General features: G+C 45.1%; 3 protein-coding genes across 3 annotated transcripts in view; 1 reads left to right on the forward strand and 2 right to left on the reverse strand.

Moving 5' to 3' along the window:
• Nucleotides 1–40,517: 40,517 nt before the first annotated feature.
• Nucleotides 40,518–46,062, reverse strand: LOC119008053. The gene is made up of 5 exons (XM_037078084.1): nucleotides 45,894–46,062; nucleotides 44,955–45,265; nucleotides 41,627–41,755; nucleotides 40,883–40,991; nucleotides 40,518–40,537 (listed from the first exon to the last, which is right to left on the reverse strand). Exons 1-5 carry the CDS (start codon nucleotides 46,060–46,062, stop codon nucleotides 40,518–40,520), a joined length of 738 nt encoding a protein of 245 aa, XP_036933979.1.
• Nucleotides 46,063–49,910: 3,848 nt separating this feature from the next.
• Nucleotides 49,911–52,459, forward strand: LOC119008054. The gene is made up of 4 exons (XM_037078085.1): nucleotides 49,911–50,497; nucleotides 51,192–51,459; nucleotides 51,832–51,940; nucleotides 52,371–52,459. The coding sequence occupies exons 1-4, from the start codon at nucleotides 49,911–49,913 to the stop codon at nucleotides 52,436–52,438; spliced, it is 1,032 nt and encodes a 343-aa protein (XP_036933980.1). The 3' UTR covers nucleotides 52,439–52,459.
• A 6,734-nt stretch (nucleotides 52,460–59,193) lies between these two features.
• The window catches only part of selenot2 (selenoprotein T, 2), a 5,369-nt gene continuing 7 nt past the window's right edge, over nucleotides 59,194–64,555 (reverse strand). The window contains exons 1-6 of the mRNA XM_037077909.1: nucleotides 64,282–64,555; nucleotides 63,598–63,708; nucleotides 62,253–62,379; nucleotides 60,464–60,551; nucleotides 60,200–60,328; nucleotides 59,194–59,613 (exon numbers count right to left, since the gene is read on the reverse strand). The exon at nucleotides 64,282–64,555 is cut by the window's right edge and continues 7 nt beyond it. Coding sequence (XP_036933804.1) covers nucleotides 60,210–60,328; nucleotides 60,464–60,551; nucleotides 62,253–62,379; nucleotides 63,598–63,708; nucleotides 64,282–64,496 — 660 coding nt within the window. The 5' untranslated portion in view covers nucleotides 64,497–64,555 and the 3' untranslated portion in view covers nucleotides 59,194–59,613; nucleotides 60,200–60,209. The remainder of the gene's footprint in view (nucleotides 59,614–60,199; nucleotides 60,329–60,463; nucleotides 60,552–62,252; nucleotides 62,380–63,597; nucleotides 63,709–64,281) is intronic.

Below are 64,555 nucleotides of genomic sequence, written 5' to 3' on the forward strand. Positions count from 1 at the left end.
TAATGCACTGAGTGCATTTATACGACTTCTGCAGCAGGGTCGGGTTTATGCAAATCATGGCCGCCTTACGTAACGCGGCCATGATTTGCATGATTTTCTAACCCGCCCATTAAATCCTGAACAAAGAAATCCTGAAACACAGTTTGTGAGCCTAGCTCCAAAATTAAATTCTAAATGGTTGAATGCTTTTTACATGTTTAAAAGAAATACATTTATGACCTTTTTAATATGTTTAGAAGAAAATGGCTGAAATTGCTTTACACAGACTTTAAACATATTCAGGGCAGAACACTCCCCGTCTGGCATTTACTGATGCCACTTAAGACTTAACTGTCCTGATTTGACCTCTGGCTTGCCTTTGCCAGGAGTTAGACCACCTCAGTGATGGGCCATTAGAATGTCTTTACTTTGTCATGTGACGATGTCCTGACCTCCACTTTGCGGACTTTCCCATCACCGCTTGGACTGGTAGATGTGACCAGACCCATTGGCCATTCATTGCGGTGGGAATCACTCAATTTAAGTAGCACAATGTCTCCAACTTCCAGGTTGCGACATGCTGTGTGCCACTTAAGCCTCGGCTGAAGGGTATGGAGGTATTCATTTCTCCATCGACTCCAAAACTCATTTGCAAGTGCACCTGTCTCCACTGACATTTGAAAAGGTCCTTTTCCTCAAAACTGCCATGTGGAGGAGACTCACCTGGTTTTTGGGTCAAGAGCACAGCAGAGGTCAACAGCATTGGAGAGGAGGAATCAGAGGAGACTGGGACCAAAGGTCTGGCATTGATTATAGCACACACCTCTGCCATTAAAGTACAGAGCACATCATGAGTCAGGCGAGTATGCTTGGTTCGCAGCAACATGAAATCAAGTATCCCCCGGGTCACGCCAATCATGTGCTCCCACACCCCTCCCATGTGGGATACATGTGGGGGGTTGACTTCCCATGTGCAACCACTCTCGTGTAAGTACTTTAAAGTGCTGGTTTGATTTGGATCATCCAGTCTCATGCCCAGTTCAGAACTGGCTCCGATTTGTGACCCGATCTGATCACAGCTGCCTCGCTGGCCCTCTTACAGCGAAAACCCTTCGAATGCCGTTCATGCAGCTGGCTGCATCCATCGACTCTATGACTTCTACATACACAGTTCTGGTACTCATGCATGTAAAAAGTATGGCCCGGCGCTTGCTGTGAGCTGCACTGCCTCTGGTGCCTCGGGTGAGAACCTACCAGGGGCCAAAAATGTCTAATCCTACATAGGTGAATGGCGCTGATGAGCTCAGACGTTCTTGGAGGGAGGTCGGCCATCTTTTGGACCTCAAGTCTTCCCGTCAGCTTGCGGCAGGTGACACAACGATGAAGGACTGAACTTATCAACCTCTTGCCAGCAACAATCCACAGCCCTGCAGCCCTGATTGTACCCTCGGTGATTTGTCACCCTTTGTGCTCAACCTTCATGTGGTAATGATTCACCAGTAGTGTTGTGACATGACTTTGTTTCGGAAGAATGATTGGATTTCTCACCTCTGGACTGATTGATGCATGTCTCAGACATCCTCCGATCCGTAAGAGACCATCATTCATGGAAGGATTGATGTTTGGGATTGTGCTTGATCTTGAAATTGCTCTGTTTTCTTGCAGTGCAGTGTACTCTTCTGGATAATCATCCCTTTGAACAGACTTACAGTAAGTATGACCTGCATGGCTTCTGGAGTACGAAGTCTGCTGCATCAATGCCATCCTTTACATGTAGCTGGTGAGCCAGATCTGAAAGAACAAGTTTGATGGATCAAGACGGAAACTGCCCTCAGCAAAAACCCCCAAGAGGAGAAGCGGTGGAAACGTCCTGAGTCAAGTTTACATTCACTAATGCAGTTAGCAAGGGTGGTCAGTTGAGGTCTCACATCTGCATCTGTTTCGGGATCCAACAACTCAAAGGTCTCCTGTGTTTCAGCCAGAAATGGTTTGTGGAGGAATTCTGGCCCTGTGAACCACATGCTGTTGGTAAGCTGAGACGCTGGAACAGATCTGGTGGCCAGATCAGCTGGATTTTGACCTGTAGGCACATAATGCAACTGTTGAAGGGAAGTTGTCTTGCATATACAGTATACATGGTTGTGTACATACACAAAGAATCGCTTTGCTTCACTGTATATATAACCGAGGACAACTTAACTGTCACAATAGAACCTCACTGCATCTGGTTTGTGGTCAAGCTTGTCGAGGATCAGTTCAGCCATCTCGACGGCCAGCACAGCTCCGCAAAGTTCGAGGCGAGGGATGATGGGCTTGGGTTGAGGAGCCAGCTTAGCCTTTCCGAGCTCAAAGCCAACTCTGCACTGCCTGTCTGTCGTCACAACTCTGAGGTAAGCCACTGCCCCCATTGCCCAGTTTGAAGCATCAGAAAAAAGACATAACTCCGGATATGTGGCACTGGAGAGAGATCATTGTATGTATGAGCAGGGAAGATGGAGGGCACTCAGATCTTTTAATGATTCTTTCCATGTTTCCCATTTGTTTAAATTGTCTGCAGGAAGTTCAGTGTCCCACTCGTGAATGTCAGCAGAAAGTTCTCTGAGCAAGGCTCGCCCTTTGATGGTCACTGGCGCAACCGAGCCTAATGGGTCGAAGAGGCTATGGTGGATAGCACTCCACGGCGAGTGAATGGCTTGTCGTTGACTGCCACTTTAAATATGAAAGTGTCAGAGTCTATGTTCCAGCACAAACCAAGACTTCTTTGCACTGGAAGCTCTTCTTTGTCGAGGCCCAGGTCTCTCAGGCCTGCCGCCAAGTCTTAAGGTGTGAAGGCTTGCATCACTGTGACACTGTCAGAGGCGATTTTATGCAGTTTCAGGTTTGATTCTGCCAGCGAAGCTTGAGTGCGCTTGAGCAGATCAATGGCTTCAGTCTCAGATGGGAGGGAAATGAGCCCATCATCCACATAAAAGTGTCACTCAGCAAAGTGGAGTCCATATATAGCAACTGCTGGCAAAGGGCTGTTTCCTAACACGTGTACTTGCATCCTGAACACCATCACCTCCTTAGATCGTTGTCCTTGTGCCAGAGGAATCTTAAGTAGTCTCTGTGGTCTTCTCTCACCAAGAATCCATAGAACATTTGTTGGATGTTGGCAGTCAGTGCAACAAGGTCCTTTCTGAATCCAAGCAGCACTCCCAGGAGCAAGTTATTTAAGTCAGAATGTTGTTAAGAAAGATGCCACCTTCTTGTGCGCTCAAATCAAATACAACTTGTATCTGACCTAGCTTTTGGGGGTGGTACACTCCGAAAATGGGTAAGTACCAGCTCTCTGCACTCTCAGGAAGAAGGGGAGCTTCTTCAGCTTGTCCATTTAAAAAAGGCTCTCCATAAAGGCAACCAACTGTTCTTTTCAACAGAGTCAAAGCTGGGAGGGTGGAGGGGGTCTGGCGGAGGGCCAGAGTCAAAGCCGGGAGGGTGGAGGGGGTCGGGGGGAGGGCCAAGGTCCAAACAAACAAGGAGGTAGAGACGAGGACTGGGGCCCACTGGGGACCAGGGACGTGGACTGAGGCGCAGGCTGGAACCTGCTGGAGACCGGTGACCAAGGCGTAGGCACGGCCTCAGACTCGCCGGAGGCCGGCGACGAAGGCGTAGGCGCGGCCTGGAACTTGCCGGAGGGCGCCGACGAAGGCGTAGGCGCGGCCTGGAACTCACCGGAGGGCGCCGACGAAGGCGTAGGCGCGGCCTGGTACTCGCCGGAGGGCGGCGCCGGAGGGCGGCGACGAAGGCGCGGCCTGGAACTCGCCGGAGGGCGGCGACGAAGGCGTAGGCGCGGCCTGGAACTCGCCGGAGGGCGGCGACGAAGGCGTAGGCGCGGCCTGGAACTCGCCGGAGGGCGGCGACGAAGGCGAAGGTGCAGGCTGGAACCCCCTGGAGGCTGGCGGCGAAGGCGAAAGCGCGGGCTGGAACCCCCTGGAGGCTGGCGACGTAGACGAAGGCGAAGGCGTAGGTGCGGGCTGGGTTCCCCTGGAGGCTGGCGACGAAGGCGAAGGCGAAGGCAAGGGCGTAAGTGTGGGCTGGAACCCCCTGCAGGCTGGTAGCGAAGGCGAAGGTGCGGGCTGGAACCCCCTGGAGGCTGGTAACGAAGGCGAAGGCGAAGGTGCGGGCTGGAACCCTCTGTAGACTGGTGACGAAGGCGTGGGCTGAGACCCACTGAAGGCTGGTGGCGAAGGCGTGGGTGCTGCCTGGAACTCGCTGGAGGCTGGTGACAAAGGCGAAGACGTAGGCGCTGGCGGCTGGCAACTGGGGACCACAGGCGTAGGCGAGGGCTGGAACCCGCTGGAGGCTGGCGGCAAAGGCGTGGGCTGAGACCCACTGGTGACCAGACCACTGGCGGGGAAACCCTCCAGGGCCTGGATCGGACCATCAACGGAGTTTTGCCGGGAGCTGGTGGCCTGGGAGCCGATGAAGGGTCTCTGGCAATAAACGATCTCGACCGGACCCCTGACCGAGGAGCACGCACTGGACTCGGCCGGGCCTCTGACCGAGGTGCAGGCAGTGGACTTGGCGTGAGACTCGGCCGGGCCTCCGACCGAGGTGCAGGCACTGGACTTGGCGTGAGACTCGGCCGGGCCTCCGACCGAGGTGCAGGCACTGGGCTTGGCGTGGGACTCGGCCGGTCCTCCGACCGAGGAGCAGGAGCAGGCGCTGGACCTGGCGTGGGACTCGGCCGGGCCTCCGACCGAGGTGCAGGAGCAGGCGCTGGACCTGGCGTGGGACTCGGCCGGGCCTCCGACCGAGGTGCAGGAGCAGGCGCTGGACCTGGACCTGGTGTGGGCCTCGGCCAGTCCTCCGACCGAGGTGCAGGAACAGGCGCTGGACCTGCCGTGGGCCTCGGCCGGTCCTCCGACCGAGGTGCAGGTTCAGGCCTCGGCCGGGCCTCCGACCGAGGTGCAGGAACTGGCGCTGGACCTGGCGTGGGCCTCGGCCGATCCTCCGACCGAAGAGCAGGAACAGGCCCCGGCCGATCCTCCGACCGAGGTGCAGGAACGAGACGTGGCGTGGGCCTCGGCCGGTCATCCGACCGAGGTGCAGGAACAAGACGTGGCGTGGGCCTCGGCCGGTCCTCCGACCGAGGTGCAAGAACAAGACGTGGCGTGGGCCTCGGCTGGTCCTCCGACCAAGGTGCAAGAACAAGACGTGGCGTGGGCCTCGGCCGGTCCTCCAACCGAGGTGCAAGAACAAGACGTGGCGTGGGCCTCGGCCGGTCCTCCGACTGAGGTGCAGGAACTGGCCTCGGCCGGTCCTCCGACCGAGGTGCAGGCACTGCAGGTACAGGCCTCATCTGGACCGCCGACTGAAAACCACTGGCTGGTGTTGACCGGACCGCCGACTGGGGGCCACTGGCAGGTGTCGACCGGACCGCCGACTGGGGGCCACTGGCAGGTGTCGACCGGAACGCCGACTGGGGGCCACTGACAGGTGTCGACGGGGTTGAGACTGAGGCCTGGACTGGGAGCTCGGCTGTGGCTGAGGCTGAGGCCTGGGCTGAGAGCTCGGCTGTGGCTGAAGCTGCGGCCTGGGCTGAGAGCTCGGCTGTGGCTACGGCTGGGACTGCGGCCTGGGCTGGGTGCTTAGCTGTGGCTGAGGCCTGGGCTGGAAGCTCGGCTGTGGCCACGGCTGTGACTGCGGCCTGGGCTGGGAGTTTGGCTGTGGCTGTGGCTGCCGCTGCGGCTGAGGCCTGGGCTGGGAGCTCGGCTGTGGCTGCGGCTGCGGCTGTGGCTGGGAGCTCGGCTGTGGCTGCGGCCTGGGCTGGGAGCTCGGCTGTGGCTGTGGCTGCGGCCTGGGCTGTGAGCTTAGCTGTGGCTGAGGCCTGGGCTGGAAGCTCGGCTGTGGCTGAGGCCTGGGCTGGAAGCTCGGCTGTGGCTGTGGCTGTAGCTTCTGAGCCTAACTTCAAGGAGCCAGGACGTGGACGTGCTCGTCGCTTTCTTGGTGGGGGCACTTTGTAGGCCAGCCGGGTTCCACAAAAAGGGGAATCTGAGGGCTTGTCCGGGATTAGGACAGAAACCTGGGCTGAGCTTGGCTGTGGCTGAAGCATGGGCTGAATCATAGGCCTGAAAGAAAAGTTTGCTAGCCGCGATCTGACGAGCCCGGCTAGCAGGATTCGTTACAAAATCCTGGTACCACCGGATTATCTGCATCCCCTTCACTGCTGGGTCCATGTTATTAGGTCTGGTCATTCTGTCAGGTAGGGGTTTTAAAGGGGAAGGACTATGGAAAGGGAGTTGGACCCAAATGCAGAAAATGAGGCACGATAAGGAGAACAAAAGGCAAGCTTTAATAAAGCAAAAGCTGAATGCAAATACACCAAGGCAGACAAAACGGGAACAAGAAACAAAGTAACAACCAAAATAACATGGCAAAGTAACAACTTAAGGGCAAGACAACAAAGTGCAAAAGAAAAAGGCAAAGTATCAAAGCAAAACCAGCAATACAAAGTAACAAATCAGAATTCAAAGTTCAAATCAAACAGCAGGAACCAGAAATCAAAATCCAAAACATACCAAACGGACATGGAGCATGGGCATGGAGCATGGACATGGAGCATGGAGCATGGAGCATGGACAGGAGACAGCAAACAGAAAGCACAAGACAGAATACACAAGATAGAATCCAATGACCAGACAAAGAGTGAGGGGAAACACAGAGACTAAATACACAGACACTAATGACCTGACGAGGCACAGGTGAGGAGAGAGGAGGAAGGAAGCCAGGTGTGATGATGAGGGGGAGGAGCACAGAGGAACAGACCAGGAAGGAACAAGACAACAGACAGAGGGAGCCAGAGGGGAGAACATAGGAGAAACTTAAAGGACACAAGAGGGCATGGAACATCAAAACATGAGACACAAGACATCGAGAGGGCAAAACATAACACAGGACATGGAGAAAGCAAAACATAACACAAGACATGGAAAAAGCAAAACATAACACAAGACAAGATACAAGGATGAAAATCAAATACAAGAAACCAAAAACCAGAAACAAGAACAAAACAAACATGAGTCATGACAGAGAGGGCTTGGGCATGGTTATTTGGAAGGCGTGGCCTGGGGCACCTGAAAGGTAGGGGAGTGGTCCAGCTGTTTTTTTTCATCTCTATGGAACTCCTTTTCCATGACCTCCAGAAACGTTTCGTCCTCAAAAGACAAGGCAGGTTTGTCATTCTTCTCTGTTCTCATGAACACACTGCTTCCAAGTTTGCCTTGAGCTGCCACACTGTTGCCAGAGTAGCTGGAGAGATGAGCAGAGGTGCTGGGTCTGTGCTCCCCACCATAGCTCACTTTTTCTTTGAAGCTGATGTGTTTCTGACATGGCGTTAGATAGGATGGATGTCCGTTCTGTAGGGCGTTGGTCTTAAAGACGGCTACAGTGGGTTTGTGAGCAATATCAATACAAACTTCCCCCACTATCACCCGCTGGGCAAAAATTTGCATCGTGGGGCTCACTGATTTGCTGTCTCACCTTGAGGTCTCTCCCTAGTAAGATCAGGATCTGTGCCTCAGGATCAGGCTCTGGGATGTAAAGCACCAGGGGTCTCAGGTGAGTGTGGGAAAGAGCGACCTCTGGTGAGAGGATTTCTGATCGATTGCTCATGATCTCATCACATTCAATGAGTGGCAGTAAGTCTAAACACACTTCACCATTTATTGCTTGTACCTGGAAACCGACTGCCTTCCTTCTAGTCATTTCAACAGTGCCGGCGCAAGTTCTCATTAGGTAGGGTGAAGCCTTGGATACCAAAGAGCTGGAAAAACTCAGTTCTAGCCAGCAAGCGATTGCTTTGGTCGTCATATATGGCACACATCTTGACTGAGCGTTCCTTTTGTCCTTGTGGGAAAACTTGAACCAAGCATATCTTTGCACAGACCTAAGTGCACCTTGACATAACCTCTGGAGGTGTGTTGTTTTGCTGCTCTGTGTCTGACTCACTCGCAGATGACACTGCTGGCGAGAGATGTATGTCTGGATGCATGGCTGTGCAGTGTCGATGGCTCTCTCACTCGTAGCATTTCAGCTCCACAGAACAGTCTTTGGCCATGTGAGTAGCAGAGCAGCACCTAAAACATTGTCTGCGATCTCTTAGCAATCTTCTGCGTTCTGTCAACAGCTTCACTTTAAAGGCTCTGCACTTTTCCAGAGAATGAGATTTATTGTGAAGTGGGCAGTACTGGGCAGTAACTAGATCAACACTGTTTTTCTTCTCCATCTCTGCTCTACACATTGAGTTTGAAACTGCTGCTGCTGACAAGTCTGTTTTATGGGCGGTTATAGTCGTTCTCACACCATCATGTTGGTTGGGCTTCTCATTATGGAAATGAGTGCGGCTATTGTTCATCAAGACAAATCTGGGGTCGTTTCTGGCTTTTGCCTCACTGTTGACAAAGTCAGCAAAGAAGGAGAACGGGGGTTAACTTACAGCATCATGCTCTTTATATCTTGACCCAGTAGACAGTCATTTTTCTTGTAGGTTCATTGTCAGCTTTTCGACGATAGGGTTAATGCCCCGAGGTGTGTCAAGGTAACTGAGTCCAGGTAAGTACCCATCGTTTTTGGCTGAGAGCAGCTCCATGAGCAGGTCACTAAGCTCTCTTAGTTTAATGTTCTCCCTTTAAGTGAGACAAGGAAAATTATCCAACCACTTGAATAGAGCACTCTCTATCACTTCAGGGGTAGCACTCTCTGAGCCTTGTCCAAGACATCTGAAGTGCGGCTTTAGGGTTAATGACATGCACTGCTCGAATTTTTTAATGTGTTCAGATGATTCCTTTCCTAGCCATTTTACCAGGAGATCTAACTCTTCACCAGCTGTTAGGTCCAAGTTAAGGAAGGAGGACTGTCACGCTCTGAAGCTCTCAGGCTGATCATCAAACTTGGTAAGACCTGTGGTTACTAACTCCCTGCGTGCCAGATATTTAGCAAAGTCTATCATGTTAGCAGCTGGAGTAATAGCAGAAGCCTTTGTGTGTGTGTTGGTGTTGTGGGTGAACCATCATGGCGGTGGATGGGGCTTAATTCGGGGGCCTCCTGCCTTGTCAGTGGCTGTGTCTCTTTGATATGGGGAGGGCACCGTGTGTTTGGAGCAGGTGTGTTAGGACTGTAGCTGGTCTGAGCTTGATGTTCCAGATATGCCTCCGTTTGAATTACCTGTGGCGAGATGTCACTCCTGATGACACTGCCTATATCCTCATATTCTGACCGTGCTGCAGCTTCTAAAATCTCAGCCTCTGCGTTAGCAGCAGCAGCTGCCTTTTCAAATCCTAGTTATTCTAGGTCCGCTTCTACTGTAGCTTTTTCCAAATCCAATTTGTCTCTCTGCTTTTTCAATTCCAACTCCTTTTGACCATAGGTGACTCTGGTGCATGCAGCTTCACCTGTGGTTCTGGCCTTAGCAGCAGCGCTAGCCACTGAATGCTTGGAGAAAGGTGTGTGCTCTGAGCTGGCTACTGACGCTGCCTTTTCATCCTTTTGTGTTGTCTTGGCTTCCATAACTGCAGCAGGTGAATCCCTCTGATGATATGGTTTTTTACTGTACTCTGTGTACTGTGTTTTGTTCTTGCATGAACACAGACAAACAGCCAGCCAAACTCCTTAATAAAGAGCCAGGAAGTGAGCGGTTCGCTCCTTTAATATCTTCGCACACATAAATCAGCATTTCTGACTGCATTGAACTTGGTGTAAAACTAGAAAAAGAAAGATACAAAAAATGTCTTAATAAACAGCTGTGTAAATATCATTATCAACGTATCAAATGCTTGATATTAACTCAACAGGTATTAGCACAGCAGGCTATAAAACGAGGAAAATTAGCAGGTAAGTATACACACTGCTGTCACACAAGCCATGACATTATACTGTTACTTTACGAACAAAATACCCTTAAAAGATATTAACATATCTTATCAAACCTGTAAAAAATGAATAACACAACCATTGCTTTCTGAGAGATAAACTGCATTGATGGGACCGTGAGACGATGCACACACATTTTTCCTCTTGTTTACGTCTTACTTCTTTAGACGTGAGATTTTCAAAATAAAAGCGCCGCGAGTATATGTAAAAATGGAAAACAGTAAACCAACATTTAAAAGTAGTTTCAAGGAAGAACAGCAACAAATTGACTGAACTCCTCTTAAAAAAGTCAAATTGTCAGATTTTCAAATAGTTACATGCAACATTGTTTGTGAATAGCTCTCAACCAAAAATTAGGACAAAGGTACAATTGACAGTTGGGTGATCAAAAAAACCCTTGACTGAATTGGTAGAAATAGCTCAACACCACTGGGATTGGGATAACACAGAACAAAGAATACATAGAATGCATGAAATGCTAATGGTTTCTGAAGTGTGTCACTACACAGGCAGAACATCCAGAGGAGAACGCAGTGGCAGAGGAAGATTCCAAAAAGAGAGGGGGTGCCAAAGACGCTGGCCCACACAACATGAGAAAAGCCACAGGCCACCTTTCTCTAACCAAGAGAAGTGCTTCTTATGTGGTGAGCTACGTCATTGGGTAAGAAACTGCCCAATCAAAGCAGCCCAGTGTGCGGCACCTCCATCAAATTCTAACCATGAGAACTGCTTCTTATGTGGTGAACCAGGTCATTGGGTAAGAAACTGCCCAGACAAAACAGCCCCACTTACCCTGCCAAGGCACCTCCATCAAGTAAAAAAACCCAAAACTAATTAATGATAAATGTAAATTAACATAGTTCTTGATAGACATCAGAGCTTCTCTTTTTCTCCAGTAAAACCAACCACGTTTTAAAATATCTAAAGAAAATAGTTAGAGCTGTGCAGGTTGGAAGTATTCCTATTTGTCTACCTGTGTTTGAAACTACTCCAGTATCTATAGATCCTTTCACTGAAAGCATGTCCAGTTTCACTACTTTCCACTCTTTTCTTCTATCAGATACCACACATGTGAATCTGTTAGGACAAGATTTGTCATGCAAAATAAATGGCACCATCCATTGCAGATCTGATGACATCTTTTTAGAGACTAATGAACATAATAAAACAATTGTGTTAGCTGCCCTTATAGATCAAATTCAACCCCTAGGTGAAGAGAAAGGGAAAGTCCATGACAGAGTTGTGTCTAGTGTTCCCGTCAGTGTGGGCCTCTTCATCTAATGACATTAGTTTGATTGAAACAGCTGAACCGGCACACATGTTGCTAAAACAGAATGCCCCTTGCCAAGGATCTCACAGTATCTCCCCTCTCAAGAAAAGAGTGAGGGCAATTGTCCCCATAATTCTATCTCTGTTAAACCAAGGGATAACAATGTCATGTACCAGTCCATGGAATACTTCTATTCTTCCAAAAACAAAAACAAAAAATATTAAAAATAAATATAGATTGGTATAAGATCTGCAAGCTACTGATGAAGCGGTACTCCCCCGTTTTCCTTTAGTTCCAAATCCTACAACAGCATTATCTGCAATATCAGCCAATTTGACTCATTATACAATACGTGACCTGTGTGGTGCATTTTTCTCTGTTCCCTACATAGCCAGAGTCTGAAGTTTGCATTCAGCCTCTTCCTCTGCTGTTGCATGTGAGACTGACATAGTTGTCTTTCTCAAGGCTTTAGGAGTGAAAGATCACTAAAGAAAGCTCAACTGTGTCAGAGATACTTGGGACACACATTATCTGGTTCTACAAGAGTCCTTACTCCATCCAGGATAAAAGCTATAGTGGAAATGCCAAAACCCACAAATGTGTCACAGATGAAGACATTTTAGGAATGACAGGTTATACTTTGCTTATAGAGAATATGGAGTGCCATGCGCAGGGTATGTAATTTGTGATAATTTTTAAATAATTGATAGTGCCGCCCTGCCACCCTCAAGTTCCGCCCCAATCACTGAGTTGTTCCACTGATGAGAACCTGTCATCTAGCAAAAGGTAAAATCGTTGCCATTAACACAGACTCCAAACATGTTTTTGGATGTTTACATGATTTCCTTCATCTATTTGCAGTTGTTAATTGGGAAGCTCACACCAAATCCAGGGACCCTGGTTCAAGAGGCAATGCTCTGGCTGACCATGCTGCCAAAGCGGTTAAAAAAAAACAACTTGGTATTCCTGTCCTGATGTGATTCTTTAACAGGAATCTGCTGGTGTGAGGGAGCATGAATTGTGACTTTCCCATGGTTGTAAAAATGTAAATAATGTGAAGGTCCACAACGACGGCCACGTTGTGGAACTAACTCCTGTGTGCCTTGAGGATGTAACTGAGATGACAGTAATCTTGTATGTATAGAAATGTTCTCCAACCGGCCCAAAGCCCGGGCCTACAAGAAGGCTGACTCTAGATGTGACAGTATTCTTGTATGTATAGACATGTTGTCCAACCAGGCTGAAGCCTGGGCCTGTAAGAAGGCACAGTTTGTTTCTTTAGCTAAATGCTTGCCAAATCGACTCAGGATTTCAGAAGATGGACCTCCATGCTTTGGATGAATCTATGTGAACTTTGTGCTCTGCATTAACCTCTGCTGTTCAGCTTATCCACAGACAGTTAAAAGCTGTCCAGCCCCTTCCAAGTGAGCAATATAACCACAAGACTGGGTCTGCATCAGAGTTTAAAAAAAACACTCTGAAACCATGCTGATCAAAACCAACACATTGAGCTTACCACCAACACAGCACTGTAGTGGGTTATGAACCACAGTCGTCAAACACATTCCTCCAATTGGCAAAAATGGTTGCTGATAAAAGTCCAAACTCAAAGAACTGTTGTGTGTGGCTTCATACACCACAGCACAAAAGGACTCCCACTGATGGCTCTGCCCTTTACCTAAGGGTCTGGAGTATGTAGTCTGGGTCATGTGATGGTCATGTGATGCCAGCTATGAAAGTCCTAACTGTGCCAGGTTAACATAGTAAAAAGGGACTTAGATACTGTGATGGGAAAATTCCTTTCCTCCATTATGGGTTGATGAATTTTGAACTATTTTGTTGAATATGATTTCTTAAAAACATTTATCTAACTTGCTTCATGTGACTGATATCTTATGCAAATGTATGAACACCTAACCTCTGCCCTATATGATTGTAATAGAGTCACGAACCACCAAAACTCAGATAGAAAGTCGCCTTCTTGTCTCATGTTTTATGTCGCCCCGGCGACCCAATCCCCGGATGGTGACTCTGGCCATGGGGACATGGAATGTCACCTCACTGGGGGGGGGGAAGAGCCTGTCGGGCTCTCCTCTACGCGCAGTCTGGGCTCTGGAACTGAACTCCTTGAGAGAGGCTGGACTCTCTTCTATTCTGGAGTTGCCCGTGGTGAGAGGCGGAGAGCTGGTGTGGGCTTGCTTATAGCTCCTCGGGTCAGCCGCCATGTGTTGGGGTTTACCCCAGTGAACGAGAGGGTCGTTTCCCTGCGCCTTCGGGTCAGGGATAGGTCTCTCACTGTTGTTTCGGCTTATGGGCCGAACAGCAGCGCAGAGTACCCGGCATTCTTGGAGTCCCTGGGAGGGGTACTGGAGAGTGCTCCAACCGGGGACTCCGTCGTTCTTCTGGGGGACTTCAACGCTCACGTGGGCAACGACAGTGTTACCTGGAGGGGTGTGATTGGGAGGAATGGCCTCCCCGATCTGAAGCAGAGTGGTGTTTTGTTACTGGACTTCTGTGCTAGTCACAGTTTGTCCATAACAAACACCATGTTCAAGCATAAGGGTGTCCATATGTGCACATGGCACCAGGACACCCTAGGCCGGAGGTCAATGATCGACTTTGTGGTCGTGTCATCTAGCCTCCGGCCGTATGTCTTGGACACTCAGGTGAAGAGAGGGGCTGAGCTGTCAACTGATCACCACCTGGTTATGAGTCGGATCCGTTGGCAGGGGAGGAAGCTGGACAGACCTGGCAGGCCCAAACGTACGTAGAAATTAGAAGGAAAAAAAAGGTGCCGGACAGAAAGGGAGTGTGCATGTGTAAATTGTCTGTCTCCAGTTTATTTTTGTGTAAGTTGTTGAGTTTTCGTTCACATGTGTAAATTGTCAGTCTCCGTTTGTTTCTGTGTTAGTTGTTGAGTTTTCGGTTGCATGTGTCAATTGTTTGTCTCTATTGAGTTTTTCCCGAAGTTACAAATTCTGCAGTTATTGGGTTTTTATTAGAAAACAGTTGTCTAGGTCATTGCATTGCCTTTTATCCATTTCTTTTGTTGATTTTACCACTCCTTGGTCTCATATCGAGTGAAAGAAAAATAATTTTAACAATGTCTTGTTTCCTTTAGAAATTTTTTATAATCAATTTGGGGGTAATAAAAACCAAAATGGGTTCAGGAAAACAGCAAAATTCAGGGGGACAATGATAATCCACTCAAGCTGACCTCCCCTCACATTCAGTATATGATTGCCAATTACGGTAAGAAGAGTGTGGATCAACTTGATGTGTGGGTCCAAGAGTGTGGGTTTCCAAGTGCTGGCAGTTTTAGCACCAAACAACTTGCCACCTTAAAAAGCAAACTAAAACAAATGGAAAGGGAAAGCAAGGAGAAAAGGGGGAAAGAACAAACAGACATTTGAACCAGATTGGGAAGCTTTCACAAATTGGCAGGAGGAAGCTTTTCGCAGGGATAAGAACAGGCAGGCAGGGCCAGCTCCTCTAACCTCTCAGTCTCAGTGTCTCAAACTAGATCCCGATCTTGACTCGGCTCCAGCTAAGTCATCTGCACCATCTGCACCACCTGCACCGTCTGCACGCCACGAGAGGACTCCAGGGCCACTGGACGTGAACTGGGAACCAGCAGCCTACAGCCAACCAACCGTCCCGGCACCCGGAGACTATGGTCTAGCAGCTGGGATGTCCTCCGCGCCGCCCGCCTTCCTACGACACCCACCACCCGTCGTACGGCAAAAATTCCACCCAGGGAGGGGCAGAGCGAGGCGATCGCTGGTGGTTGAGAGCCTAAACACACCACCACCGTATGCCACCATCAGCCACAGCCCTCACCACACACGGAGCAACTCTGTGTACAACCCCCTGAAGACAGAATTCCAGGCTCCCATGGTGGAGGTGGCGGGGAGTGAGGGTCGAGTGCAGCTGGTTTATAGGCCTTGGACATACAGTGATATGAAGGACGCTGCCACATCGCTTCCAGACGTCCGCAATGGGGGAGTGGAGTTTGCGGTTCAGCTCATAACCTTTTGCCGACAGTTCAAGCCCACCACTGCTGAACTGCAACGCCTGCTGATGGTTCAGATGGGTACGACGTGGGCCCGAGTTGCGGGCAACTACCCCGTGGAGGACATTAGGGTAGAGAACTCTGACTGGACCAGCGACGACAATTTGGCATACAGAGACGTCATTGGAGGACTATGTTACAGAATCAGACAGACCTTTCCTCTGAAATTAGACATGGGGAAGATTTCTGCCTGCAAACAACTTGACGATGAACTCTTAGCAGACTATCTGGTCAGACTCACCGCAGTCCACACCACACACAGTGGCCTTGCGAAGCCCCGAGTCATGGGAGGTATCCATGAAGTTACTCCCTGGGAGGCCCCATGAACAGCATGAAGCCAGAGATCAGCAGAATGGTGAGAGAACAATGTGTGAACTGGGACAATGCAAATCTCAAAACCGTTGAGGAACGGGCCAACCACGCAGAAAAGTTCCTCAACGACGAAAAGAACCGAAAGGCGACAGGCTTGACAGAAAGACTCCAATTGGCTCAGTTGGCATGCTACGAGCACCAATCGAGGGGTCGCGAACACGGACGAGGATGAGGACGAGGAAAGGGACGCCGGGACAGATTCAAAAAACACCCTGGCGCCTGTCATAGATGTGGAAAAATGGGACACTGGCAAGACAACTGCCCAGAGAGTGACGCAACGGACGACTGACTAGCTGAGGAGCCGAGTACAGTGACGGACGAATCTGGTTTTGACGCACAGGCTGAGGAGGAGAAGCAACTGTAGTTTCTGGGCTGTCTTCCTCAAAAGTGTCAGCATGTAGTATGTTGATAAAAGAATTCTGCGGAGGCAGGGCTGGGTGGAATGATAGAGCAGTCTTTATTGAGACAAACTTCGGTTAGCCGAGCGTCCGAGCAGAGTGTGGCCCCACATCTGATGTTCTCCAATCTAGGGCAAATTAATGTCAAACGTTTTTGCCCTCTTGCCCTATCAGAACTCCTACGCCTTCGATCTTAGGAATTCTACCAAATGCCACCACCCCCCTTTCTCTGGTGTGGGGGCCTTTTTTAAAGTCTGTTCTCCATAACTGCCTACTTCTCCCAATTGGTCGCTTTGGTGGGTTCAAGGTACATCTATCCAATGGGAAAGAAGAGAAGGATGGGTCTGCCTCACATCCTCTATGAAATAACTCTTGTGTGCGTTACTTAACTTTGCTGGTGTCAGCTAAAGTGGACAAGATGGTTTATCTATACTTAAATGACAATGTATACCTTGAGTCAGCTCTTAACCTCTGGTGTGGGCTCCTTCCTGTAACTTATCTCTGATGCCCACCTCAGGGCTGATCAGGGCCCCTGGTTATGGGGACCCTCACACTGTCACATTCCCGCAGTTGTCTAAGGAGAGCATCCGGTCCCGTCTCATCCTGTCTTCCTCCTATTCACTATTGTCTTAGAACCCAGGATGTGTAGGAAACACACAGATATTACATAATTCCCCCCTTCGAGACCCACTAGTTCTCGAAAAAAGCCTATAAGCACATCTGTAATAATATACCTTGGACCAACTCCTGTCGCAGCTTGTCTGTTTTCAACAAAGTCCTCCTCATCCAATCCTGTTGCTAAGTTCAGAGTACTATTTTTGTTTTTATGTGAACTTCAATTTAGGGAAAACTAATTACTTAACTTCTTATTAGGCCCTATAGCACATTATTTTACATTACTTTATGACTAGATAAGCTCACTATTTATCCTAATTAGGTCGAATCCGGCTATCCTTAGCCTCATCTGCAGGACTCCCCTCAGGTACACTTTTTTCAGCAAACTCTGAAAAATGGTTCTTATTCTCGAAGTCTTTGCTTACGGCTTCTTATGTGTAGTTGTAGGGGAATCTCACAGATCAGCTGTTGCATCCCATTCCAAAAATATACCCCTCCTAAGGAGTATCAAAAAGAAATAGGAAACCTTACTAATCAACTATGGAGCATCCACGCCTTCAAGCCAATCCAGGCAGGGAGTCTCCTTGTAATCTACAAGTACCGATTACGACTTATCAATGGAATGACCATATGCCAATTGGTCATTGGACTCCAAACTTTTCACAGGTCCTATTTTCCAATATTATCAAAATGTATATATATCACCGTGTGATGATATAAGAAGTAAAACCTAATTAAAGTGTTAAGATTATTGCTCATTCCATACATCACAGAATTTCAACAAAACACAACATTCACATCATGACATATGGATATACATATGAGAACACAGAAACCTGTCTAACTCTACACAACGAAATGAGCATGTCATCCTGTTGTATCCACTGAATACTCGTTCTTCAGCAGCATTGCCATTTAGAGTGGCATGTTGTCTGTAACACTCTGAATCGATGAATTCTCTCTCAGTCTTGTATATTTACTCATACACCTCTGTCATGTCATACTAATCTCCTGATGTAGCCTAAAATTAGCACTTGATAACCACTATACAACCCCAATGTCTTCAATATCATACATTTTCCAAATTTCAAATGTTTCAATTTCATTTCTTACATTCAATCTGTAATTTTGCATCAATAATTTACTGATCCCCATTCAGAGTTTGGACACTTTTGGACACAGTTCTTGTCATCAACAATTCATCTGTTGTTTCATCCACATACTAATTAACATACATCAAATAACATTTTTATTCAATTGTTTTTTCCTAAACTCCCTGAAACAGTCTTTCCTGTTTCCTTTAAATCATGTTATGAATCGGTGTCACTGGATCTTCTTTGGTATTCATTGCCTGTGAGGACATTCCCGACATCTTCCCCTGGTGCTCCAGTGCTTCCAACTTCTTGGCCCTGGAGAGATAGATGTAAAAGCAGCTACCTTTGGAGATGCTCTGGGTCAGCAAACCTGTATGAACTTCATATCTGTGTACCACTACACAGACAGGTAGACATTATTGATATTCAAAAGTTAGTGTTGACATCCTTCCTTGTTCCTAGAAAGAAAAACCTCAAGTTATTGCCACATTTTCAGCTGCCTGATCAGACATGTTATTATATAATTGCTTATGGGACATGAGGAGATCCATTGGTCAGAAGTTTCATAGCAGAATTATCTGAAAGGAAAATCAAGTTGGGGTTAATGAGGGGTATATCAAAAATGTTTTGTTGGTTTGGCGAAGTATCGGCCATTGTCAGATATGGATGTGGTTCTCCATCCGGACCTGCAGGAAGCAAAGCTAGTCTATTAAGGAATGTACATCATTTTAGAGTAACATGCGAAATTGTTAGTAACACCTTTGTTAGTTCCACAGTCATGCTTTGGTTAAAAGAGTAATTTTTCTCCTCCGGGAGAAGCATGCAAAACATGAACAGTCAGATAACACAAGATTATATCAGCTATGGCCATAACTTTTTGGAAAAAGCAGCTGTTACCCCCCTTTGACAAATTTTCAAAAACTTAACAAGAATATCGGTGGTTTGAGAGGCCTAATCAAGCTTGATCTAAGTCAGTATATTTAAGTCAGTAGAGGTTACCTCGGCCTCACAAGTCAGTCAACGTCAGTCTTGGTCAAATGTGTCCCCCATGTGTAAAGTCATACATGGGTTGGGAGATCTCCACAAAATTATAAATCCATGGACAACAATAGCCTGTTAAATCCAATAAGGCAATCGTTTGTTTTCTTTCACAGTTTTTGAACATCCAAAATTGTCTGGATGTGATCGGAACCCAATTCACGATTCTCCGGAGTGTAATAGCGCCTTAAATTTTATGAAATAAGTTGCAACTTTGTCCCTCAAAACTTTAGGACTGTTTTCTGCCAGAAAACAAAGAAGAGACCTTGTCTCAGTTTAACCATGCCCCTGTACAGGAATACCTATACACAGCCCTTGTCCACATCTGAACATGTGCATTATCACACAATGACCACTAATGTTCCCCTCTCAGTTCCACAGCAAACAGAGATAAATCGGAGATGGAAACCCTATGGCATCTGTATCCAAAAATAAACTTCACCATTAATATGGTTAATATTACACCATCTACTGGATGCTAACCAGCTTCATTTATGACTTCAGGATATTTCAATTAACTCCACTCCCCTTTGATTTATATTCAGGCAAGACAATACAGGGCGAGATCAGCGATTCAACAATGGCAACTTGATTCATAATAGACTGAACAACAAAAGCAATTACCTCAGCAGCTTTAGGGATAAATGAATGTTGTCTTAACATAATCTATGAGTTTGATTTTGACTGGACAATAACAAAATTTGCCTATATAAATCTCTTACATTTCCAAACTAAACTTTTGTTTCAAATTGTCAAATATTATTAAAAGCAATGCTTAGTCTTTAGAGATCAATCACTGTTTCTGTGTACGTGTGCGCCTCATCCTTATTCATTTCCAATCTAGTTCTTATCTATGTACTGCTCAATGCTCTGACCCTCTTTAAACATTCTATACTTACTTTTACCTTTCAATGGCAACACCCCATTTGTCTGCCCTTATTTCAGTGCCTATAACGGTCAGATAGATTTCCTAATTTCCCCTTCTATTCCTCATGTTTTGGTGACTCACTGGGACAGATTTGCCTAAACATCCAGTGAGTTTATCGTTCCCACAAACTTCACAATCACTCTGATCTTCTCATACGCTGGATCTCATCAAATAAACACTTTATGTAGTCTATTCAGCCAAGTGAGTTGTTTGACACCTTTGCTCTAACCAACGCCAATTTATAGCATGCAGGCTGTAAACTAGTCCCTGAATATCACCAGACTCACACTGTTGGTCCTGTAGATTGACCCAGACCACGTGCCTTGTTCTCTTTCTTTTTCAAGATGTGATCCTACTAAGACCACTTATATTCTCCTTGGTCTTTGGACTATACTCTACGTATAAAGGGAAAGAGGCCGAAATCTCCTTCAATCTTCACCTTCCTGTGGCTATTAAACCATTTCCTTCTGAACTCCTTCACAAACACCTTTTCTCCAGGTCTCCCTCTCTCTCTGTTTTTCTTTCTTCTCAAGCCTCTCTAGCACCTCCTCCTGCTTTTGCCTGTTGGAGACATATGTAAATATACTCCCATGTAAATCAGTCAAATATTTAAATTACACCTTCCTCTTTTTTTTTTCCAATAGGGATTGATTCTGTCGTAATTTGCTTGAGCGACACGCCATCAATGCAAGCGGAAGCGCCACTACCCAATTTAGACCTGTGTGTTGGCAGATTTTAACAGTTTGGATTTTGAGGACACTATAAATTTTCGCAGACGTCTTGGTTTTGAGGAGATGATAAACCACTCCTACATGTTGTTGAATTAACGATTTTTGTACAATCATATTTACAATTTTATCCACAAACTCTCTCCCATTATCTGTAAATATGTGATCTGGAAGTCTCCATCCGCTTATGACCTCCCAACATAAGAACTTGGCAACAGACTGAGCTGCCTTCTGCTTGGTAGGACAAACCTCAGGCCTTTGCTAAAATTTGTATCTGTTTTTTCTTCAATTGATTTTATTATATCAACAAAGTCCCTGACTAGCTCATACGTAGAATCTCTTGGAGTCCGAATATAACCAGAAGGGACCATCAACCCTCTCCTAACGTTGTTTTTCACACAGACTGTACATCCATTTATAACATGATCAATTTGTTCCAGTAGGTATGGTGCAAAAACTGCAAAAACTCTGCTCCTTTGGAATTTTCTTCTCTTACCTTCCCCCCTTGCAACATGGGCTTGCCCATTTGCTTCTAGACACCATCTGGTGGTCTCTTCAATTTGGGGTCGGCAAATATTCAACAAATCTACCGTGGTGCGTTCTGCTAGAATGACATCCTCTCATTCCTATAGCTCCTGATGTTCTACAAATTTATCATGATTCTCCTTCACCATGCTTGTATTGAATATAAGTTATGTTATTTTGCAGCTTGACTTTGGAACCTCTTTTGGAAAATAAAACTCACTCAAACCGGTCTAACAGGTTGGTTATTGAGCCACAGCTCAACTTGGGGACCTTGTATACAAAACAGCCATAGCGCCTATGTGGTCTAATTCTAAATGGCAATTTTTGTTCATGCACACCAATTTCAGCTTCTCTTTTATAAGCACAGTTCAGCCTGCTGTTTTCAGTTGGTTATTCATTGCTGTAACTATTGTATTACTAATTACTTATAGTTTGCCTCTCATGTATATTTTACAACCTGAACATTTTTACTGACTAATTCTGTTTTTCTTTTCACTATTAGTATTTTAGTTCCTTTCAATATCTTTGACTGATCTGGACCAGTAAGAACTTTTTAATTCATATCGCTTCTTGTAATTTTACTCTACTAACTTAGGTATATGATGTGTGAGGTGTCTCTATGTTCTTTTTCCTGTATGTAAAACCAAACAATTACTAGGATTCAACACTAAAATGGGAACTCTGCAGAAGGATTTAACACTGCAAAGTATATAGCCTTTGGAGGAGTTCAAGCCACCCAGGCATGTGGATCAGGTACATCTGCTGGAAAGTCAGCCAAACAGCCAAACGTTTCTTTACAGGCAACAATGGTGTGTTGCTCTGAGGACTCTTAGTTATCTAAAAGACGTGTTTATAGTAGCCCTTTCGTTTGTGATATCGTCCCCTGGATTACCTCCTCCTCTGTTGGGTACTAGTTCTTCCATGGAGGCCAGGTTCTGGGTTGGAGCTCGACTTCTGCTGGTCAGGCTGACTTCCCGAGTCCAATGTCCGTGCTGTGTCCGTAAACAACTGTTTGTAGCTGTCCCAGTCCTTGGGTGGAGATCATCATTTTCATGAGCTCCTGGTTTTTACTTTCCCAAATGGCAGAGTTTTCTTTTGTTGGAACAGAAGCAGCATCCTCTGTTTCTGCCATCATTTCTCTCACATGTTCTTGTTCATAATCCTTGACTAAGAGTCATGTGTAGGATGTCTCCTTCAATGTCATGTTCTTTGCCAAAATATTCATCCTTGTTTGTTCTCATGGGTGCTTCTTGTGGTCCCACAACTATGCAACTGAAGCTGAGCAGAGTTTGTTTTGAGTGGCGGCTTATCCATTCATCTGAACCTGACTGAGCCGCACACCTGAAGTACCTGATTCCTTCGCAAGCTTCTTCCTCTTTTCTTTCTATCTCTGATTTTCAAACAACTCCAAGATACCGAGCTTTGTCTGTCTCTCCTCTTATAAACAGTAGAATCTCTATATTAAATGGGACTCCTGTTGAAAGTTGTCCAGTTACAAATATCTGAATATCTGGATAGATGATAAGCTGTCTTTTAAATTCACATTACTGAACCAACTAAAATCTAGATGATCACTGATTTATTATAACCTAGCTTGCCTTACTTTGAAATATAAAAAACAACTTGTTCAGGTCCCCCCTTGTTTCTGCTCTAGATTATGCTGACATCATTTACATTCAAGCTGTTCTCCCCCCTTTGAAACCCCTTGAGGCAGGTATCATTTTGTACTTTGTTTTATTACAGGTGATGGGTTTAGAACTCATCACTGGGTCCTTCACGACAAAATTGGATCACCATCTATATCTGTAAGGAGGGAAAAACACTGCATGATTCGTATCTACAAGGCCCTACTGAGTGTTTTATCTAATTATCTTACCAATTTTATCTCTTTTAGAAATTGTAATGCTTACACTTGTTCACTGGAGTCCTTGATTTTAGACATTCCTACTATAAGAACCATATTCAGAAAGACTGTGATTTATAGTCCGCTCTTAAGCTGAATCATCTTATCTCTTTAGATATTTCCCAAAATACCTGTTGTTCGATGCTCTGCAGTCTGAATGTAATCGTGATTTATCATGTTGTGTATGCGTATTCATGTATTTTGTACTTCGGGCATCCTTAGAAAAGACAGTTGTGCCCACTTGAGCTTCCCTGGAAAAATTTAGGCTTAATTCATTCATTAAGGGTTTCATTCACCGGTTAAGGTTGACCAATTTCCAGTCAGCGCTTATGCCCTTTCTCTGATATATCTGCAATCTCTTTTATGAAGACGTTGCTTTCTTGTACCACACCAACAGGGGTAGATGCTCTTGAAATTCCTGAGCCCATCAGGATTGACAGTGTGAAATTCTATCCTTCTACATTCTTGTTCATAAATTTTTAGATACTGTTAAAAAGATAATTACCCCTTTCAGGAAGTTACTCAAATCCAAATACATCGATCAAAACTGTGTTCCCAGAACACTGTGTCACCAGAAACACCTCTTAAGAAACAATGGAGTAAATTTGCGAACCGCAGTGAGAGCCCGTAATGTATCGCCTTAAAAAACTGTAACGTTTCTGGACTCGACTGTCTGTGAGGATAGAAGGAAAATAGAAACCTAAACGTTCATCAGCTTTTTCTGAGAACTGATAACTGTCACTGACGTCTGTGCCAGTCTTTCCACTGTTTATGTCCTCCAATAATTATAAACTAATTCAGACATCAGATACTGAATCATCCAAGATTGAATCAAATCCTATACTCAAATAATGAAATTGCTATCAACAACCAATGATCTGCTGTAGCTGATCAGTCAATTACCAAGCTCTACTTGTAATTCTTCCCTTATTCGTGTTCCCCATGTATATTCAATAACACTGTGAGCATGTAAATGTTGTCGCCTTAAACGTCTGTGAGTTTATGAGCATGCGTGTCTCTGTCTTCTTAGGGTTATCTCAGGGGGTGTATCTGTGTGCGTGTCCTTAAGGGGTTTGTGGATAAGATCGCACTAGCCTGACAGATTTAGCGTGGGTCACGCAGGCGGATGTCACGAGCAAACCTAACCGGTGTCCGGTGATTGTCGTACGTCTCCCGACCTTAGATGTTATGTCTTCTTTCTCGGACTCTCGCGTCCCCGGTATATAGAGAGAAGTAGATTAAAAAACACAAATGAAGACTGTTACATCAATAGAGCAAGCCAAAACTCTTTATCATCATCCAAACAATATAAACATCATGCAGGTTTAGTTTAACATCGCTATCATGTTATTAAGGCGGATCCAATTTATTTTAAAAAACTCAATCGTATAATCATTGAAGCTTTAAACAGTTAACACTGGTTGTCCGTATGTAAGTGTGGGAGGGGGAGTAACTCCACACTCACAGCGACGCTCTCTCTGTCTGCGCGTTCACACACCAGCTGTTTTCTCTGTGTCCTCTCTCTCTGTTACGCGGTCAGGCGCCCTCTGCACTCCCCTCAACCTCAGCGAGTCAAAGACAGCTGGATCAGCTTATTGTCAATCCTAAATCAACCCTTTTTATCTGCCAACATTCAAACCGCCATTTTAGATCAAAAACTACGCCCTAAAGAAATATTGCTAAACTCATGACCACTTTATCATTTATAAATTTCGATTTAATCATTTGCTCTGAGGAGGTGTTTTAGAGCAAACTCAATGTGTATGATTTGATTTTACTCCCTGTACGAAAATATCCAGGCTCCACTACATATATGTCTAACTAATCAGCTTTGGATAGCCCAAATTTCCCAAATATATTTAAATACCCAATCCTGTCCGTACTGTGGTTTGGTGTTTGTCACTACTCCAATCATGCATGTTTGGCTGTCTCCTATCTTCAGATTTAACGATTTATGTTTTAACTTTTACGTCAAATTTCTTTTTACAAATACTTAGGCTTGAGATATTACTTTTCTCTAATTGAACTAATTTTCCTTCACTTCGCATCAGGGTTTCCCCTTCTAATATGTGGGGGCTGCCGTGCATAAAGGCCATTTCCATACCTTGACCAGCTACACCGGTCAGCCAAATAAACAATTGTCCGTACGTCCACAAATGCCTACTTACTCGTACTCCTTGAACTTCTCCACCAACAAATCAAGCATCATCCCCAGTAATTACTCATCCCCAGCTTGATAACGACTAAGAACACCCTACTGGATTCCTCTGATCAACAGTCAACTAGGATGCATTGCCTTTAGTCACACAAATTATATATGCGTGTTTTAATCTTATATTTGACTTGCTATCAACTTTCCCACCTACTTTCTTCATCTTCTCTCCGCATAATATCCCTTTAACTCTACTTATTGCCTCTACTCTCTCTCTCAGGACATCGATAGTGCTAGTTATGCATAAGACTTATAACTTTATTGATAGGGAAATCTCCAAACCACCATTTCCTCCATTCCTTTGCTATACAGCTAATTAACACCAATTAATATTTCCTTCATGTGAAATTCTGTGCGGTTCTGCATATTTTTAATTTTATTTCGCCTAAACTTTAGTCCTTCAAGATCTAATTCGGATTTACAGTAACAATTTTAACTGTAAATTTTCACCTATAAGGCAAAGGAAGGGCAGGAATTGTACTTCCCTATGGGTCATCCATCTAATATCCTATCTTTTGAATATCACGTTATCTATACAACACCTATGCATTGTATATGATATATTCTAATAATGCGCATTTATATAGATTACTTATAACTAATTCCATGGACAAACACTCAGCTTTCACATCAACTTTAGCTGACTCTTAACCACACACAGCTTCAGAAGACACAATAAGCACTGAACACTACAAACCACTACCGGGCCCCCTCTTTTTCCTTTGTACAAACAAACACAAACACTTATTCAGCTGAATTTCATCAGAGCTCTTCTACCTAACACATACTGCAACTTGGTTTGTTGGACTCAGAATACCGAAAACCGCCTCTAACAGCCCACCAAGTGCTAAACTACTTTAGATTAGAGTCCATGGGCGTCACACGCACCCATAGACTTGTCAAATTTCTATTGTCACAACCATAAGTTTGATTTGACATAACATTTCTCTCTCATTCTAAATTTTCTTTGTGGTCTTCATAATTTTTTTTTTCCTGGCCAGTCTTTTCTATTCTTTTTCTATTATTTGAGACAACTGAACCATGCAGCTAATGAAAACCAATGCCCCGCATGTCTTATGACAATGTAAACTCATTGCCTGCATCGGATGGCCATCAGTTCAGTCATTGCTGCCACAGCAGTTTCCCTTTTTTCACTTATTTCTCTTTTTCACTTATTCTCTATTTCTCTATTGCCAGCCATCTCTTTTCTCTATATTGTCTGAACATTTCTTCTCTTCTTCATTTTTTTTTTATTCTTTTCTTATTTTCTTTTCTTATTCTCATTTCTCTTGTTCTCATTTCTTCACTATTTGAGACAACTTAGCGCGTAGGAAAGTGACTAATCTCATGCATGACTTCCAGCAAATGGCTTAGCGTCATACCTGCATCATATTACCAATTAATTCACAAATCTCTACCGCATCAGTTTCTCCTTTTCTCTTAATTTAGGAAATTTAGACAGAATCGTATCAACAAACTACACACCTGTTGCCCAGTTTCCCCCCGTTTTGGTAATTTTCGGCTTGACAGATATTGGAAAACACACACACAGTCCCATCCAGGGCCTGAGTTTGACCCCTGGAGCGAAATGCTCACCTTGTTTGCCGGCTGGGGTGAAAGTCAGTCTCTGGACCCCTGTCGTGTGTCCAAGTTGTCAAAAGCCATCCTGTTCGTGACGCCACCTGTAGTTTCTGGGCTGTCTTCCTCAAAAGTGTCAGCATGTAGTATGTTGATAAAAGAATTCTGCGGAGGCAGGGCTGGGTGGAATGATAGAGCAGTCTTTATTGAGACAAACTTCGGTTAGCCGAGCGTCCGAGCAGAGTGTGGCCCCACATCTGATGTTCTCCAATCTAGGGCAAAGTAATGTCAAACGTTTTTGCCCTCTTGCCCTATCAGAACTCCTACGCCTTCGATCTTAGGAATTCTACCAAATGCCACTACCCCCCTTTCTCTGGTGTGGGGGCCTTTTTTAAAGTCTGTTCTCCATAACCGCCTACTTCTCCCAATTGGTCGCTTTGGTGGGTTCAAGGTACATCTATCCAATGGGAAAGAAGAGAAGGATGGATCTGCCTCACATCCTCTATGAAATAACTCTTGTGTGCGTTACTTAACTTTGCTGATGTCAGCTAAAGTGGACAGGATGGTTTATCTATACTTAAATGACAATGTATACCTTGAGTCAGCTCTTAACCTCTGGTGTGGGCTCCTTCCTGTAACTTATCTCTGATGCCCACCTCAGGGCTGATCAGGGCCCCTGGTTATGGGGACCCTCACACTGTCACATTCCCGCAGTTGTCTAAGGAGAGCATCCGGTCCCGTCTCATCCTGTCTTCCTCCTATTCACTATTGTCTTAGAACCCAGGATGTGTAGGAAACACACAGATACTACACAACCTACGCATCTTTCACATGAGAGCACCAACACTGACACACACACACCACAAGAGATGTATGCCCTTTCACTGCAAGCTATCACATATCTTGAAAATAAACAAAAAACAGCAGAAGAAAAGCTAACTGAATTCTATGCTTCATTTTCCTCTGAAGCATACCAAAACATGCACACTCTCACAATAGGGCAAACACATGTCACCTTTTTGGTAGATTCAGGGGCAACGATATCTCTCATTAGACATGATGCGCTAAACCCTACACCGAAGATGAGTGCACGCTATCTTAAAACAGTAGGAGTTTCAGGCTCCTCAATGACAGAAAGGTACACCACTCATGGGGAGAGATCTGATGTGTGCTTTGGGTATCGGTTTAAGATCAACTCCAGAGGGGTTAGTGGTGGTTAGGGAAGCAGCCACATTCATGAAGTATAGTAAAGAAGATCTTTTTTACTCATATCACTGGCAGCTCACAGCTCTTGATTCTGTAAATCACACCCTCCTGCAGACAGCCAGAGCATGCACAGCGCACACACGCAACACACACGCAGACATGGTGAGAGCACAAGACCTTCAGTGCACAGCACACATCTCCCTCGGTCCTGATACGAGCTTTGAAAAAACTGGTGCAGGGAGAGACAGGGACAAGATAAACTGAGGCTTGTGTGGTTGTATTGGAACGACAAAATGTGTGTTGCTTCTGTAACTGTGACGGATTCCCACTCTCAGCGTTTGTTCTCGGTACCGAACTCTGACCCTCACATTCCAATGATCAAGCCAAAGGGGAAAGGATGGCAGGAATTGGGACCATAGACCAGAGCATGCAATGATGCAACAGGTTGGACACAGACATTCGATCCACATGTTGAGTATCACCGCCGTTTGAGAACATACAGAAAAAGGTTTTCAGCTGTAATAACTGCAGTACAATCTGTCGAGCTCATACCTGACACAAAATGGGATTTGTCAAAATTTGTCAGGTCAAATAATGGTTGTTTTGATTCTTTTGATGCTTGTCATGAAAGATTTTTTGTTGATGACATCACTGAGGTACCAGAGTTAAGCCAAGTGCCAGCACACTTATGCGCACAGCATAAACATGACGTTGGGCTTATCAAAAATGCAGAACCTGTAATAATCACTCCAAAATCTTCCTAGAGGCCGTGCCAGAACCAGTACCCCCTGAAAAAAGAGGCTGTGGAGGGCATCAAACCAGTGTTTGAGGCACTCTGCAAGGCCGGTGTCATCGTTCCGTGTGAAAATTCACCCTTGCGCACGCCAAACTTCCCAGTCAAAAAGAACAAACCAGTGGGCCAGCCCGACGAATGGAGGTTTGTACAAGACCTACAAGCAGTAAATGCAGCCATTTATGCACACGCGCCAACCGTCCCTAACCCTCACACAATTCTCTCACAAGTTCCACCCGACAGTAAGTGGTTGTTGTTGTTGATCTAGCCAATGCTTTCTTCAGCATTCCTGTTCACCCAGACAGTCAATTCTAGTTTGTGTTTGAAAATAAGACCTACACATTCATGCGCTTGTGCCAGGGCCTGTCCGAGTCACCAACAATTTTTAATGCAGCACTGCGCAACAATTTGGATTCTTTAAAGCTGCCCAGCAATAGTGCACTGTTGACTTATGTGGATGATCTGTTGATTTGCTCTCCCACCAGAGAAGCCTGTGTAGTAGACACAGTGGCCTTGCTCTCCCATCTGGCCAATAATGGACACAAAGCAAGCCTGTCAAAGCTGCAGTTTGCCTGTGAGAAAGTTGTTTTCCTAGGTCATGTGATCACAAGGGAAGGGGAGACTCTCTCTCCCTCCAGAATAGCTGCAATCCAGTCTATTCCGAGGCCTCTCACCAAAAAGCAGGTAATGAGTTTTTTGGGTATGACGTCATATTGCAGACAATGGATCCTGAACTACACAGAAATAGAGGCACCATTGGCAGCAATCGCCCATGGGAAACGAACAAACAACTTTGCGAACGACAAAGTTGAGTGGATGACTGAAGCTGACAAAGCATTCACTGACCTCAAACTGGCCCTGCAGTCTCCCCCGACTTTGGGCCTGCCCGACTGCTCACGACCTTTCACCCAGACAGTCGACGAAAAGGGTGGGTACATGACTTCCATATTGCTACAAGACCACGGGGGCCGCAACAGGCCTGTAGCGTACTTTTCATCAAAACTTGATTCATTGGCGGCAGGCTTGCCTGCCTGCCTCAGAGCTGTGGCTGCTGCAGAGAAAGCAGTGATGGCCTCTCGAGACATTGTAGTGTATTCTGATCTGACACTGCTGGTACCCCACGCTGTCTCCTTGATTTTGCTCGAGCAGAAAACCTCTCATCTCTCAGCTGCTAGGTGGCTGAGATACAACACCATTCTGCTAGAGCTCCCAAACATTACTGTGAAACGATGTACAGTTCTTAATCCTGCTACCCTTCTTCCCACAGCTGACGATGGAGAGTCACATGACTGTGTTGCTATCATTAATGAAGTCTGCTCTCCCAGATCTGATCTGCAGGAAGTGCCACTTCAGAATGCAGACCGGGAACTGTTTGTGGATGGCTCAGCACCAAGGGACCCAGGGACAGGAAAGAACCAAACAGGTTTTGCAGTCACAACATTACATGACATTGTTCTAGCTGAACCTCTCCCCTCAAACTACTCCACTCAAGCCGCAGAGCTTGTAGCCTTAACGAAAGCATGCAAATTGGCCAAGGACAAGTCTGTTAACATTTTCACAGACAGTCGTTATGGCTGGGGAGTTTGTCATTCATTTGGCCAAATATGGGCAAACAGAAAATTCCTGACGGCTTCAGGAAAGCCAATTGCACATCACACATTGGTTGCCTCCCTCCTTGATGCTCTGCTGCTACCAAAACACATCGCTGTCTATAAACGTGAAGCTCACACTAACAAACCCGACCTCATTTCACAGGGAAACGCCAGAGCAGGCGCCGCTACGAAGACAGCAGCTAAGCAGCGACTAACAAAACAATGTGTTGTTATCCCTGCCTCACCACTGACACCTTTCACAGATCTGCAGGAACTACAAGCGAAAGCCACTCCACAGGAGAAGGTCAACTGGAGGCAAGCTGGTTGTGCTGTCAAAGAGAATGTTTGGTATGGTCCAAACAACAAACCGTGCTTGCCCAAATATCTTTTTCCTCACTATGCTAAGTTGACACATGGACGAGATCATGTGTCAAAAGGGGGAATGATGAGTGAGATACAAAGATATTGGTTCACAAAGGGCTTCTCAGCCTTCTCCCAAACTTTTTGCAAAAGGTGTGTGATCTGTGCCACAAACAATGCAGGGGGAGGTCTTCGGACGCAACAGGGCGCCCATCCACCCCCTGAAAGACCATTTGATCATTTACAAATGGATTTCATTGAACTAACACCTAGTGAGGGAAAGAAATACTGTCTCGTGGTGGCCAACATGTTTTCTAAGTGGGTGGAAGCTTTCCCTACATCCAAACAGGATGCGGCAGCAGTTGCAAAAGCTTTAATCACAGAAATCATCCCACGTTGGGGAATTCCAGCTAAAATTTCCAGTGATAATGGCACACCAGCCCTGAAAAGTATGGGGGACTACTTAGGTATTGACCTAATACAGCACTGCGCCTACCACCCAGCAAGCGGAGGTGCCGTAGAAAGAGAAAATGGCACCCTGAAAAACAAGCTTGCTAAATGTTGCGAAGAAACAGGTCTGTCATAGACCAAAGCCTTGCCAACCGTCCTCATGCACATGAGGGCTAGAATCAGAGCTAAAAACAACCTTAGCCCTTTTGAAATCTTGGTTGGTCGACCTCTGCACACCGGACGGCAGTGAAGATCGCAGAGAGAGCCACCTGGGTTCACGCCAGCCACTGCAAACGGGTTCCAGAGCCAGCGGACGACACCTCACAGAGCGTGCTTCCTCACCAGGGATGACGCCGACGACAAAGCGACACAGCTGGAGGGGAGGTATGTGCTACCTGCCCCTGCTGGCTGTCATCATCATCCTGCCTTTGCTGCTGCCGCAGTCCAACGCTCACAAGCTCGACACCAGCCACCCGAAACCAGTCAGCAAACCGGAGGAGAACGCCTGGTATCAAGCAGTCACAACAGCGGTGAGACAAATAACCAATGAAAGTTGCTACGTCTGCACACAGATCCCCCACGGGGTGGGCACCGCCATTCCAGCTAAACCGTGGCCACTAAACATCTCCGAGACCATGGGGGTCATGGTTGCCTTCACCAACAGCCCCGACGACTGGGTCAACGCACTCAACATCAGCATCATCAACTACAATGGGTCTGTGGTGAGGTTCTGGAACACGACACACACACCACCCGGGGTCTATGAATCCGCCATGACCACACACCCAACACAACAGAGAGGTGAGGTGTGTTTTACCAGAACATGTTGGACACTTGATGATCACTATCTGAGGACATCTGCGTGCAGGCAGTCCGTTGCAGCCACCTGCGGCGAGGTCTGGGAAAGCACCCAGCCTTCAGAGTGCAGATGCGAGTCTCCACTCTTGGGGCGGCTCAACCTCACCGGCACGACCAGCCTGTACCACGACGGCGACAACAATCCAGTCGTAGCCATGCCTTCCAGCGACGGTTTCGGGGCACTGCGTCAGCACGTGTGGGTGTGTGGCCCCCATGTCTACCAAGCCCTCAGGCCAGGTTGGTGCGGGTCCTGCTATCTCGCAAAATTGTTGCCCTCTGTTACTATTGTGCCAAACCTCACCTACCATCACACTCACTACACCCATTACTACAACCCACACAAAGCCCGACGCTCCACAACGAGAGTGTCTGAGCTTGAGAAAGGATTCGGGGGTGCTTTCCCAAAATCGACCATATTGCCTTGGCGCTCGAAGATCTGACAGCCCTCACTTAGACTGGGTTCGCAACACTTTCCCCCGAATGACCTTGTGTGTATTTTTTAAAAAAAAAGAAAAAAAAAAGGTGGATTGAGGACGAAAATACACATTTTGAAGCGACGTCTGGAAAGAGTCCTTTGACTACCAGACCTAAATGGTGATTTCTGTCTGTCTTCTGCACCCTGTGGATACATATTTGTGTAACACCAGTTGATCAAGAGACGTCTGGACCTGGTTTGATCACTATGTTAAATGCATGCCCTCATACCTCCCCCACCCCCTGCTGTTCATTCCCTCCAAAGAACAGACCCCTCCCTTTTGTATCCCCTTTTGTTTACCTGTTGATTGAATTTGCCATTCTTTGCTCTGGGTCGACTCACCGGCTCAGACCCGCTCTGTGCATGTTGGTTCACCAGTTTACTGTTATTCTTTGAATAAACACATCACCACAGCAAACTGCTCAACAGGACTTGAATGATTTTCTTCAACAATATGAACTGTCCATATGCATGTGTAAAAGAGATTGCACGTCACTCAAGATCAGTAGGCACATTTTTAAAAGGTAAAAACTTAAAAGGTAAAACTCACAATAGCCTATATATATATATATATATATATATATATATATATATATATATATATATATATATATATATATATATATATATATATATCCATCCATCCATCTTCTTCCGCTTATCCAGTACCGGGTCCCGGGGGCAGCTGTCTGAGCAGGGACACCCAGACTTCCCTCACCCCGGACACTTCCTCCCTGGGAGGATCCCAAGGCGTTCCCAGACCAGCTGGGCAACATAGTCGCTCCAGCGTGTCCTGGGTCTTCCCCGGGGTCTCCTCCCAGCAGGACATGCCAGGAACACCTCCCGAGGAAGGCGTCCCGGGGCATCCGAAACAGATGCCCGAGCCACCTCAACTGGCTCCTCTCGATGTGGAGGAGCAGCGGCTCTACTCCGAGCTCCTCCCGGGTGACAGAGCTCCTCACCCTATCTCTAAGGGAGCGCCCTGCCACCCTGCGGAGGAAACTCATTTCAGCCACGTGTATCCGGGATCTTATTCTTTCGGTCATGACCCAAAGTTCATGACCATAGGTGAGGGTAGGAACGTAGATTGACCGGTAAATCGAGAGCTTCGCCTTTCGACTCAGCTCTCTCTTCACTACGACAGACCGGTATAACGACCGCATTACTGTGGCCGCCGCACCGATCCGCCTGTCAATCTCACGCTCCATCCTTCCCTCACTCGTGAACAAGACCCCAAGATACTTAAACTCCTCCACCTGAGGCAGTAGCTCTCCTCCAACCCAGAGGGGACAAGCCACCTTTTTCCGGTCGAGAACCATGGCCTTGGATTTGGAGGTGCTGATTCTCATCCCAGCCGCTTCACACTCGGCTGCAAACCAGCCCAGGACATGCTGGAGGACATGCTGGAGGAGCCAACAAGACCACATCATCCGCGAAAAGCAGAGATGAAATCCTGTGGCTCCCGAACCAGATCCCCTCCAGCCCGTGGCTGCGCTTAGAAATTCTGTCCATGAAAATAATGAACAGAACCGGTGAAAAAGGGCAGCCCTGCCGGAGTCCAACATGCACCGGGAACAGGTCTGACTTACTGCTGGCAATGCGAACCAAGCTCCTGCTCCGCTCGTACAGGGACCGTACGGCCCTTAACAGAGGGCCTCCGACCCCGTACTCTCGGAGCACCTCCCACAGAATGCCACGAGGGACACGGTTGAATGCCTCCTCCAAGTCCACAAAACACATGTGGACTGGTTGGGCAAACTCCCATGAACCCTCGAGCACCCTGCAGAGGGTATGGAGCTGGTCCAGTGTTCCGCGGCCCGGACGAAAACCGCATTGTTCCTCCTGGATCCGAGGTTCGACTATCGGCCGAATTCTCCTCTCCAGTACCCTGGAATAGACTTTCCCAGGGAGGCTGAGGAGTGTGATCCCCCGATAGTTGGAACACACCCTCCGGTCCCCCTTTTTAAATAGGGGGACCACCACCCCGGTCTGCCAGTCCAGAGGCACTGTCCCCGACTGCCATGCAATGTTGCAGAGACGTGTCAACCAAGACAGCCCTACAACATCCAGAGACTTGAGGTACTCAGGGCGGATCTCATCCACCCCCGGTGCTTTGCCACCGAGGAACTTCCCGACTACCTCAGTGACTTCGGCTTGGGTGATGAATGAGTCAACCTCCGAGTCCCCACCCTCTCCTTCCGCTATGAAAGACATGTCAGTGGGATTGAGGAGATCCTCGAACTATTCCTTCCACCGCCCGACAATATCCCCAGACGAGGTCAACAGCTCCCCACCTCCACTGTAAAGAGTGTTGGTGGAGAACTGCTTCCCCCTCCTGAGGCGCCGGATGGTTTGCCAGAATTTCCTTGAGGCTGACCGATAGTCCTCCTCCATGGCCTCTCCGAACTTTTCCCAGACCGGAGTTTTTGCTTCCGCGACTGCCCGTGCTGCCGCTCGCCTGGCCTGCCGGTACCTGTCAGCTGCTTCAGGAGTCCCCCGGGCCAGCCAGGCCCGGTAGGACTCCTTCTTCAGCTTGACACCATCCCTTACTTCCGGAGTCCACCACCGGGTTCGGGGATTGCCGCTACGACAGGCACTGGAGACCCTACGGCCACAGCTCCGGACAGCCGCGTCAACAATAGAAGTGGAGAACATGGTCCATTCGGACTCAATGTCCCCAGCCTCCCTCGGGATCAGGTCCAAGCTCTCCCGGAGGTGGGAGTTAAAGACCTCTTTGACAGAGGGTTCTGCCAGACGTTCCCAGCAGACCCTCACAATACGTTTGGGTCTGCCAGGTCTGTCCAGCTTCCTCCCCTGCCAACGGATCCAACTCACCACCAGGTGGTGATTAGTTGACAGCTCAGCCCCTCTCTTCACCCGAGTGTCCAAGACATACGGCCGGAGGCTAGATGACACGACCACAAAGTCGATCATTGACCTCCGGCCTAGGGTGTCCTGGTGCCATGTGCACATATGGACACCCTTATGCTTGAACATGGTGTTCGTTATGGACAAACTGTGACTAGCACGGAAGTCCAGTAACAAAACACCACTCTGGTCCAGATCGGGGAGGCCATTCCTCCCAATCACACCCCTCCAGGTAACACTGTCGCTGCCCACGTGAGCGTTGAAGTCCCCCAGAAGAACGACGGAGTCCCCAGTTGGAGCACTCTCCAGTACCCCTCCCAGGGACTCCAAGAAGGCCGGGTACTCTGCACTGCTGTTCGGCCCATAAGCCGAAACAACAGTGAGAGACCTATCCCCAACCCAAAGGCGCAGGGAAACGACCCTCTCACTCACTAGGGTAAACTCCAACACATGGCGGCTGAGCCGAGGAGCTATAAGCAAGCCCACACCAGCTCGCCGCCTCTCACCGCGGGCAACTCCAGAATAGAAGAGAGTCCAGCCTCTCTCAAGGAGTTCAGTTCCAGAGCCCAGACTGTGCGTAGAGGAGAGCCCGACTATCTCTAGTCGGTACCGCTCAACCTCTCGCACCAGCTCAGGCTCTTTCCCCCCCCAGTGAGGTGACATTCCATGTCCCCATGGCTAGAGTCACCATCCGGGGATTGGGTCGCCGGGGCCCCCGCCCACGACCGCCACCCAAATCACACCGCACCCGCCCCTTCTGAATGGAGTGGTGAGCCCACAGGAGGGCATATATATATATATATATATATATATATATATATATATATATATATATATATATATATATATATATGTATATATAGAGTTTGGTAAGGACTGAAGGCTAGCTTACGCTTAAAACAAATAAAATCAAATCAAACTAATAACATAAATACACCCTCTGCAAAAGACACACTTGACATGGGTCCTGAGCCCCGGTCGTCTGCATGCAACACGGCAGCAGTTCCACTCCTCTGTTCCCTCAGCCTACAAGTTTTTGTCGACTACTATTTTGAACATCTCAGATTGAATCATTTACGAAGGAGATTAATATGAGAGAAAGGCCAGCAAAGTTCCCATAGAATCAGGTGAGAAAACTGATCGCTTTCGTTGATGATTTTCCTCAAACATTAATGGAATTTCAATTTCCTCCATTTTTTCGCAGACAAAGAAGGCAAACGCCGTAACCTCAGCCATGTCTTGTCAGGTCTACGGGTAGTAGAGAGTGTCCAACTTCATAGCAACGTTTGTATCCCCGCCCCTGCAGTCACCAGCAGATCTTGCTGATGCAGGCAATTGTAGTCCAAACAAATCCATTGTTGCAAACCCTTAAACCACGCAGCAGCCATGTTGAAAATCTCAGGTCAGTCTGATCCTGATCTGCAGAGATAGTTGAGGCACACAGACAGACACACAGACAGACAGAGATTTCTTGCTTTTATAGAGAGATAAGAATACTGCTTTGAGTTATGTTTTTATATTTATTCTTTATTTGCTGTTTGACACTGCAGAATTTCAGCATATATTAAACAACATTAATTAAATGTAATATACAAATGTAATTATAATCAGATCCACTAGAGTCCTGATGATGGAGCAGAAACATTATCTTATACCATGGTCTGGGGGAATACTCGATTCTGATTAGCTACAGGTTTCAATTACTCTCTGCTATATGGACACCTACTAAGTACTTGGCAGTTGGCAGTTGTTTACCGTTCTAAATTAATGCGCTAGCTGGCGTATCAAATCTGATCATTTTTTTCCAACACTGAGTGCAGTCTGTCAGTTCTTCTGTGCCTTAGCCTCTGAACACCACAGGATGGTGACTGTAACACACAAGCTGCAGAAAATACACTTCCCTTACTAATACGCTAATAATCTCACCTCCTGCTTTTCAACTCTCTACTTCATGCTGCGGCAACAGTAACATTACACACGGCCGATCATTTGTTCGTGAAAATCTTGATATTGATTTGGGGACAATGACATGACTCGTTAGCTACCTAGTCTTGTTAAACATACTGTCAAATTATATTTACTGTTTGTCAACTGTATGCAATGTTATTGACTTTGAATCTTGCTAGCATAGCGCTAGCTTTCTGGCTCATCGCTGAGCGGACCAGAATATCTTCTGTTGCCAAGTCATATCGGTCCGTCCTATTTACTTAACGTTTCCACTGCATAAACCTTACGGGAAGGTAATGATTGTTCCGGGTATTAACAGGCCTTACCAGGAAACTAAGTCATGGCTTGTGCTTTTTTTTTTTTTGGCAAGAGACCATGGTATAAGCGAGATAATGCCCATTCCAGGTGTCCATAATCCCTTACTTGACACATTACACATTCATTTATCAGTGTGTATATCTTGTTTACAGTGTGTCTAATTTTATAATATTTCTATTATCTTCTATTTTCTCGGCTATGACAGAAATGGAGTGAAGGGTTTCCTGGGGCACATGGACAAACTATAACATTTAAGTAAAAGACGAACGTTTTGACACCTGACGCGTCCTCATCAGAGTCGAGGAATGTAAACTCCATCCTTCATTCTGCTCTGTTGTCCTTGTCTGTGATAGACTGATTGTTGGTGATGAGGGAGAACAGAAACATCCTGGGTGTGTTAAACTCTCTGGAGTTGGATTACAAGCACAAAGAGGCTGTGAAGCCCCATCCACCTCCTGTCTACATGCACAGGTCAGTGTCAGTGTCACCACGGAAATAGTAGAGATGAATAAAATCAAGAGGCTGCTCAACAAACCAAAGAAGGTAAAAACTATAACAGTCATTTACTTTTTAATTAAACCATTGTTTTATTGTTCAGCATTTCTAATGAATGTCCCCTACGGAAGCCGAGAACAGCCGTGGATTTTTCTTTTTTTTTAATACACAGTTGTTAACTGGTGATAACAACTTATTATATCGTTATCTCGATATAACAAAGGGTGTTTTCTTGTGATAACTAATAAATTTATTTCATTATGTCGATATAACAAAGACTGTGACAAGAGCTGCCATGAACGGCTTCCGGAGCCGGCTGTAGCTGTAGCCTACCGGTAAGTTACACTTCACACGTTTCTTTAGGGAGGCTACCAGTTAGCAGATGAGAGGCTGACAAACTCTCATCTATCCGTCTGCTTCAGCCAAGGTAACATACATATAGGTCAAGGCTAACTTAGCAATGTATTACGAAACATAATTATTAATTCATTTAATATTATGGAACACATTATTAATTAATTCGTTATTGCAAGAAAACAACCTTTGTCATATCGAGATAACCAGATAATAAGTCGTTATCACAAGATAACAGTGCACAGAAAACAGAAAAATCCATGGCCGTTCTCGGATTCCGTAAATGTCAAATAATTAAAGATGATAAATAAATAAAAATATTTTTTAAAAAGTCATCTTTATATAATAATTGATCATTCTGATTGTGTCATGTTATTGATCAGTTAAAAACTGATAATCTGAATCATATCGAGCTATTAATAATAATGATGATCATCATAATTGTAATAATAATCATAATAATAATAATCTGTAGACAGAATGAACTGAGACAGATGTCATAGCTGTTTGAAACTAAAACCTGTTTTATTAAATTAATTAAAATAACTGACATTTATAATCTCGTTACAGATTCAAAACAATGTGCAGATTTAAAACATATTATTTATTAACTGTATTTTTTATTTTCTAATTATGATTATTGACATTTGTGCTTGTTTTTTATTTATTTATTTTTCTCTCTGTTTGTCTTTATGCATCAAAATATCAGACAGTTTTTGAAAACCTTTGTTGTAATAAACCTGATTCCGACTCTGAGAGGACAGATGGAAACATGACTGAGGTCTTGTTTGTCACGTGTACTCTTCTGGACTCTGACAGTTTTGTGGTCTCACGTGGACCGAGTTCTCACAGTGTCGGGTTTAAACTGCCTGCAGGAGCCTGCCTTGCAGGAGCAGGGGAGGGACACAAAGCACCCTCACTGTAACTTAAGACTTTCAAGTTCAGTAAACAGAATAATGAAGTCCATTCATTTGTCGAGCATGTCTGCACATATAATGCATGTTACTATGAAAATGAGGTACTTGTACTTCACTTGAGTATTTCCCTGAGATTCTGTGCAGTACATTTATCAGACAGCTGCAGTTACTTCAGATTTTAATTAACAACTGTGACAACATCTGTTAAAGAAATAAACAGCAGCTGTGACAACATCTTTCAAAGAAACAAACAGCTATGACAACATCTGTCAAAGATAACAAACAGCTGTGACAACATTTATCAAAGAAACAAACAACTGTGACAGCATCTGTCAAAGAAACAGACAAACAACTGTGAGAACATTTGTCAAAGAAACAAACAGCTGTCGATCATTTAGTGATGCTTTATTAATCAGTTTGAAGAATGTAATTGTAAAATGTCTTTTTAATATTTCTGGTAATCTGAACAGTTTGAGCAGTTTCAAGGAATACAATATTTTTCAAATGCACATGGCAGAATTTTAAAGGTTTTTAGGCCTAAACTGAGCAGATGAAGATAATATGTTAATCATTCCCATCATCCCATTGTTATACAGAGCACCAAGCCACCAATTTGTGCATCCTTTTGGCAGCTTGGTCCGCGGTTTTAGACAGAGGGCAGCAAATTGGGGGTCTGTTTTGGTCCACCAATTTTCCGCCTCAGAGGGTACACTTATTTCTGCCTCACCTGCTATCTAAAAACAAGGCAGAAATGTGCGGGCCTCTGCATGAGGTGGGCGGAGGTATCAATGACCTGCACTGTTGTGCGACCCACAGCCGGGGAGTTTTAAATCCAAGAAACAGCTGATCACAGCAGTCAGTCCATCACTTCATCCACAGACATTAAGATGAACAACTGGACAGACGCATAGATCCAGGAGATCCAGCGTCTCCTCGGTCTCTGTAGCTGTTTGGTTGTGCTAGCTTGTTGCTGTGTCAGCAAGCTAAGGACGGTCACTAATTTTAAATTAAAAGCCCCCACCCCCCGCTACGAACCCAGTTCTAAATTCCTATGGGGTGCAATGTAAAGCTCTAATTTTGAAGACAAATTCTATGTCACTGTTCACAGCCCAACTTCGAGCTTCACGTCATGTCATATGTTTACACCTACCTCAGAGGCAGCTTTTGGAAAAGGAGGAATATTACGCCTCGGTTTTAAGAAAGACAAGCACATTGCCGCCCTTACCTTGGAGCAAATGTGCTGTTTCTATCTAAAAAGTGCTAGTGAGAAGCCACTCCACCTGCTGGTCACAAAATGTAATCACATTCAAAATGAGAGGTAGAGAGGGGTGTGACATTCAGCAATAATAAATAGTAGGGATGTAACGGTGTGAAAATTTTACACTGCGGTAATAGTGACCAAAATTATCATGGTTATCGGTATACCGCGGTATTTCTAAACTGTCTTCAAAATGTTGAAAAAACACTGATGCACTGATAAACTGAAATAATTTCACCAAGATTTATTTTAAATAGATTTATTATATATTAAAAGTCCAAATCCAAAACCTTAACAAAACACTGCAAAATCAACATTAAACAAGTATAAAATAATGTATCAAAACTGTGCAAAATAGGTAATTGGCTTTTTGGGATGAGGCAGCCTGTTTTTGAAACGTGTCCTTTTAAAGTCTGCGTTACAGAAGTAGAATGAGATGTAGTGGCAGCAGCATTCGACTGGCCAGCAGACTGCCTCTGTGAAAAAAATGAAGAGAAAATGTCATTATTAATTATTATTGTCATTGTTAATTAATACTAAGGGTGCAACCAACAGATCACAAAACTCATCTCACTTTTGTTAGAAACAGGTTGGATCATTTTTTAGATCAAAACAAAAAGGATTATTGTTAAATTAATTATGAATACACTATTTTGGCTCTTATCTCTATCTAGACACATGTTATATTCACCATTGCATATTATTCTTTACATATAGTCTATTCTACAAATAATTTCTCATATTACTAATATATATTGGCTGTCTGTCTGGACTCGGTCAGTCTGATCGGTCAAATGTCTGCTGAGCCACAGGTAGACGCTGCACTGGTGAACGGAGCTGAGATGAAAGTCAGTCGGTTTGCATTCACTAATTCAGTCCACCCAGTACGTGTTTGTCTCAAATCCTCCTCACTGCAGCTCTGCATCAATATTTGGGGAATTAGGTTGAATTTAAAAGAAAAAAATCTACATTTAATAAGCGGTTCAGGTAACGTGCCAAATCACGGATCAACTTCGTTCAGTTATACCACCATCTGGACAGTTATTAGTGACAACTGCAGATTAGGCAGAGAGAACTTTACATCATGCACCCAGGCTTAAGGTCAGCTTACCTTGCATTCGCTGAACAGTTGAGGGTGATGGTCACGCAAATTGGATGTGTCGCCGCCCCTCGCAGCAACTTTCTTCTTACAGCTCCTGCAGATAGGGCTACCATCCTCGACCAGCTGTCCCAGAGAATTCTTATAAAAAACAAAATACGCCCAGACTTCAGATTTGGTTTCTTTGAAGGTGGAAAAATGCTCTGAGAGCCGCTACTGTCACGTCCTCCCTCCACCATGACTTCTTCCCTACGTAACAAGCGCACGTTGCGGCGTAGTGACACTTGGATAAAGTATCTTGCGAGTTTTCCACACCATGGTTATCGACCGCGGCGGTTACCCTGGTAATTAAAAGAAATGGTAACCTTCACCATCGGGAAATTTACCATGGTTTACCATGACACCGGTAACCGTTATATCCCCAATAAATAGAAATATAGACTATCTGAACTCACTCATTCCCACTGTAGACTGACTATAGAGGTCTGCCTGAATGTATAGTGAGGTTTATTAAACCTGCGTAGGTAACTCAAAGTATCCCTCAATGCGTTGTGAAAAGTAGAAAGCAACCAATGGTCACTAACCGAGCATTATATACTATCATGTGTTCCACTAGATGGAAAATAATGAGCCAAACTTTTTTCAGGCATATTTTTCATGTGACAGATGAGCTCACTGTGTTGTCCAGTACAGAGAACTACCTGCTGTGTGTAGTCAGTAGTACTGATGTTAGTATTACCAGTCAGTGTTGTGCCTGAATGTGTTCAGTGAGCGATCGTTCATGAACTTGATCATATTTTGGGCGAATGTGAACTGAACGTAGCCTACTGTATTTCCACCCAATGAAGGTTATTGTGAATGCATTCATTCTGGCGTTGTGAACGGCACTCTCTCACAGTTTGACTTCGTTCAAGAGAGTGCCAGATTTCCATAGAGCCTTCCAGGTGAAAACCCGGCTAAAACACACCGTAAACAATAAGGTAGCGGAAAAAAACACGCAATGGTCAGAATCCACCAAGACCGAACAAAAAGAACCAATCAGAGCCAGGTGTCTGATGGAGTGTCTGACAGCTATCAATCACTGCTCACGCATACGCTACGGACAGCTCCCTCCCCCTTCCTCCTCCTCAACTCTGCTTGGGAAAGACAAGCTCACATCTCCGAGAGCAGCTTCAGGAGCTTAGAGAAAGTAATGGTGGAGCAACAACCATCAGCAAGGAAACAACTACCAATACATCCATTACCAACAACAGCGTACACGAGTAAAAAGAGGAAAACCAGAAGGAAAAAAAAGCACAAAAGAAAGAATTAGACATAGCCCAGAATAAAACCAGAGTAAACATTGGAGTGGCTTTTCAGAGGTGGAGGGAACACCATGATCTGGAAGGATTCAAAACCCACACAGAGTTCATGACTTTTCTGCTTGACAGGTAATTACCTCTGCTTGATTTACATAATATTTGATTTATTTGATTTGATTTTCGGCGGGGCTAAAAAGCTAATTGTAATTGTTACACTAGTTCACTGTAGTGTGTGTGATGTTACTGTGATATTGCATTTGGGCTAACGTTAGCTTGTTTCCGATGCCAGTGCTAACATTAGCTTGTTTCTGATGCTACTGCTAATGTTAGCTTGTTTCCGATGCCAGTGCTAACGTTCCTGGTTGATGTTGTTTTATTAGAAAGTAGCAGAAAATGTCTTTATGAAGTGACCTGGCAGTCTTTTCAGTTTTGTTTTTGTCCTCATACTTATGTGGAACATTTCTTCCCTGACTCCTCCTAAATGTGTGTATATATTACATCCAATTCTGTATTCTCTTTCCACAGGTCAGAGATTGCCACAGACCTAGAGGCATGCTGTTGCACTTTAAAGAGTAAAGAATCCTATCTTTGAGCAAAAATTATTTTTATGTTTATGTTGACCTTGACTTGACTACTAACTGTGCATCATTACTCTGCATACCACCTACATTGTTATATTACTATTAAATAAAGCATTACAATATTTTTAGAGTTATTACTTGTTTTTGATAAGCATGTTTGCTTTTGAGACATGCATGCCTAGACCCAGACACAGCGATTATAATATCTTAGAATCAGAATTAGAATTAGAATTACTTTGTTGATCCCGGGCTGCAAAATTATTTTGTCACAGTAGCAGTGGGTGTGCAAAAAAATATATACTATAAACAATAAACAATAGTAATAATAGTAATATATACAACAAAACAGTAGAGATATTACAGTTTTCTCTGTCAGGCCGAGGTGAGAGAGTTATTATATAAAGTGATGGCTTGTGGCAGGAAAGATTTCCTGTATCTGTTGTTATGACAGCCAAGCTGAAGCAGCCTTCCAGAGAAGGTGCTCCACTGTCTGACCAGTGTGAGTTGGAGAAGGTGGAGAAGATTATCCATGATGGATAACAGTTTTTTCAGTGTCCTCCTCTCCACCACAGCCCCCAGAGTGTCCTGTTGGCAGCCAATCACAGAGCCAGCCTTCCTGATGAGTTTGTTGAGTCTGTTGGTGTTGCTGGCTCTGATGCTGCTCCCCCAACAAACCACAGCAAAGAAAAGTACACTGGCCACCACAGACTGATGAAAGATCTTTAACATCTTGCTGCACATGTTGAAGGATCTCAGCCTCCTCAGGAAGTAAAGTCTGCTCATCCCCTTCTTGTAAACCGCTTCAGTGTTAGATCTCCAGTCCAGTCTGTGGTTGATGGTAACACCAAGGTACTTGTAATCCTCCACTGCCTCCACATCCTTTCCCAGAATGCACAGTGGTTGGGGAGCTGTCTTCCTCTTAGTCCTAAAATCTATCACCATCTCTCTGGTCTTGCTGATGTTCAGTCGCAGGTTATTCCATCCAGTCCACTCTACAAAGTTGTCCACCAGTGCCCTGTACCCCTCCTCCCTCCTGTCCCTATACACCCAACAACAGCCAAGTCGTCAGGAAACCTTTGCAGGTGACATGACCTGGTGTTGTACTGAAAGTCAGTGGTGTATAAGGTGAACAGGAAAGGAGACACTACAGTCCCCTGTGGAGCTCCTGTATCACTAACCACCACATCAGACAGAACACTGCCCATACAGACAAACTGTGGCCTGCCTGCCAGGTGGTCAGTAATCCAGGAGATCATTGTGTCATCTGCACCCATCACCCACAGCTTCTCCCCCAGTAGCAGTGGATGAATGGTGTTAAAGGCACTAGAGAAATCAAAGAATGTGATTCTCACAGTACCTCGTCCACTGGTGGGCTCGTTGCAGCAGGTAAATGACAGCGTCATCAACTCCCAAGTGGGGCTGGTAAGCAAATTGCAGAGGATCTAGCAGGGCTCTCACCTGCGGCCTCATGTTGGCCAAGACCAGTCTCTCCAGCACCTTCATCACGTAAGATGTGAGGGCCACTGGTCGGTAGTCATTGAGGCCGGATGGTGTTGACTTCTTTGGAACAGGAACCAGGCAGGACGTCTTACAAAGCATCGGTATTCTCTTGTACAGGTGTTGTAGGACAGGAGACAGCTGTCTGGCACATGTCTTCAGGATCCTGGGGCTGATATCATCAGGGCCTGCAACCTTCTGCTGGTGGAGTCTCTCCAGCTGTCTCCTAACCTGGCCTGTAGTCACAGTCATGCAGGGTAGAGTGCTGGTGTCTTCAGTGAAGGAGGAGGAGGATAAGGGGGAGGAGGATGATGAGGGGGAGGAGGAGGAAGAGGAGCAGGAGAGGTGCTGCACAGGAGCGATCACAGCAAAGGAGTGAGGGGAGACGGTGTCAGGTTGAAACACCTAAAACATTCATAAAAACAAAGACTAGACAGAGAAAGAACGACAACCAGGCGATTAGTTTTACTTGCAAGGAGAACAGAGTGTGCGCACTGTCTCACGCTCCAAACTGTTCTGCCGCACTCCCTGTTCTCCTACCTTTTATTTCCTTAGGGTGGTTACAGAAAGGTCATTGTGGTTAACTCCTGCACAACTTTATTTTTCTCAGCACATGCATCTGCTAATATTGTCTTCCTCTTTCAAAGTAGGACATAGTCAAGGTTTCTCTTATCTGGTTATGAAGCAGCTGCACAGGGAGTTCGTGGCCTCGCTATAGTAGCAAGTGTGTGATTTCTCTATGCAGACAAGAAGCTGACTCAGCAACAGTTACTCTTTGCAAAACATTCAATAAGCGAGTGATAATATGTACAGTGATTCCAACAGACGGGTGGAAGCATTTAGGGCAGTGGTGGTCTGGAGGTGTTGGGGAGACGACAGAAGGCTGTGAGCTGAACCTACTGAAGAATATGTTCAGCTCCTTTGCCCTCTCCAAGCTGCCTGATGACTGTCTGTCGCTCACCTTACACCCGGTGATCTGCTTCATTCCTGTCCACACATCCCTCACATTGTTCTGCTGGAGTTTGGCCTCCAGCTTCCTCCTGTAGGTGACTTTACAGGCCCTCAGCATATCCCTGAGTCCATGCTGCACTCTCCTCTGTGGGCTGTGGGATTGTATGCATCTTTAGCATTTGCATACAAAAGATCCAGTGTGTTATCGTCTCTGGAGGGGCAGTCAACATACTGATGGAATGTTGGGAGGGTTTTGTCCAGTGTAACGTGATTAAAATCCCTAGTGATGATAATTAAGGCGTTAGGATGCTGCGTCTGTAACTGGGCAGCAGCGGCCACTGCTGCATCAGCTGAAGGAGGAACGTACACACTGATAAAGTTGGCGGACATGAATTCCCAGGGTAAATAATAGGGTTGCATCCCCACAGTCAGCGGTTCAATGTCCAGGGTACAGAGACGTTCCTTCATGTGAACATGTCCGGGATTACACCACCTCTCACTCACATACAGTGCAATCCCTCCTCCTTTCTTCTGTCCGCTGCTTATCACGTCCCTGTCTGCCCGAACAGTGCTGAAGCTGGGAACCGCCACACTGTGGTCCGGGAGGTGTGAGTGAAGCCATGTCTCCGCTCATCCGTCTTCTTTCCTAGAGACCTCACACTCCCCATGACAATCGCTGGTACAGCCGGTCTATGTCTCCTCTTCTTCGCCCTCCGTTTCACTCTGGCTCTGCAGCCCTGGTGTCTCCTCCACAGCTCCTTTGGGACCTCAGGCCTGGCTCCGGGCAGAAGTGCAGGTTCACACAGCACTGCAGGTTTACGCAGCGCAATCAGGGATAGCATAAACATCATAAGTCCCACAAAAGTTTAAAAAAGGAAAGTGTCCATCTTCTCATGGTCTCTGGAGAAGAGTTGCCAAAACTCACAACAAAAATCAGAACAAAAATAGAAAATTCTACGAAAAACTTGGAAATCCACAGGAGCTGCTGCAACAGGCTGCCACCTAGTACGGTGCCATGGCAACCAAAGAAGGTTATACTATTAATATCATACTATTAGGTTATATTTCTTATACTGAAGGTCAGTTTTTAAACTAGTCCAAAGGGTATTTCCATAAAATAAGGTAAAGTGCAATGTTTGTTTTTACATTTATGCAATTATAAACAAATCATTTAAGAAATAAACTTTATTAGATAAATAATGAAATTACAAATATTTTGATATGTACATTTTGAACAATATAAAAAAAGAAAAATCTATGTACAGTATTGCACAGCACTCAAAAATGCAAATGCACATCTCTGGCTGTTAGTTGCATTTCTTCTCCACAACCGAGGACATTTCCCTGCATCTCTGGGATGGAGTTGGACAGTAGGTGCTGTTGGAGGAGCAGCAGGGGCTGAGTGTGGCTGAGGACATCGAAGATGAGGCTGGTGTCCCGTGCTTAGGTTTGCTCCAACTTGTGGCATGCCTGATGTACAGCCAAGCCTTGAATTTGCTCCTAGTAATTACAAGACAATGTATAGTAAAAATGGTTACTGAGGCTCATACCATCTACAGCTGAACAGCTAACAACCATCATCTTAGATACAATGGTAATTGTTTGTGTTTAGAAACCGACTGTTACTACTGATTCTACTTACACATTCAAATGAAATCCTCTGCAATCTCAAATGTTCGACTCAAGCAATGTCATCTGTACGGAGGTCATCGGATGTTTGTCCTACACGACACCCTCTGCCCCGGCATCCCCGGCCTCGGCATCGGCCCTGGCCTTATCCACCTCATCCATGGGTCGGCGCCCTCGTCTACACGTGCTCGTAGGAGCAGCTGCTGGGGTCTACTCTTCATCTGAGCCCAGTGTCTCCGTCTCAAAACTCTAACCATATCAATAAATAAAAATGTCACATATTTTGCAAAGCAACACATGTAGATAAGCTGCTAATTTACTGGCGTGACTTAAGTAATGTGCCAAGCTAAATACTACACTTTCTGAATGTTATTTTTATCACAGAATTAGACTTTATTGCTAAATAAACATGTAATGAATCGAGGAACAAGTTGCTAGGTAAGGTATAACCATGTGACTGTAAGTCACTGTAAACAGTTTTATATGTGTGGAGTGTAGTTCACGTTATTAGCGATTCATGTGCATGTTGTTTACCTGGCCTCTTCAATCGCGTGCAGGTCGTGTGCGTCACGTGCACGCCAGCCTACTTTTGGGGAGGGACTTTGGCGGCAGAGCAGGAGTGCAGCAGAGAGGGAGGGAGAGGGATCTGATAGTTGTACTCGAATGCTTGTTTAATACTAAGTCCTCTCTCTCCTCCATACGGAAGCTGAAAACGGGCATGGATTTGTCTTTTTTTATGCACTGTTGTCTCATGATAGCAACTAATCTTTGTTATATGGAGATACGGAAATAAACTAATTCATTTTCACAGGAAAACAACCTTTGTTATATCAAGATAATGAGATAATAAGTCGTTATCAAGCGATAGTATATTGTCGGAGACCTGCAGTTTCAGTTTTAAAACTGATAAAATGATAGCTGTCTGTGGTTCTATATGGGCTGTGGCAATAATTTTGAAAAAGTAATACATATTGAAAAACATATTGAAAAAAGAGAACTATGAACTTGTTCATTTTTGGAACTGTGAACTTAGTTCAAAATTTTGAATCATGAACTATAAACTGAACCAGTTCATTTTAAAATTTGTGAACTGAACTTTGAACTAGTTCATGTAGAAATTGAACTTTCCCAACACTGTTGTCAGTGGTGTCAGTAGCACTGATGGTAGTAGTGTCAGTAGTACCGATGGCAGTAGTGTCAGTACTCTCAGTAGTGCTGATGGTAGTAGTGTCAGTAGTACTGATAGTAGTAGTGTCAGTAGTACTGATGGTAGTAGTGTCAGTTGTATTGATAGTAGTAGTGTCCTTTGTACTGATGATAGTAGTGTCAGTAGTACTGATGGTAGTAGTGTCAGTATTGTCAGTTGTACCTTTCTGTCTTACTGAAACAGGAAGTAGAAAAACAGATTCAACCTTCGACCGCAGAGAAGAGACTTCGAGCCTGCCATGATGCCACCTTCGACACCGAGACATTGAGCTCCACCCTCCAGAGGCTTGCCACTCTGTCATTGGACCGCAGGTGATGATGTCAACAAAGCTCTAACAGTAACAGAAAACTATTCACTGAATCAGTCTGTTAGTTTCACATGTTTGTTCTGGATTTTGAGTACATGATGAATGTCCAGACGTGCAGGTTAACAGGAATGTTGTCAGTATATGTTGCTTTGTTTCATCTTGTGATTGGATGCTAGTTGTCTGCGTGAGTGTGGATAAAGAGTTGGGGAAGATGGTGGATGGACGGAGTCAGTTCTGAGTGATTTCAGACTTGAATTTTATTCTCAGGAATTTATTAATTATTATTTTCAGTTTCACACAGTTGTGAACCAAAACTACTTGATAATATTTTTAGATGGTTTGGATAGATAAAACAGACTTTTCTTTACAACATTAACAACATGTTAGAAAGTCTTTCTGACATCATAAGGATGCATCAAGATAAAGAGTGATTGGGCCCGTCTCTGGTTCTACCAACCAATTTTTACATTTACAACACATTGATTACAGGATGTAATAATGAACAAGCCTTAAACTTTAAATATGAGTTATTGTTGAGTTGTTGGCATTTGTGGAAAGAATCTATATCAGAGATCTGAACAGATGTCTGATCAGTCAGACCACTAGAGACAGTCTGATCCAGACGTGATCCTGATCACTAGACTGAGCATCCCCCCTATGGGCATATAAACCTTCAGAGATAAAAGTCCACATAAGGTGTTTGTTTGTTTTGTGTTCAAGAGGGGAGACATTTTGGATGTTAAACGATGACCAGAACACCTCAGAAAAACAAGTTCTTAGGTCACTGCCACAGGTGGAACAGGCTACAGGTGACTGGACGCAGATGGAGCTGACAGGCACTGGAAATCTCAGGTCTGCGGTGGGTGGAGCTTCAGACATATCAGCATCCTATTCGGAACTTCTGGCCCGATCCTCCAAGAAGACAAGAGACAACTGCTCCCTCCCCTCCTCTCCTTACCCAGGGGGGAGGAGGAGGCTCCCCTGCTCTCTGCCCTGCTCCCCTCAGCTGAGGGGAAGACATTGGAGGTCCTCCCCCATCCCCACATCTCCTCCGCCTTGTCTGTCTCGGCTCTTGGTTGAAGCAGCTCTGCAGAGAAGCAAAAACATCCAACCCTCTCCACCACGTTCCCCACAGATGAGACCGGAGCAGCAGGAGGAGCAGATGAGGGGCAGCTTGGGGGAGACAGAAGAGAACAGTGAGGGGGAGAAACAGAGTGACGAAGATAAAGTGAGCGCTGTGAAGATTTTTGGGATCCGACAGTCAGACACTGTCATTTTCAGACCACTGACCTCCCCTGGCGTCCATGGGAGGGAGGATGAGGAGGAAGAGAAGAAGCAGGAGGAACAGCAGGAGGAACAGCAGGAGGAGGACTCCAGGTACTGCCTGCTGACTCCCTGCGTCTGTTTCAGGTATGAAAAATTTCATCAGGTGATTTTCCTGTAAATAATTAAAAGAATCTCTTCCTCTGATGAAATGTTGTCAGTTGATCAGCTGTAATATTGGAACTGACTGATGCTCTTTACTCAAACTGACTCTGATGGACTTGTTCTGTGTCAGACTTGAAGTTCTTTAACTCTGAAACAGCAGAAACAATCACCTCCTCATGGTCAGCTGATGTTGGGTCAGGCTGAAACAAACGATTTGCAACCAAACATCTGATCTGAAAGCTGGAGGTTCTTTCAAGGTTCTTTCAAGGTTCCTTCAAGGTTCCTGTGGTGCTTTTTCCATATGAGCAGAGTTTTAATTTCTTTGTCTCGTGTACAAGGATACACACAGTTGTGATAAACATTTTGACTGATGGAGTTTACAGTATTTCAGTGATCGGCAGGGGGCAATAACAAGCCAAGATAACCTGTAGTGAAGAAGAAAACTGCAAACTATCAAACAGTAATAAAGGTGGATCTAAAATTCTTAAAAATCCACTGTTATCCACTCGTATTATTATTATTACATATTATTTCATGATGAAGGAAACACATCAACATGTTTCTTTGACATCAAGGAGATACGGTAGTAAAACTCCACAGGAACCTTTAATAATGATGACAGAAAAATGTTTAATGACTTTTAAAATTACATAAAATCCCTCCTTCCTCCTGTCAGGTGTCCCAGCGCTCCTCCATATGAAGCTCAAGTTTTCTCAGCTGGAGACGTTCAAACTGTATCTTCATTCAGCTCTGATGGTCAAAAACACAGCAGTTTGACTAAGCTGTCTCACAGGACTGACATCATGAGATCAGACACCACGAGGACAAATGACCACAGGGCAGAGGGGGGGAGTGAGAAGAGTTTATACAGAGACAAAGTCCCATGGCTGGGTGAAAGTTCCCATCTCTACCCCAGTTTGAGTCTGTTTAGGACAGACAGTCAGGTGAGACAAGTCGTCTCTGAACATTTACGTCTTTGAGTCTCAGATGTTTAAGATTAGACTGTCCCCCATGTGACCTGGACCAGCCTGTAAGCATCCAGTACAGCTCAGAGTTAAGATTATATGTACTGATTCATTAATCAAAACTCTAATAACATTGAATTTAACTCTGTTTATTTCTTTATTATTATTTTCTCTCTAAGTCTTATTTTTACCATGTCACTCATTTTGCCACCGACTTCACACTTCAAACTGCTTTCACTCACTTCATCAGCAACAGTTTGACTCTGCTTCACCTTCCTCAGTATTTTAACAATTTCAAATGTTTTGAGAACATTTTCAGGTGCAGCACAAACTGATTTAATTCTTTCTCAGACTGAACTAAACAGGAAACAGGAAATGAACTGCTTCTACATCATCCAGTCTTGTTTCCATGACAACAACACTGATGTTCACCTGCAGAGGCTCTGTGAGGTGATCTCAGGTATTCCAGCACGCACACAGGAAGCTACCTGTCCTCACCTGTCTCCACCTGTCGGTGACTAATTTGTGGCAGTGCGCCAAAGAAGTAAACCCTGACTGCCACATATTGCGTTTCTTATTTATATTTTTTGACCCTGTTCAAAAACACTGTGTATTCGTTCAGCTGCATTTTCTTTCAATGCTCTCTGTCCGTCTCTCACGCACACACAAAGAAATATTCTATGTTCTGAATACAATGCTGTCAGTGTGTTAATGTTGGAGACCCTACCCCTCAGCAAACAAACGATTGCTAGGCCTTCTTTAGGTAGTCAACTAGTTACCTACCCACCTGGCAAGAACATAACTTAATCTGTTCTGACTCCAGGTTTTCAGGTAAGCTGCAGGTGAGTTGAGTCCAACTGTAACCCGTTATGTCATTTGTGTTTCTGCAGCTCCGGACAACTCCTGTCAAACTCAGAAGCCAAAACACGAAATACCTCTGCAGAAACTGAGAGAGTAGAGTTCAAAGATGAAACTGTTCCAAGGAGAACAGGAACAAATAGGTTGTAATGTCTTCTTAGGGAATTTTCAATAAACGTAGACACTTGCTTTTGTCTGGGGATGTCGTTTCTGACACGCCACTCTTTGTTTTAAACAATCATGTAGATCTCAGTTACGTTGCATCACATCCATTCATTTTGTAATGCAATGTCTTATCAACAGAACTTTCTCTGCACTGAATAACAAAGTGTGGGTGTGTGCGGTCAAAAGACAATACCACTGTTCCCTTCTCACCTTCACTTCCACCTGTCTGCAAACATTCAAACAGAGTGCGACTTGTGAATGAATTGCTCAAAACTTGAGATTCGTTTTACTGACTCGGGAGTTACTAGTCATTTTCTCCATTAACTTGTTCACTGACTCACGACTGCTACCACCAGCTAACTGCAAAGAGGAGACATGCCACACGACTGTTATTCTAATTGCAATTGGGTAAATGTATCAAGCTAATTGCTGTATTAGCTCCGTGGCTGAAGCAATGGCTCTGGTCATTACTGCAACTCAGCTCCCCTGTCTCCTCTCCTTTCTGCCCCGAGATGAGCTGTATACAGAACAAGAACAACTGACTGACACAGTAGCTCCAGCTGACAGCTCACTCGCTCTCCCTCCCAGCTCGTAGAGCCCCTCCCTTACCTGAGAAACTTGCTGCAGGACTCAGCATCTCAGACTTGTAGTTCACAGGCAGTTCACAGCTCACTTGCTCTCTCTCTCTCCCTGCTCCCCGGCTCTCAGAGAGCCGCTCCCTCACCTGAGCAGTGTGCTGCTCCACTCCATTCAAGTCTCTGAATGACGGCGCAGAAATTATTCTCAATACAAAATCACGTTTGTTTTTCAAATGTTTGTATTTAACTAAAGCACACTCTTGGTGACTGACTCAAGTGACTCCAAAACCTGATTCTCTTTAGTGAGAGACTCATACAAACTCGAGTCAGTAAAAGGAATCTGATCAGTATCCCATCACTAATTCAGAGGATTAGGTCACTTGTCTCTGGCTACCATGGATGCAATACATAAGGACAGCAGGGGGAAATAGTTCGCCCCACACATCCAAAATACTTAGAGCAACGCTGCTACAAAAAAATCTAGGGGAAACACTGTGTTCTGAGTTGGTAACCTAGCAACACCAGGGGGGTCCGGGGGGCAGAACATTCTGAAAAATAACCCTTTAAGTGATGTCTTCTGGTGAGATTTTTGAAAAAAAAATAAATAATTTTCAGAATTTCAAAATCAGAATCTAAGCCATGCGACAAAATAATGCAGAAGTTGACATTGCTGATTGAAAATATGTTAACCTCTTGAGCATTACCATTATTTTCTTTATTATTATTTATTTTTTATGGAAACAGAATCTGTTTAAGAAGTCAGTGGGCCACATGACATGGAAGCTATTGAGAAAAAAATCATGATTTCTGCATATTCATAGCATACAAATTAGAGGAGGGGCGGCTGTAGCTCAGCGGGTAGAGCAGGTCGACTAGTGATCAAGAGGTCACTAGTTCAAATCCCAGCTCCGGGAAGGCTGAGCTGCATGTCGAAGTGTCTTTGAGCAAGATACTGAACCCCACATTGCTCATCAGTGAGGGCCCTGCGATGAGCTGGCGACTTGTCCAGGGAGCACCCTGCCCTCGCCCTGAGACAAGGCTGGGATTGGCTCCAGCAGCAACATGGAAAGGGATAAGCGGCTACGGACAATGACATTAGAGGAAGCACTAAAGTAATAAAAAGAGCTGTGTCTGCTGGATTGGAGCCAGTGGGCCACATGACAAGGAAGATATTGAAAAAACTGCAATTGTTTTGTAATATATTTATGCTAAGTAGATGATACTTAAATCAGTCTCCAGTTATTCAGCGTGAGGCTCTGGGAGGTGAGCTAACCGTCCTCCTGCTGCTAAAGGCCCCCACACACCACCCAGACGTCCAACTGCCTTATCCGACCACTCTCCGACTCGTTCTGCAGAAAAGTTGCATTGAATACACCGCTTCGACGTAGCGCTAACTCCACAGTAGCATGTACATTCTGCACTTGCGCGAGTTGCAATAAGTGGATGGTGCTAGTGTTTTGTATAAAAAAGACACTGGACGAGAGGCTTATGCATGGAACTCTCTTTGCTTTCGATCAAAACAACACTTAAATATTTCAGACAAAAACAGCTGCATACTAAAAATGTAGCGAGGCATTACCAAATGAACACAGATTAATTTGTCCTGAACGGACATAATAACAGCTAGTCTCGTGCCAGTACTACAAAAAATGAAAACAAGAAATGACCAAATGGAGTGCATAGAAAAGCAAAACACACACAGTATTCCGCCCCTCCAACACACAACGCTGATTCGCTAGCACACCGTCAATCAGAGAATCCAATGGCTCAGATGTCCGACAGCCCACCTCCCCAGACTTCGCTTCTTGAATCAGAGCAGACAACGTCCACGCAGCTCCTAAAACGTCCAATGCAGCTAAACACACCAAACTTATTTGTTCCCGACCTTGTTCAAGTCTCACCAAACACTTCAGACGTCCAACAGTTGGGCCGGTGTGTTACTGCCTTAAAATCTGAATCATAACTAAATCTCTGCCGTTTGTAACCATGTGAAAATCTGGTAAAAATTCGGGAGGTTATGATTATTAGTTGTTATAGTTGGAGATACACCTTCCTCAGTAGAAATAAATGTGGGAGGGGGGGCATTGGACACCCATCCAAACGGCCGCGCTGATACGTCAGCTCCAATTGGCAGCGTCAGTCTATGAGGCGTCTACGTATATTATGTCTATGGAGAGAGACAGAGCTTCTTGCTATGGAAGCAAATCTGTTCCATAATTCAAATTAAAATGGATTAACAGAAATGCTTTTTCATTTTCAGAATATAGCTGCATTTTTTGACTCATAAATAAAATGAGTAATAAATCATCCAAATTGCATTTTCATTTTCTTCTTCAAGACTGCTCATTTTGTAACTTAATTAAAATGATAGAGGACAGCACAGGGGGAGGGTTGGTGTTTTCACTGCTAGCTGGTTAGTATGTTAGTGACATAACGTCACAAGTATAATTTCTCATCTTGTTGGTCATCTTTTCTATTTTTTTAATATTTACAACTTAAATTTTTCAGAACGATTTTGGTATGAAAACATTTACTGGATCTGCCTGAGAGCTGCTCATGTTTTTATTCAATGAAACCCAAATGAAACCTATAAAAACACAAAAGCTCATGAAGACATGATCAAGTCAAAATGTTTTTGATGCTCTTTAATGTACTGTACGGTATAGTCTTGAGGAAATGTGTTTGTCACCTTTATAAATTTAAGGTAATTTCTATTTAAATTGTGTACATTTTAGTTATTTACATTAAAAACAGTGATAGTATAATAAAAGGTAAATAAAAAAAAAATGGGATTCCCGTAATTTAGTGAAAACTGATTTTTTAGGGCCATATATATATCATGTGTATATATGTATGTGTATAAATATCATGTGTATGTATATACTTTTCTTCCAAATGCACCCTTCTATAATGGAGGAAGGTGACAGGGTGAAGTACACGACCGTGTCACCATCTGTGTTTGCTTGTCATGTCTGCCCCAAATTCACAACTAAAAGTTAAAGTCTGTGTAAAGCCAATTCAGCCATTTTCTTCTAAACACATTAAAAAGGTCATAAATGTATTTCTTTAAAACATGTAAAAAAAAAAAGCATTCAGCCATTTAGAATTTAGAATTTAATTCAAACTGTGTTTCAGGATTTCTGTGTTCAGGATTTAATGCGGGGGTCAGAAATCATGGCCGTGTTACATAACGCGGCCATGATTTGCATAAACCCGATCCTGCTGAGGAAACTGTATAAATACACTCAGGGCATTAACTTCAGTGTTTTTTCTGCTGGCTCTCGAGACTTGGATAGCAACTCTTAGAATAGTTTGCAGCTAGCTAACCAGTCAACCAGTCAGCTAAACAGTCATGTCTCCTCCACATCGCTCCTGCATCTTTCCTGGATGCCACAGTGTGCAGAGTAATAACACTGTTAGCTTATTTAAGTTTCCTAAGGATGACAACGTAAGGAAACAGTGGATTGATTTTCAAAAGGAGCTACAGCAACTATCACCAGGTAAAGTCTGGATATCTGAAGAGTCCTGTCTTTGTCCTGTCTGCCCCAAATGCACAACTAAAAGTTAAAGTGTCTTCCACTTCCACTTGCTGAATCATGCAGCAAATGCAGTGCAGTTCAAGGGTATGTTCATCATTCTTTTTGAGATCATATGCCTTTACATGTGATTTTGAATGATACTTGTGTTTTTGCATGTCTAAGGGCATATTGTAACCAGTGTTACTCTGGGTTGCACTCCTTCAAGGTCTGTGGATAAATTGTAGCACAGAAAACAAGTTACTTTCAAGAGATCCCTACTTGTAGCAGTCAGTGGAGTTGTTTCACTTTCTGAAGTATACATAACTGTTTAAAGTAAGGAAAAAATACATTTGTATGTACAGTATAGGATGTTAAGTAAATATTTGTCTCTAAGGTACTGTATGATTTTTAAGACAAATTACTCTCCTTTCATAGAAAAGATCATCTGCAGATGCAATCTGCCCTGCAGAGATGGAGGCCATTTTCACTGTCCATTTTGTGGAACTACAATAATCTGGAAAGATACCATTATGCCCTATCTTATACAGTGCAAAAAAAAATGTGATATGGCCCAGCTGACCTCGGCTCCACCTTCTCAGCCGCCCTCACCAGAGACCCACCCTATTGTTTCATCATCAATGAGTGTTTCATACACATTCCCACCTTCTGTGTCAGTCGTCAAAACTGACCATTCCTACACACAAACAGCATCCCCGAAGACCCCAGATCTATCTCAGTCAACCCCAGCTCCAACCTCAGAGGATTCCATTGCTCCAAAGGAAGAAGTAACAGGGGATGTGCCACCAGCCCATGTGAGGTGCCCACACTGCCCGCCAGTTGATCTGCACATTCCTTCGTGTCCAGCTTTCCTCGGGTTGATGGCCTTCAGCGTGCACCTCACCCCCCCCCTGTGAGGATGGGGCTGTTTTGTGCGGTTAGGTATGACATGGCTGCCTCTGTTGACACCTCCTCAAAGCGGGCAAAGTAGATGTTCAGCGCGTCTGCCAGCAGGGCAGCACATCAACGGCTGCACTATTAATCCTGGAATTGGTGATGTGCTGGAGTCCGTGCCACACCTGCCTGCTGTTGTTGCTGTCCAGGTGTTCCTCTATCCTCCTTGTGTAGTCCGACTTGGCCGTCCGGATGCCTCTCTTCAGGCTTCCTCAGTGCACTGATTAACAGCCTCTTGCCTTCTAAATTCAACTAACCATGGAGTTGCATTTTCATTGGTGTACAGGTCACGGCATAGTTTATCCCTTAGACTAGCACTGCGTTTGACCATTGTGTTATGTTGTAATTGCAGTGCCAGCATTACCTGCAGATTTCGTGTTCCCCACATGTAGCAGGTATCAACTGCAAAATCTGCGGTTCATGGATTTCGTCTCTCTGAGAACTTAACCAGTCAAATTTGCGCAGTCTTTCTTCATGAAAACATTATTTTCTGCCCTTTTTCGCCACACTCCTGTCTTCAGACTTGGACTCATCCTCCGAGTTAGGACTCTGGCACATTTCTAGGCTTATCGGGGAGAAAATAACCCAGAGATTCCACCAGATACATGTCTGGTGCGTTACTGTTCCAATCTGGTTTTGCAGTGCCGCAGTATGTGTTGTAAAAACACAAGTGTTCCTGACTGAAGAATTACTAGAAGAGCTTGTTGTTTGTCTGTTTGTTGAGATTTGTTTGCTGGTGTCAACATGAAGTGTTTTATTTTCAAAAGTAACCATATGTTATCTTGTTGTTTCAGTGAATGACTTCCTGTCTGCTCGTTGCTAAATTCAGCTGAATTGCTGAGTCCTGCTCCGGCATCCACTGAAATAGAAGTCTTGCATGTCTGCTCCGGACTGCCGGAGCCCTCCAGAGCAGATATGCAGCGCAGCAGACCTGGTGGAAGTTAACCCGCAATTTCCACAGGATAGGATACGTGTCTGCTACGTTGCATCTCCGCCCCGCCGGCGGAGCTGATATGTTTCACTTTAGTCTATGTGTTAATCCCCACCAGGTCTGCTGCGCTACCTATCAGCTCCGTCCCAGCTCCGGCAGTCCAGAGCCCTCCAGAGCAGATAAGCAGGTCTTCTGTTTCTGGCAGATGCTGGAGCACGACACAGCAATTCAGCTGAATTTAGCACGGAGCAGACAGGAAGTCAAGCGCAGAAATAACAAATAACATCCGGTTACTTTTTAAAGTAAAACACTCCGTGTTGACACCAGCACACAAATCTCAAAAAAGAGACAAACACAAGCTCTTCTACTGATCCTTTGGTCGGGAACACTTTGTGTTGTTGTTTTTAATAACACAGACCTATAACAGCAGTCGTGAGTGATTATGTGACTATCGCTGGCACTCCTCGGCCTCGTGACGCAGGTCCTACTCGCACATATAATTTATATGAATAAATTCACCCCATTTTTAGGAGACAGGCCTGCACTTACCACAAATGGAAAAAAATTAATAATTGGATAGTGGTTCGAAAATGTAATATCTTGTCAGATGATGTTAATTACTTTTTAATGGCCTTAATTTTTTGCTAATTTCATTTACTACCTTTTAATACCTTTTACAACCCCGCGGACACCCTGAATAAAAGTCTCCCGATATTTTGATGAGTTTCATTTATTATTTCAGACATTTTAGACTCAACAAATTTGACATTCTTTAAAAATAACAGATTTAATTAATTAATTCTGTTTCCTGTTGGGCACTTCCTGTCCAGATGGGGGCTAATTAACATGAGGCTAACAGTTGTACCGTAGTTTTATTATGAACATCAGACTAAATAAATAAAATGAACCTGAACCAACAAAAACCAGTAGATTCCAGTAGTCAGCCTGGAGTCCAGCTGACTGGTGCATTATGGGTATTGTAGTGCTGAGCTGTGACCCGACACAGAAGGAGCGCTCCTTTCGTGGCGAGGGACGTCCGGCCGGGTCTCGCAGAGTCTGCTTTAAGACCAAACCTTCATTAACGCCAGCGGCTGAACGTCCCGCTGAGCCAGGACACCTGAATACAGCACGGCTGAGGAGAGAGAGAGAGAGAGAGAGGGACAGGTGAGGCCCCTGTCACAATGGCTGTCAATCCATCATTCATAGAGCACCTGTGTCACTGCCGCTAATTGGTCCTTGTTTGTCGTTTTATGGCCAATTGAGCGTATTGAATTGGCTCAACTGTGAGAGAAAGCACTCTGACTGGTTGTTCAACTCAGCGAATCAGAGGGAGAGAACAGACAGAGAGTTGAAAACAGCTGCCTCATCTTAACGTCAGTTAGTTAATCTTCTTAACTGACCAGTGGTTCTAATTGACAAGTGGGTCTAACTGAAGGGTGAGTCTAACTGACAAATGAGTCTAACTAACGGGTGAGACTGTGAAGGATGAATCTAACTAACACGTGAGTCTAACTGACAGGTGAGACTACCTTACGGGCGAGTCTAAATTGATGGGTGAGTGTACCTGACGGGTGATTCACTGTTGAATATGAAGACTAATACAGTTAACCCAGCTGCTATGTTTACCTGTGTGTGTGTGTGTGTGTGTGTGTGTGTGTGTGTGTGCACTTGTATCTGTGTGCATGCACCTATGTGTATGCTTGCATGATTGTGTCTACCTGTGTGTCTCTATGACGAGGTGTGGCTTGGAACCACCTGGTTCATCTTTAGGTGGTTGTCAAGGATCTGAAATATCTCCTGGATATTCGGGACGTAGCCCGACTGAAGCTTTGACCACAGAGGGACATCTGAGAGACAAGGGGACAAAATACACTGTTACTCCAGGAAGTGCCACCTCCGCCTCCTTCTGTCCTCCACTTTGTCCAGTCCTCATCCAATCAGAGCTCAAAGTGATGTCATGTTTTGGACCAATGAGAACTCACCATTCAGAGTAACCTCGAAGGCTCCTGTAGACAGGAAGTGAGTCTCCATCATGTTACAGAGGAAGAAGGCCATCAGACAGGAGAAGATCTGACAACAAAGACGAACAATCCATCCATCCATCCATCAATTAACACAGTGGTGTCAAACTGATCCAGTAAAGGGCCACGTGGCTGCAGGTTTTCATTCCAACCAAGTAAGAACACAACTGATATGGATCAGCCAACCAATCAGCCAATCAAGCAAGAACAGACCTGATTTGGATCAGGTCTGTTCTTGCTTGGTTGGAATGAAAACCTGCAGCCACATGGCCCTTTACTGGATCAGTTTGACACCACTGAATTAACACTTGAAGACAGAGAGCACTCTGTGATATCACAAGAAGCACTCTGTGACATCACAAGAAGCACTCTATGACATCACAAGAAGCACTCTATGACATCACAAGAAGCACTCCGTGACATCACAAGAACAGTGTTGGGCACATTATTTAAAAAAAATAATTAGTTACAGTTACTAGTTACTTCTTCCAAAAAGTAGCTGAGTTAGTAACGGAATTACTCCACAATAACAGTAACTAGTTACCAGGGAAAGTAACTATTGCGTTACTTTTAATTATTCCCCCTTTTGAGCTCCCCATTCATTTTAGCGTACTCGGCATCTATGTAAAATGTCTTTCTTGCATGGCGGACCGGCACCTGCTCTCCTCTGTATTTTACCAATGAGGGCTCTGAAGGAGTCTGAGTCAGCTGTTGATAACAGCAGCATGTTCTCAACAACATACCTGCCTAACACTGCTTTCAGTTCAGTCTGTGTCACAACTTTTTGCGAAGCTGGAACAGAAAAATCCAGCTGTAGCTACTCGGACAGCTCGGTGTCCTTCTTTGTTAGCAGAGCTCACGATAGCCACACCTGGGCTGCTGTCATCACCAACAGTGTCAACAAAGCTGTTTTTAGCCACTAGTTTTGTAGGAGTGTGTGCAGTTCAGAGATGCTTCATTAGATAAGAGTTGCTTACAATGGACATAGACAAAAGAGATTAAAGACGTGTCTGTACTTCCACTTTGAAAACATCAACTTTCCCTTCGGACTCGCCATTGCTGCAGCTTACCTCTGCTAGTGTGTGTGCGTGTGATTTGTCTGTAAACTGAACACTGCCTCTGATTGGCTTACAAACTCTCACTCTACCTTAGAGAACCAATCACTTATGCGGTTGTCCCGCCCCTCACTCCTCCCTTTGCAGCTCGGGTGGCTGAGAGCCAAGTCGGATGGATGAGAGCCGAGTCGGATGGACAACAGCTTCAATGAGCAGCTTCAGTTTCTAACGTGCCACATTTAATAGTTGGTCACGGTAATGGCGTTGTAACGATGGAAATAGTAATTACCTGACAGAAAGTAACGCCGTTAGTAACACTGTTTATTTTAACGCCGTTATTCCCAACACTGCACAAGAAGCACCCTGTAAGATGACAAGCAGCTTTGTGGACACTGTCAGGTCATGCTGGATAACAAAAGTTAGCAGGTTTTTACAGTCACTTGTGGAGTGCATGAAGGGAGACTTTCAGGGACATTTTTCAGAAGAGAATTAGACTGAAAACAAAGAACAACTGTCCTGTTACTGTATTGTTACTGTACATGTCAGTAATCAATTTAAAAAATAGACTTTTATTTTGTTCAGTTAATCTATTGTTCTCCTCATACAGACACCTCCTCACTGAGCATTGAAACACACAGAAACCTCTCAGTGGGTGGAGCTGCTTCAGCTGCCTCCTCCTCAGGTAAACATGTTACCTTGTTGTCCTGACTCCAGGTCCAGGCTCGGGGAGTGTCCAGGCCGAGGAGGATGAAGGGATTCTGACCACTGACAATGAGGAGGATGGAGAGGAGCTTCAGGTAGGAGACCAGGTTACCAACACACCTGTAGAGAGACAGCAAGCTGTTACGATATTTGTGATTTCTGACATATGTCTTTCATGTTTTATGGTTATATTCATGGCTATGTTGAAATTTAAAGAAATATAAACAAACAATACCAAGGTGTCGACCAGAACCTCAGGAGCAGTTTGGGGTTCAGTATCTTGCCCAAGAACACTTTGACATGCAGACCAGGGGAATCGAACCAGTGATTTTGCGATAACAAGAGGCTGGCTTTACCTCTGAGCCACAGTCACTCAGAGGAAGGCACTCCGTGTCCGCTGGGATTTCTGAACTATGAGTGGGATTTAACTTCTACTGAATGTGTGGAAATCTGAAGCTGCAGGTAAAACACACTGATCGAGGCTGATAAGTGTGGTGCTGAACTGAAAACAAAAAGACAAATAGTTTTTTTGGGAAAAAAACAACAACTTTTTTTGAAAAGCTAAATCTGATTGATAAAATTCTAAATGAGGTCGGCCTTCAGACCCGTCACATCCTCCTGATCTACAAAATTCAAGTTAACACTATTTTTCTCTCTTTTCTCTGGTTTTGACACATCGAGTCACCTGATCAGTAAATCATCTGTTACCAGAGGACACAGAATGAATCACAGCTCATCGTTCTTGACAGTGACTCAGTTATTTTATCCATCAATACCAAGTCTGTATCCTTGATTGTTGAAATGTGATTGGTCTTGTTGCATCAGCAGGTATCATGCATGACTCAGATACACACCGTGTAGAGATGGTCTCAAATGGTGACAAGCGGATTAATTCTGTCTTGACGCAGAGTTTCCTTTGGATTTCCTATGGATTTGTTGCTCACCATTGCATTATCAGGGATAAAATATGGTGTGACCACTGGACATACAGATGGTGAGGTCACTGCCTCCTTCTGGAATTTAAAAGGTTACAAAATGATGGCAGAGGATATCTTGACAGTGCGCTTTACAGATGAGCTCACCTGTGTAAGGGGGGCGTGATGTCAGAGCTCACCTGTGTAAGGGGGGCATGATGTCAGAGCTCACCTGTGTAAGGGGGGCATGATGTCAGAGCTCACCTGTGTAAGGGGAGCGTGATGTCAGAGCTCACCTGTGTAAGGGGGGCGTGATGTCAGAGCTCACCTGTGTAAGGGGAGCATGATGTCAGAGCTCACCTGTGTAAGGGGGGCGTGATGTCAGAGCTCACCTGTGTAAGAGGAGCGTGATGTCAGAGCTCACCTGTTGAAGGGGGTCGGGGGGTAGTTTTCCCCCTCAATGCGGATGTCCGGGTACAGCTGGCTGATGGCTCGAGAGTACTCCTGGAACACTTTACTGTAACCTCAGGAGATGCTGGAACATAAAGAGAGGACGCACCTGTCAGGTATGGCCAACAGGTCAGGTGATATCCAACATCTAGAGCAGTGGTGTCAAACTGATCCAGTAAAGGGCCATGTGGCTGCAGGTTTTCATTCCAACCAAGCAAGAACACACCTGATTTGGATCAGCCAACCAATCAGCCAACCAAGCAAGAACACACCTGATTTGGATCAGGTGTGTTCTTGCTTGGTTGGAATGAAAACCTGCAGCCACATGGCCCTTTACTGGATCAGTTTGACACCCCTGATCTAGAGAAATAGTTGAGGGTGATGTCACTGACTATGGTGCTGAGGTGCATCAGAGGCAACAGGCAGTTATTAAATATCCCGGATGTTAATTGATGTGTCTGCTGCACTGATAACAGTTCGATACTTCCGATCAGTCCTTGCTCGAGGATTCTGTCTCTACATTATAAAGGTGTTCTGATGTAAAACGGGATTTGCGACAGACACCTGCTTCTGAAATTAACAATAAACACACAGGCGTTGTTTGTCTCTGCTAAGTATTAGCCTGTTAGCACGGATAGCAGTTCACCGTCGTGCTCACCAGTACTGGAACTTTAGCACAGGCCCGGTGTACAGGGAGGACTTGGCTGGTTTTCCGGGGTCTGTGTACGACAGAGTGTCCGAAGAGAGGCCGGGGCTGTCGGCCGGCTGGTGACCGCGTTGCGGGCTCAATCTGCCTAGATAAATGTCCCGGACCGTCAGAGCCGTGAAGAAGAGCAGAGCTGCCAGGAGGCCCGCCTGGCTGTACTCCGCCATGTCTACTGTCTGACAAATAGGACGGGAACGGATCTGCCCGCAAACAGGATTTTCCACCT

The sequence above is a fragment of the Acanthopagrus latus genome, chromosome 18 (assembly GCF_904848185.1).
Source record: "Acanthopagrus latus isolate v.2019 chromosome 18, fAcaLat1.1, whole genome shotgun sequence".
Lineage (NCBI taxonomy): Eukaryota > Metazoa > Chordata > Actinopteri > Spariformes > Sparidae > Acanthopagrus > Acanthopagrus latus.

Bases quoted from the DNA above. Each gene is read 5' to 3' on its own strand.
- LOC119008053 (XM_037078084.1), bottom strand. From the start codon at position 46,062: ATGCTGAGGGCCTGTAAAGTCACCTACAGGAGGAAGCTGGAGGCCAAA. The intron at 40,992-41,626 runs GTAAGCTGACCT...TTTTTTTCACAG, and splicing joins AACTGTTCAGCGAATGCAAG to AGGCAGTCTGCTGGCCAGTC. The intron at 40,538-40,882 runs GCCAATTACCTA...TGTGACCAGCAG, and splicing joins AGGCTGCCTCATCCCAAAAA to GTGGAGTGGCTTCTCACTAG.
- LOC119008054 (XM_037078085.1), top strand. From the start codon at position 49,911: ATGGAGCTGACAGGCACTGGAAATCTCAGGTCTGCGGTGGGTGGAGCT. The intron at 50,498-51,191 runs GTATGAAAAATT...TCCTCCTGTCAG, and splicing joins ACTCCCTGCGTCTGTTTCAG to GTGTCCCAGCGCTCCTCCAT. The intron at 51,941-52,370 runs GTATTCCAGCAC...GTGTTTCTGCAG, and splicing joins GCTCTGTGAGGTGATCTCAG to CTCCGGACAACTCCTGTCAA.